The sequence below is a fragment of the Rutilus rutilus genome (assembly GCF_951802725.1).
Source record: "Rutilus rutilus genome assembly, chromosome: 5".
Classification (NCBI taxonomy): Eukaryota; Metazoa; Chordata; class Actinopteri; order Cypriniformes; family Leuciscidae; genus Rutilus; species Rutilus rutilus.
In genome coordinates, this window is record NC_140213.1 from 18,563,424 (window position 1) to 18,635,512 (window position 72,089).

At 39.6% G+C, this 72,089-nt stretch overlaps 2 protein-coding genes across 2 annotated transcripts; one reads left to right on the top strand and one right to left on the bottom strand.

Moving 5' to 3' along the window:
• Positions 1-20,164: 20,164 nt before the first annotated feature.
• Positions 20,165-23,454, top strand: LOC311290440 (extracellular calcium-sensing receptor-like; the record flags this gene model as incomplete). Its single annotated transcript, XM_084408915.1, has 6 exons — positions 20,165-20,373; positions 20,595-20,886; positions 20,962-21,717; positions 21,803-22,030; positions 22,282-22,405; positions 22,541-23,454. 6 exons carry the CDS (start codon positions 20,165-20,167, stop codon positions 23,452-23,454), a joined length of 2,523 nt encoding a protein of 840 aa, XP_084265041.1.
• A 15,119-nt stretch (positions 23,455-38,573) lies between these two features.
• Positions 38,574-41,201, bottom strand: LOC311290981 (uncharacterized protein). Its single transcript, XM_084409794.1, has 9 exons — positions 41,048-41,201; positions 40,549-40,589; positions 40,385-40,416; positions 40,237-40,284; positions 39,873-39,990; positions 39,646-39,707; positions 39,446-39,537; positions 39,242-39,357; positions 38,574-39,137 (listed from the first exon to the last, which is right to left on the bottom strand). Exons 5-9 carry the CDS (start codon positions 39,936-39,938, stop codon positions 39,054-39,056), a joined length of 420 nt encoding a protein of 139 aa, XP_084265920.1. The 5' UTR covers positions 39,939-39,990; positions 40,237-40,284; positions 40,385-40,416; positions 40,549-40,589; positions 41,048-41,201; the 3' UTR covers positions 38,574-39,053.
• Positions 41,202-72,089: the final 30,888 nt, after the last annotated feature.

The window sequence follows — 72,089 nt, forward strand, 5'->3', positions numbered from 1 at the left end:
TTTTCATGCTTGTTAATGATGGTATGTCACATATGCTCACCAATTTTTGTGAAGTTCTGAGTTTTTGTTTAGGATTTATAGGCTTTTGATTGCATTTTGCCACGCCCATTTTATAAATGACCCTATTACAGCAATCCAAATGCAAAAGTTCAACTTTTTTTTGATAATTATTGATCTAGAGAGTCCAGAGAATTGTCCTAGACTGGTCTGGTTCCGATCGGGCGAAAAACCTAGGACTAGTTCGCAAAAGTAGGTTTTTAACATATTCATGAATATTTAATGAACTGTTTGATTGACAGCAATGGTTCTAGAGGCAAAGTTGTTCAGCATGAGCAGATCTATCATATGATATGCATTTTGTGACGATAAGTGTAACACCACGTGATTACAGAGCCACAAAACTCGTTAGCGCCAACTAGTGGCCGATTTCTTTCAAAATTCTTACAGACCTCTAGGGGCTTGAGCCGAACATGCCCACTGAGTTTTGTTCCGATCGGCCTCCGTTAACCTTGTCTAATAGGTGCTCAAACTTCATTGGCCGATAGCGGCCATGTTTTTTGAGATACACCAATGTCCTCATAGACATACATGGCACCTTGGACCAAGACACTGCATACCAATTTTCAAGTCAATCGGACTAACGGTCAGGTGGTTATAGCCTGTTTTATGTTTTTTTCATATTATAGCGCCACCATGAGGCCAATCACCGCGATTTTTTTACTGTGACCTCAACTTGAGCTCATACATATGTGTACCGAGTTTGGTGAAAATATCTCATTTCGTTCACGAGTTATAGCCATTTTCGTATAATTAGCTCCGCCTCCTGCGAACGTTTTGATACCCCTTAGCAACCGTGGATCGAAATTTTACATTTTTTTCGATAATTATTGATCTTCAGACTCCTGTGAATATTTCTGCACTGGTTTGGTTCCGATCGGGCGAAAAACCAGGGACTAGTTCGCAAAAGTAGGTTTTGGACTAAATCCAAAATGGAGGAAAAATTTGCATACCGGAAATGAAATCCTTGAGGCCTTTTTTGTTCGGCTTGACCCAAGGATTCCAAAGATATAAGACACTTGAGTCTGTGACAAAGGGTTGATGAGATTTAAGCAAAAATATGCAATTTTTTTGTTTTTTGCACTGTAGCGCCACCTATTGGCCAATCTAGCTCATATTCTCTGAACCTCTCCTCGATTTTTGTACTACCTTCTGGCCAAGTTTCAAGTCTCTAGCACTTACGGTTTAGGCTGCACGATGCGTTTTACGGCAGAATAATAATAATAATAATAAAAATCAGCACAATTACAATAGGGTTTCAGCATTTCATGCTTGAACCCCTAATTAAAGCTGCAAGCAGCATTTAGCGGGGTTCAAGCATTTAGGGTCTTTAAGCACATAAGGCAGTTTAGTGAGTTGTCTGAGTTTTCGTTTAGGATTTACAGGCTTTTGAGTGTTTTTTTGCCATACACATTTTCTAAATGATCCTATTATGGCTACCCAATGGGTAAAGTTTAAGTTTTTTATATAATTATTGATCTAGAGCTTCCAGAGAATTGTACTGCACTGGTATATTTCCGATCGGGTGAAAAACATAGGACTAGTTTGCAAAAGTAGGTTTTTAACATAATCGCAAGTATTTAATGAACAAATTAATTGACAGCAGTAGTTTTTGAGGCAAAGTTGTTCAGTATGAGGAGATCTATCAAATGACACGCATCACGTGATTACAGAGCAGTAAAACCTGTTAGCGCCAACTAGTGGCTGATTTCTTTCAAAATTCTTACAGACCTCTAGGGCCACGAGTCGAACATGCCCACCGAGTTTCGTTCCAATCGGCCTTCGTTAACCTTGTCTAAGAGGTGCACAAACTTTATTGGCCGATGGCGGCATAGACATACATGGCACCTTGGACCAAGACACTGCATACCAATTTTAAAGTCAATCGAACTAATGGTCAGGTGGTTATAGCCCTTTTCATGTTTTTGTGATGTTATGGCCTGATCTACATTTTAAATAATTATTTTAAAGGTGCTGTAGAATGCATTGATATATTTTAAATTGTTCTCTGATATCTCTGAAACAGAAATGTCTTCAACAGTCAAGTAGTGGATAAAATCACTAATGTTACTTTCTGCTTGCGGTAGGGGTTGTAATGGAAATATAACATTAGTTGGAACTGCCCCCTTCTTGAGTATCAAACGATGAGCGAAACCTGCTTGATATTGTCCCAGGTTAGAAAAACTGTCTGGGGTAAAATGGGCAGAGCAAACTAACAGCTTTGAATTAAAATGGTGAGGTATCCTGTTGTAAACATCAACCATGCCTGTTGACAGTTCTCTTTTGTGGGAAGGGAATGAAAAGTTCTCAAATCCGCAGCACAGCCTCAGACATAACATTTATATCCATGATCTGCCATTTTCACTATTGTCCTTGCTTGCTTCTTCACAACACCTGCAGATCTTCTGATGATTCGGCTGTGCAGGTCCACATTAACACTGCCTGGCCTAGAACATGGACTGGAAAATGCAAATTTGGGGGGTATAAATATTAATGATCCTGACTCCAACGTCACAGTCGGTGTTATGGTGGGATTCACTCATTTTTCAGCGGTCTTTTGCAAACAGGAGATTTACACATGAAGGAGGAAACAATGGTGTTTGAGGCTCACGGTATGTCAGTTCCATGTCCAGAACTCTTATCATTCAACTATGCCAAGATAAATACAGTTTTCAATTGTATGGCACCTTTAAAATAGATGATTAGTAATATAATGCTTACTTGGAGTCTGAAATGGCTTTAACAAAAGAAGAAAAATATTCTTAGATTTCTGTTCATTCTAATCATGTACAAATAAAGTAGCACAGTAAGATTACATTTATTTGAATGCATTAGTGAGTGTGTGATTGTGCTGTGTGTGCAGCGTGTCAATACTAAAAGTGAAGGTGTAGTTGATATCTTTGGTGATAATATCTGTAGTAATCATAAAAAAACAATTAAGAAATAAAGAATTAAAATTACAAATAATATTCTATTAAGATATGAGTTACAATAACATGATTTGCAATAGTAATTATATCAATAATATATGCACAATACACACAGATTAGACTATCAGGTCTGTGTTTTACAAAAACATTAGTATTGCAGCCAATGTGAGTCTGTGGGATTTATAAACAGACAAAATATGATTTGAAATGTTATTTTAATGATTTTATTAAGTTTAAAAAATATTTCAAATGGAAAAAAAATGAAAAATAATAATTTTAGTGAGCAGAATGAACCAATGAGTGTTCTTCTTCTGGTGGTTAAAATGTAAATGAAAACAATAATACTTAAACAATAATACTTAATACATGCTTGAACACACACATGCACACACATTTTGTTGTAGATGTAGATATTTAAAATAAAAGATAGGTAACAAAATGATAATTGCAAATCTCCTCTGTATAACACCATTTTCAGATTTCAAATTAATCACTGAGAGGCAGAATTGTTCAAACTGAGAGCTCAGTAAAAATGAAGTGATAAACTTTGACAAAACATGACTGTGTTATAATAGGTGATTTTCATGCAAGTAATTTTATATAGTCCAAAAACTAATGCAAAAGCACAGATGAAAATATTTTATTAAGTAGAATGTCCTGCAGAGGGCAGTAGAAGACCACTAATTGACTCACTTTCATTTGAAAGACTTTTTTTATCCACCAGTAAAACAAAGCAGTTTCTCCATGTTCTTTCCATTAAGCATGCTTACACACACAGACACACACACAAACACACACACACACACAAAGACAAATATGTTTTCAATGTTTTTAGGATGTGATATTGTGAAAATATCTTCATCTCCTCATCTTGAACAACTTTGCCTCAAGAATCACTAATGTCAATCAAACCGTTCATAATCATAATAAAAAATATATATATATACAAATATCATAATAAAAAAAAAAACATCATAATAAAAAAGATTGCTTCTTAAAGCATTTGTTTATTTCCCAATACTGAAGCGAATTAAAAGATCATGCGTAATCCTGCTGCTCCCTCTAGTGGACAACAGTGGTATTATAGCTTACATTTTACAGTTGAAGTGTTTGAATGAATGAATGGGAATTAGTTTTTTTACTTACATCTCAGGAACCAAAAGGCGAAAAATTCTGAAACTCAGAGCATATATAGTGCTTGAGGAGCCCTGTTGAATGAGACCATCAAGGTGTTTTTGGGCGATTGGGGCTGGGAGTTATGACTGTTATAAGGCATATCTGTTCGGGCTATTATCTCTGGAATGCCCAGGGCAAATAACACCACATTTGAATCGAAGCTAGCCAAGGACGCGCCCTTTCCAACGAGCTCTCACACAATGTTCGGGGTGGTCTGGGTCGGGAGTAATGGCCGCTCAAAATCGGGGGTCCCGCGGATTCGCGATGCGCGGGGGGCGCGCTCCCGAGGCCCGCGACGACACGTTTCGATCAAGAGCCCGGAGAGGTCCTCACCATCAAAATTTGAGCGCGCAACGACTTTCCGTTTTCGAGTTATGAATGAATTTGTATTCGGGGGCGTGGCTTAAATGCCGTTACTTTCGTTTCATTTCATTCATTTACTTTCGTCCATTTCCATATCTCAGTGTAACACAATTGTCAATAGTAATACTCAATAGATGAGTTTTGACAAAATGTGATTGTAAATGTTAAAATAATGATTTTATAAAGTCTAAATATGAATTTTATAACAATATTAGGGAGTAGTATGATGAAATGACAGCAGGGGGCAGTAAAATACCACTTATTGGCTTAATATGTCATTATATTCATATAAAATCACCTTTTGAAGAAGTTAAACTTTTTTTCTGATAATTATTGATCTAGAGAGTTCAGAGAATTGTGCTGCACTGGTTTTGAACATTATGATATGAACATTATATGATGATAGAAGACACCATTTACAGCAAATACAGGCAATTTACCATAGGAAATATATGGTTTTAAAGCGTTTTAACAGTTATAGCGCCAACTATGGTCCGCTCTCCATAAAATTTTCCATGCTTCTTAAGCAGGTTATGACACATATGCTCATCAATTTTCGTGAAGTTCTGAGTTTTCGTTTAGGATTTATAGGCTTTTGAGTGCATTTTACCACGCCCATTTTCTAAATGACCCTGTTAGCCATGCGAAAAATGCAAAAGTTCAACTTTTTTTTGATAATTATTGACCTAGAGAGTCCATAGAATTGTCCTAGACTGGTTTGTTTCCGATCGGGCGAAAAACCTAGGACTAGTTCGCAAAAGTAGGTTTTTAACATAATTACGAATATTTAATGAACGGTTTGATTGACAGCAATGGTTCTTGAGGCAAAGTTGTTCAACAAGAGGAGATCTATCAAATGGTATCAATTTTGTGACAATAAGTGTAACACCACGTGATTACAGAGCCATAAATCTCGTTAGCGCCAACTAGTGGCCGATTTCTTTTAAAATTCTTACAGACCTCTAGGGCCATGAGTAGAACATGCCCACCGAGTTTCGTTCCGATCGGCCTCCGTTAACCTTGTTTAATAGGTGCTCAAACTTCATTGGCCGATGGCGGCCATGTTTTTTTAGATACGCCAATGTCCTCATACACATACATGACACCTTGGACCAAGACACTGCATACCAATTTTCAAGTCAATCGGACTAAAGGTCAGGTGGTTAAAGCCTGTTTTAATTTTTTTTCATATTATAGCGCCACCATGTGGCAAATCGCCGCGATTTTTTTACTGTTACCTCATATTGAGCTCATACATATGTGTACCGAGTTTGGTGAAGATACCTCATTTACTTCTGGAGTTATAGCCATTTTAGTAAAATAGGCCCCTCCCACAACGTACGTTTTGGCGCTCCTTAGCGTCCGTGAATCGAAATTTCAACTTTTTTTCGATAATTATTGATCTTCAGTTTCTAGAGAACATTTCTGCACTGGTTTGGTTCCGATCGGGCGAAAAACCAGGGACTAGTTCGCAAAAGTAGGTTTTTGACAAAATTCAAAATGGCGGAAAATCTATCATGGCGGAAATGAAATCGGAGATATACGTTTTGTTCGTCAGGCGTCCAGCTTTCCAATGATATAAGACACTTGAGTCTACGACATACGGTCTAGGAGTTCTGAGCAGTTTCGCGCTTTTGGTTGCTATAGCGCCACCTATGGGCCAATCGGGGTCATAATTTGATAACCTCTCCTCGATTTTTGTACTACCATCTGGCAAAGTTTCAAGGTTCCAGCTCTTACGGTTTGGGCTGCACGATGCGTTTTACGGCAGAAGAAAAATAATAATAAAAATCAGGACAATTACAATAGGGTTTCAGCACTTCGTGCTTGAACCCCTAATAATAAAAATCAGTACAATTACAATAGGGTTTCAGCACTTCGTGCTTGAACCCCTAAAAATCAGCACAATTACAATAGGGTTTCAGCACTTCGTGCTTGAACCCCTAATAATAAAAATCAGCACAATTACAATAGGGTTTCAGCATTTCATGCTTGAACCCCTAATAAGAAGAGACGTTTTGGACAGTTATAGCGCCACCTATTGTCCGATCTTCACGAAACTTGGCATGCTTCTTCACCATGTTCTGACACATATGCTCCTCGATTTTTGTGAAGTTTGGGGTTTTCCCTGAGGTTGTATAGGCTTTTGAGTGTTTTTTTTGTCCCACCCCTTTCCTAAATGACCCTGTTACAGCCAGGCCAATGCAAAAGTTCAACTTTTTTTCGATAATTATTCATCTAGAGACTCCAGAGAACTGTGCTAGACTGGTCTGGTCTGGATTGGGCCAAAAACCAGGGACTAGTTGGCCAAAGTAGGTTTTGGACTAAAGTGCCCATATAAATTTTTTTTTTGCTCGTAGGTGAATTTGAGATTCTAGGACAAACTGTCTAGGAGTTATGAGCAATTTAGTAAATGTGGTCATTATAGTTCCACCTATGGGCCAATCTGGGCCATACTTTGATAGGTTCTCCCCAAATTGAGGACTACCATTTGGCCAAGTTTCAAAGCTCCAGCTCTTACGGTTTGGGCTGCACGATGCGTTTTAGGGCGGAATAATAATAATAATAATAACAAGCAGCATTTAGCGGGGTTCAAGCATTTAGGGTCTTTAAGCACATAAGGCAGTTTAGTGAGTTTTTGTTTAGGATTTACAGGCTTTTGAGTGTTTTTTGCCATACCCATTTTCTAAATGATCCTGTTATGGCTACCCAATGGGTAAAGTTAAAGTTTTTTATATAATTAATAATCTAGAGCTTCCAGAGAATTGTACTGCACTGGTATATTTCTGATCGGGCGAAAAACCTAGGACTAGTTCGCAAAAGTAGGTTTTTAACATAATCGCAAGTATTTAATGAACAAATTGATTGACAGCAGTAGTTCTTGAGGCAAAGTTGTTCAGTATGAGGAGATCTATCAAATGATATGCATCACGTGATTACATAGCCGTAAAACCTGTTAGCATCAACTAGTGGCTGATTTTTCAAAATTCTTACAGATCTCTAGGGCCACGAGTCGAACATGCCCACCGAGTTTCGTTCTGATCGGCCTCCGTTAAGAGCAAACTAACAGCTTTGAATTAAAATGGTGAGGTATCCTGTTGTAAACATCAACCATGCCTGTTGACAGTTCTCTTTTGTGGGAAGGGAATGAAAAGTTCTCAAATCCGCAGCACAGCCTCAGACATAACATTTATATCCATGATCTGCCATTTTCACTATTGTCCTTGCTTGCTTCTTCACAATACCTGCAGATCTTCTGATGATTTGGCTGTGCAGGTCCACATTAACACTGCCTGGCCTAGAAAATGGACTGGGAAATGCAAATTTGGGGGGTATAAATATTAATGATCCTGACTCCAACGTCACAGTCGGTGTTATGGTGGGATTCACTCATTTTTCAGCGGTCTTTTGCAAACAGGAGATTTACACATGAAGGAGGAAACAATGGTGTTTGAGGCTCAAGGTATGTCAGTTCCATGTCCAGAACTCTTATCATTCAACTATGCCAAGATAAATACAGTTTTCAATTGTATGGCACCTTTAAAATAGATGATTAGTAATATAATGCTTACTTGGAGTCTGAAATGGCTTTAACAAAAGAAGAAAAATAGTCTTAGATTTCTGTTCATTCTAATCATGTACAAATAAAGTAGCACAGTAAGATTACATTTATTTGAATGCATTAGTGAGTGTGTGATTGTGCTGTGTGTGCAGCATGTCAATACTAAAAGTGAAGGTGTAGTTGATATCTTTGGTGATAATATCTGTAGTAATCATAAAAAAACAATTAAGAAATAAAGAATTAAAATTACAAATAATATTCTATTAAGATATGAGTTATAATAACATGATTTGCAATAGTAATAATATCAATAATATATGCACAATACACACAGATTAGACTATCAGGTCTGTGTTTTACAAAAACATTAGTATTGCAGCCAATGTGAGTCTGTGGGATTTATAAACAGACAAAATATGATTTGAAATGTTATTTTAATGATTTTATTAAGTTTAAACAATATTTCAAATGGAAAAAAAATGAAAAATAATATTTTAGTGAGCAGAATGAACCAATGAGTGTTCTTCTTCTGGTGGTTAAAATGTAAATGAAAACAATAATACTTAAACAATAATACTTAATACACTAACCATGCTTGAACACACACATGCACACACATTTTGTTGTAGATGTAGATATTTAAAATAAAAGATAGGTAACAAAATGATAATTGAATTTCCATAAAAAAATCCATAAAATTTCCCATGCTTCTTTAGCAGGTTATGACACATATGCTCATCAATTTTTGTGAAGTTCTGAGTTTTCGTTTAGGATTTATAGGCTTTTGAGTGCATTTTACCACGCCCCTTTTCTAAATGACCCTATTACAGCCATACTCATGCAAAAGTTAAACTTTTTTTTGATAATTATTGATCTAGAGAGTCCAGAGAATTGTCCTAGCCTGGTGTGGTTCCGATCGGGCGAAAAACCAGGGACTAGTTCGCAAAAGTAGGTTTTTAACATATTCATGAATATTTAATGAACGGTTTGATTGACAGCAATGGTTCTAGAGGCAAAGTTGTTCAGGATGAGCAGATCTATCAAATGATATGCATTTTGTGACGATAAGTGTAACACCACGTGATTACAGAGCCATAAAACTCGTTAGCGCCAACTAGTGGCCGATTTCTTTCAAAATTCTTACAGACCTTTAGGGCCATGAGTCGAACATGCTCATCGAGTTTCGTTCCGATCGGCCTCCGTTAACCTTGTCTAATAGGTGCTCAAACTTCATTGGCCGATGGCGGCCATGTTTTTTTAGATACGCCAATGTCCTCATACACATACATGGCACCTTGGACCAAGACACTGCATACCAATTTTCAAGTCAATCGGACTAACGGTCAGGTGGTTATAGCCTGTTTTATGTTTTTTTCATTTTATAGCGCCACCATGAGGCCAATCGTCGCGATTTTTTTACTGTGACCCCAGAGTAAGCTCATACACATGTGTACCAAGTTTGGTGAAGATACCTCATTTACATCGGGAGTTATAGCCATTTTAGTAAAATAGGCCCCTCCCACAACGTACGTTTTGGCGCCCCTTAGCGACCGTGAATCGAAATTTCCACTTTTTTTCGATAATTATTGATATTCAGTCTCCAGAGAACATTTCTGCACTAGTTTGGTTCCAATCGGGCAAAAAACCAGGGACTAGTTCGCAAAAGTAGGTTTTTGACAAAATTCAAAATGGCGGAAAATCTATCATGGCGGAAATGAAATCGGAGATATACGTTTTGTTCGTCAGGCGTCCAGCTTTCCAATGATATAAGACACTTGAGTCTACGACATACGGTCTAGGAGTTATGAGCAGTTTCGCGCTTTTGGTTGTTATAGCGCCACCTATGGGCCAATCGGGGTCATAATCTCTGAACCTTTCCTCGATTTTTGTACTACCATCTGTCAAAGTTTCAAAGTTCCAGCTCTTACGGTTTGGGCTGCACGATGCGTTTTACGGCGGAATAATAATAATAATAATAATAAAAATCAGCACAATTACAATAGGGTTTCAGCACTTCGTGCTTGAACCCCTAATAATAAAAATCAGCACAATTACAATAGGGTTTCAGCATTTCATGCTTGAACCCCTAAAAATCAGCACAATTACAATAGGGTTTCAGCACTTCGTGCTTGAACCCCTAAAAATCAGGACAATTACAATAGGGTTTCAGCACTTCGTGCTTGAACCCCTAATAAAAATCAGTACAATTACAATAGGGTTTCAGCACTTCGTGCTTGAACCCCTAATTATTTTTGGTACGCCAACAGATACAATAGGTGCCTACGCACATTCTGTGCTTGGCCCCTAATAAGAAGGGAACCTTTTTGCCATTTATAGCGCCACCTATGGTCCGATCTACATGAAACTCGGCACGCTTGTTCACCATGTCATGACACATATGCTCAGCGATTTTCGTGATGTTCTGAGTTTTCATTTGGGATTTATAGGCTTTTTAGTGTATTTTGCCACGCCCCTTTTCTAAATGACCCTGTTACAGCCACCCAAATGCAAAAGTTAAACTTTTTTTCGACAATTATTGATCTAGAGAGTCCAGAGAATTGTCCTAGACTGGTTTGGTTCCAATCGGGCGAAAAACCAGGGACTAGTTCGCAAAGGTAGGTTTTGGACAAAATTCGACATAGCAAAACATTTCCCCTGCCAAAATCAAAATCGGAGATAGCCATTTTGTCCGCCTTGAGCCAAGGATTCCAACGATATAAGACACTTGATCCTGGGACAAACGGTCTAAGAGTTATGAGCAATTTTGAACTTTTGGTTGCTGTAGCGCCACCTATGGGCCATTCGGGGTCATACTCTGATAGGTTGTCCCCAAATTGAGGCCTACCATCTGGCCAGGTTTCACGTCTCTAGGCCTTACGGTTTGGCCTGCACGATGCGTTTTACGAATCCTTACAATTACAATAGGGTTTCAGCATTTCATGCTTGAACCCCTAATAAGAATGAAGGCTTTTTGCCAGTTATAGCGCCACCTATGGTCCGATCTCCATCAAACTCTGCATGCTTCCTCACCATGTTCTGACACATATGCTCATCAATTTTGGTGAAGTTCTGAGTTTTCAATTGGGATTTATAGGCTTTTTAGTGTATTTTGCCACGCCCCTTTTCTAAATGACCCTGTTACAGCCACCCAAATGCAAAAGTTCAACTTTTTTTCGATAATTATTGATCTAGAGAGTCCAGAGAAATGTCCTAGACTGGTTTGGTTCCGATCTGGCGAAAAACCTAGGACTAGTTCGCAAAAGTAGGTTTCGGACAAAATTCGACATAGCAGACATTTTTTCTGGCCGACATTGAAATTGGAGATAGCCATTTTGTCCGCCTTGAGCCAGGGATCACAGTGGTGTAAGAAACTTGAGTCTAGGACAAGTGGTCTGGGAGTTATGGGCGATTTAGTACTTTTGCACTAAATCTGTAGCTGTGATTTGTTTGCGCGGTATTCGAGAACGGTTTGACGAATCAACACGAATTCCATAACTTTTTGTCGGTACAGTGTGGAGATGATACGATTCGATTTTGGTGAAAATCGGACAAACGGTCTAGGAGGAGTTCGAAAAAGTAGGTTTTGGTTGAAAATCAAGATGGCGGACAGGAAGTTTGGCCAAATATGGCAAACTTGGTATCTATGTTCTCAGCGTGACCCAGGGAATCTATTAAGACCAGTGGCATTTCAATAGGCAGATGTATTCAAAGGTTATTAGCCTTTTTGGAAATGTTGTTATAACTTTTGACCACAAGGTGGCGCTGTTTTGAAACTTCTCACGCTCCTTCAGGGCACCGTGCTGATGAGCCACACCATGTTTCGTAACAATCCATTCATGCGTTCTTAAAATACAGCATTTTAGCACAAAATTCAAAATGACCGACAGCCAAAATGGCCGATATGGTAAAATTGGATATCAGTCGACTCAGCATGTTGGCCTGAATCTAACGAGACCAATTTGATGATTTTTGGGCAAACTATTCAGAAGTTATAAGCAAAAATAGCCATTTTTCATATCTCCGGACCAGTAGGTGGCGCTGCGCCGAAACGCAGCATGTAGCCTCAGGTCATGCTTGTGATGACATGTGCCAAGTTTGGTCTGAATCCAATAAAGCGTTGCGGAGATACAGCCTTACGTCTGGTTTCGCAAGCGCTACATAAAATTTGTTTGTGGGTTTTTTCGAAAATTGCTAAGCGAATCAACTTGAATTCCATAACTTTTTGTCGGCATGGTCTGTAGATGATCTGGTTCAATTTTCGTGAAAATCGGAGCAACGGCCTAGGAGGAGTTCGAAAAAGTAGATTTTTCGAAAAATTCAAAATGGCGGACAAATTTCCATGACGGAAAATGACGTCATAGGGTGCGATCGAATCGTCTTGAGCTAGGGAATCAGAAGAAATGGGAATTTTGTTTCTAGCCCTTGTGGTTCAAAAGTTATTAGCATAAACATGAGTGCAAATTTGGACAGCTGGTGGCGCTAGAGGGAATGAGTTGGAGACTCCAAATTTGCTATGGTGACTGTTCAGTCTGCCCTCTATCAGTGTGCCAAATTTCATAACTTTCCCGCAAGCGGTTCTATGGGCTGCCATAGACTCCCAGAGCGGAAGAAAAAGAAGAATTATTTTTGGTACGCCAACAGATACAATAGGTGCCTACGCACATTCTGTGCTTGGCCCCTAAATATAGCTGCAAGCAGCAATTATCGGGGCCAAGCGCAAGCAGACGACAGGATATGCCAACATGGCTGAAGGTGTCAGACCAACTGCAACAATGAGCAATTAAATACATTTAAAGAGGATTTTAGGCGAAATGGCTGAAAAATCATATAAAAAGTCATTCAAAATATGATTTAATGGATTATCACTTTCGACCAATAGGTGGCGCAGTTACAAAACTGATGTGATGTGGTCAGAGTGAAGTGACAATGACACATACAAAGTTTGGTGTCAATATGTCAAGGCATTGCAGAGATAAAGCCTGAATAGTGCTTTTAGCATCATGCCTCAACTTTGCTGCTACGCTATACGAAAACGGTTTCGTCTATAGACACGAAATCCATAACTTTTAGTCAGCACAGTCTGGAGATGATACGATTCGATTTTGGTGAAAATCGGACAAACGGTCTAGGAGGAGTTCGAAAAAGTAGGTTTTGACTGAAAATCAAGATGGCGGACAGGAAGCTAGGCCAAATAAGGAAACCTTGGTATCTATGTTCTCGTCTTGACCCAAGGAATCTATTAAGACCAGTTGCATTACAATAGGCCAACTTATTCAAAAGTTATTAGCAGTTTTGTAAATTTTGTTATAACTTTTGACCACTAGGTGGCACTGTCTCGAAATATTTTGGGTACCTTCAGGGGATGGTGCTGATGGCACATTTTGAGTTCCGTAATATTACACCAATGCATTTGTTTAGTATAGCATTTTATTTCACAAAACTGCATTGAAGTCAATGGGAATTTCATGTTTTGTTCTATTATAGCACCACCAAGAGGCTGAGTCCCACCATCTTTTTTACATGTCCTCAGAGTGAGTTCATACATATGTTTGTCGATTTTGGTGAAAATATCTCAATTCGCTTCGGAGTTATAGACATTTATATGAAAAAACACGTAAAAAATGACTGACACATGACTTTGTTTGGAATTTACTACCCCTAAACATCAATATTTTTGCATTTGGGCATTGGTAACTAGCTATCGACCTATGTTTCCAAACTTCTGACGGTGGTTTCATCTCGATCGGACTAGCGGTTTCAAAGATATAGCCAAATGTTTTTTAAGCGCTAAATCACAACGCTACACAAACCGTAAGGCGAAACCTAGCATGTTTGGTATCATTGGACTCGGCAACGATTCAGGAGTCTAAAAAGATGAGTTTCGTGAAAATAAGTCGACCACACCCAAAGTTATAAGCATTTGAAAAAAAAAAATTCACCACTAGGTGGCGCTGTTTCGAAACTTCTCAGGCTCATTCAGGGCATTGTGCTGATGACCCATACCATGTTTCGTAACAATCTGTTCATGCGTTCTTAAAATACAGCATTTTAGCACAAAATTCAAAATGGCCGACAGTCAAAATGGCCGATATGGTAATATTGGATATCAGTCGACTCGGCATGTTACCCTGAATCTAACGAGACCAATTTTATGATTTTTGGACAAACTGTTCAGAAGTTATAAGCAAAAATAGCCATTTTTCATATCTCCGGACCAGTAGGTGGCGCTGCGCCGAAACACAGCATGTAGCCTCAGGTCATGCTTGTGATGACATGTACCAAGTTTGGTCTGAATCCGATAAAGCGTTGCGGAGATACGGCCTTACATCTGTTTTCGCAAGCGCTACGTAAAATGTATTCGTGGGTTTATCGAAAACTGTTAAGCGAATCAACTTGAATTCCATAACTTTTTGTCAGCATGGTCTGTAGATGATCTGGTTCAATTTTCGTGCAAATCGGACAAACCGTCTAGGACGAGTTCGAAAAAGTAGCTTTTTAGATAAATTCAAAATGGCGGCCATATTGTTATGACAGAAATTATGTCATAGGGTGCAATCGAATTGGCATGAGCTCAGGAATCAGAGAGAAAAATAATTTTGTTGATTGGCCTTACGGTTCAAAAGTTATTAGCAAAATAAAAGTGAAACTTTGGACAGGTGGTGGCGCTAGAGGGAATGACTTAGACACACCAAAATTGGTGTATTTAATGTTGGGACTGTCCTCTATCAGAATGTCAAACCAAAACAACTTTCCCGCATTCGGTTCTATGGGCTGCCATAGACTCCCAGTTGGAAGAAGGAAGAATAATAATAAATATAGCTGCAAGCAGCAATTATCGGGGCCAAGCGCAAGCAGACGACAGGATATGCCAACATGGCTGAAGGTGTCAGACCAACTGCAACAATGAGCAATTAAAGACATTTAAAGAGGATTTTAGGCGAAATGGCTAAAAAAATCATATAAAAAGTCATTCAAAATATGATTCAATGGATTATCACTTTCGACCAATAGGTGGCGCAGTTACAAACTGATGTGATGTGGTCAGAGTGAAGTGACAATGACACATACAAAGTTTGGTGTCAATATGTCAAGGCATTGCAGAGATAAAGCCTGAATAGTGCTTTTAGCATCATGCTTCAAATTTGCTGCTACGCTATACGAAAAAGGTTTCGTCTATAGACACGAAATCCATAACTTTTAGTCAGCACACTCTGGAGATGATACGATTCGATTTTGGTGAAAATCGGACAAACACTCTAGGAGGAGTTTGAAAAAGTAGGTTTTGACTGAAAATCAAGATGGCGGACAGGAAGCTAGGCCAAATAAGGAAAACTTGGTATCTATGTTCTCGGCTTGACCCAAGGAATCTATTAAGACCAGTTGCATTACAATAGGCTAATTTATTCAAAAGTTATCAGCAGTTTTGTAAATTTTGTTATAACTTTTGACCACTAGGTGGCACTGTCTCGAAATATTTTGGATACCTTCAGGGGATGGTGCTGATGGCACATTCTGAGTTTCGTAATATTAAACTAATGCATTTGTTTAGTATAGCATTTTATTTCACAAAACTGTATTGAAGTCAATGGGAATTTCATGTTTTGTTCTATTATAGCGCCACCAAGAGGCTGAGTCCCACCATTTTTTTTACATGTCCTCAGAGTGAGCTCATACATATTTGTGCCGATTTTGGTGAAAATTTCTCAATTCGCTTCAGAGTTATAGACATTTATATGAAAAAACATGTAAAAAATGACTGACACATGACTTTGGAAATTAGTACCCCTAAACATCAATATTTTCGCATTTGGCCATTGGCATATCGCTATCGACCTATGTTTCCAAACTTCTGACGGTGGTTTCGTCTCGATCGGACTAGCGGTTTCAAAGATATAGCCAAATGTTTTTTAAGCGCTAAATCACAACGCTACACAAACCGTAAGGCGAAACCTAGCATGTTTGGTATCGTAGGACTCGGCAACGATTCAGGAGTCTAAAAAGATGAGTTTCGTGAAAATAAGTTGACCACACCCAAAGTTATAAGCATTTGAAAAAAAAAACACCACTAGGTGGCGCTGTTTCGAAACTTCTCAGGCTCATTCAGGGCATTGTGCTGATGACCCATACCACGTTTCGTAACAATCCGTTCATGCGGTCATAAAATACAGAATTTTAGCACAAAATTCAAAATGGCCGACAGCCAAAATGACCGATATGGTCAAATTGGACATCAGTCGACTCGGCATGTTGCCCTGAATCTAACGAGACCAATTTTATGATTTTTGGACAAACTGTTCAGAAGTTATAAGCAAAAATAGCCATTTTTCATATCTCCGGACCAGTAGGTGGCGCTGCGCCGAAACACAGCATGTAGCCTCAGGTCATGCTTGTGAGAACAAGTACCAAGTTTGGTCTGAATACGATAAACCGTTGCAGAGATACGGCCTTACGACTGTTTTTGCTAGCGCTACGTAAAATGTATTCGTGCGTTTATCGAAAACGGTTTGACGAATCAATTTGAATTCCATAACTTTTTGTCAGCACTACCTGAAGATGATCTGGTTCAATTTTCGTGCAAATCGGACAAACCGTCTAGGACGAGTTCGAAAAAGTAGCTTTTTCAGCACATTCAAAATGGCGGTCATATTTATATGCCGGAAAATGACGTCATACGGTGCACTCGAATCGGCATGAGCTCAGGAATCAGAGGAAAAAATAATTTCGCTGATTGGCCTTACGGTTCTAAAGTTATTAGCAAAATAAAAGTGAAATTTTGGACAGGTGGTGGCGCTAGAGGGAATGACTTAGACACACCAAAATTGGTGTATTTAATGATGGGACTGTCCTCTATCAGAATGTCAAACCATTACAACTTTCCCGCAATCGGTTCTATGGGCTGCCATAGACACCAAGTCGGAAGAAGGAAGAATAATAATAAGAACGGGAACAGATACAATAGGTGCCTACGCACCTTCGGTGCTTGGCCCCTAATAATAATAAGAACGGGAACGAAAACAATAGGTGCCTACGCACCTTCGGTGCTTGGCCCCTAATAATAGGAACGGGAACGGATACAATAGGTGCCTACGCACCTTCGGTGCTTGGCCCCTAATAATAATAAGAACGGGAACAGATACAATAGGTGCCTACGCACCTTCGGTGCTTGGCCCCTAATAAGAACGCGAACAAAAACAATAGGTGCCTCCGCACCTTCGGTGCTTGGCCCCTAATAATAATAAGAACGGGAACGAAAACAATAGGTGCCTCCGCACCTTCGGTGCTTGGCCCCTAATAAGAACGGGAACGGATACAATAGGTGCCTCCGCACCTTCGGTGCTTGGCCCCTAATAATAGGAACGGGAACGGATACAATAGGTGCCTACGCATCTTCGGTGCTTGGCCCCTAATAATAGGAACGGGAACGGATACAATAGGTGCCTCCGCACCTTCGGTGCTTGGCCCCTAATAAGAACGCGAACAAAAACAATAGGTGCCTCCGCACCTTCGGTGCTTGGCCCCTAATAATAATAAGAAATGGAACAGATACAATAGGTGCCTCCGCACCTTCGGTGCTTGGCCCCTAATAATAAGAACGGGAACAGATACAATAGGTGCCTCCGCACCTTCGGTGCTTGTCCCCTAATAAATATAGCTGCAAGCAGCAATTACCGGGGCCAAGCAGAATAAGACGAAAAGACATGCCAACATTACTGAAAGTGTCAGATCAACTGGAACAATCAGCAATTAAAGACATTTAAAGAGGATTTTAGGCCAAATGGCTGAAAAATCATATAAACAGTAATAAAAAATATGATTTAATGGATTATCACTTTTGACCAATAGGTGGCGCAGTCAAAAAACTGATGTGATGTGGTCAGAGTGAAGTGACAATGAGACATGCAAAGTTTGGTGTCAATATGTCAAGGCATTGCAGAGATAAAGCCTGAATAGTCCTTTTGGCATCATGCCTCAACTTTGCTGCTGCGGTAAACGAAAACGGTTTTGTCAATCGACACGAAATCCATAACTTTTAGTCGGCACGGTCTGGAGATGATACGATTCGATTTTGGTGAAAATCGGACAAACGGTCTAGGAGTAGGTTTTGAATGAAAATCAAGATGGCGGACAGGAAGTTCGGCCAAATAAGGTATATTTGGTATCTATGTTCTCGGTTTGACCCAAGGAATCTATTAAGACCAGTTGTATTACAATAAGCTAATTTATTCAAAAGTTATTATCAGTTTTCTAAATTTTGTTATAACTTTTAACCAATAGGTGGCGCTGTCTCGAAATATTTTGAGTACTTTCAGGGGATGGTGCTGATGGCACATTCTGAGAAACCTAGCATGTTTGGTATCGTTGGACTCGGCAAGGATTCAGGAGTCAAATTAGCTGAGTCTTGTGACAATACGTCGACCACACCCAAAGTTATAAGCATTTGAAAAAAAAATTCACCACTAGGTGGCGCTGTTTCGAAACTTCTCAGGCTCATTCAGGGCATTGTGCTGATGACCCATACCAAGTTTCGTAACAATCCGTTCATGCGTTCATAAAATACAGCATTTTAGCACAAAATTCAAAATGGCCGACAGCCAAAATGGCCGAAATGGTAAAATTGGATATCAGTCGACTCGGCATGTTGCCCTGAATCTAATGATTATTTTATATATATAATTAATTTTATGATATTTGGACAAACTGTTGGGCTGCCATAGAAGCTCAGTCGGAAGAAAAATATTTATTTTTGGTACGCCAACAGATACAATAGGTGCCTACGCACATTCTGTGCTTGGCCCCTAATAATAGGAATGGGAACAGATACAATAGGTGCCTACGCACCTTCGGTGCATGGCCCCTAATAATAAGAAGAACGGGAACAGATACAATAGATGCCTCCGCACCTTCGGTGCTTGGCCCCTAATTTTGAGTACGCCAACGGCTTACTCGTGCTTGAACCCCTAATAATAAAACGCCTAACAATTACAATAGGTGTTAAGCACTTCGTGCTTGAACCCCTAATAATAATAATAATAAAAATCCTAACAATTACAATAGGTGTTCAGCATTTCGTGCTTGAACCCCTAATAATAATAAAAATCCTAACAATTACAATAGGTGTTCAGCACTTCGTGCTTGAACCCCTAATAATAAAAATCCTAACAATTACAATAGGTGTTCAGCACTTCGTGCTTGAACCCCTAATAATAAAAATCCTAACAATTACAATAGGTGTTCAGCACTTCGTGTTTGAACCCCTAATAATACAGTTATTAAAAACAGTTTAATTTAATAAATGCAAAGAAATGGTTTTCATTGAACTTTCTATTCATCAAAGAATCGTGAAAAAAAAGTATCACCATTTCCACCAAAATGTTAAGCAGCACAACTGTTTTCAACATTGATTATAATGAAAAATGTTACCTAATCACAAAATCAGCATATTAGAATGATTTCTGAAGGATCACAAATTAAAATCCAGCTTTGCCATCACAAGAATAGATTACATTTTAAAATATTTTAAGTTATCAGGCAGTGTATGAGCCAGAAAGGCCAGAATGAAGCACAAGATAGCCAGTAGGCCAATATAACCCAGCACTGCCCAGTACTAATATTTTTAGTTATTTTAATTTGTAATAATATTTCACAATATTACTGTTTCTTTTGTATTTGCATTTGTAATGCAGTCTTTGTGAGCATAAGACACTTCTTTCAAAAACATTAAAAAATGTTAATGTTTCCAAACTTTTGACAGGTATTGTACAACAAAATGCAAACTTTGCAAAATTGCAAATATTTACAACAAATATGCAAAACACATATTTGATAGTATCAGGGTAAATCATAGCCTTATGCTCAAATATAACTGAATATTCCAATATTATGAGTTTTGCAATTTAATACCAATATAAAAGTTTTAAAACAAGATTTTATTTCCACTCCTACTTGACCTGACTCGTGCCCTGGCCTCATTGGCTACACTCTCAATCATTCATCCATATTAATTTTGTCTATAAAATGGCAAATACATTAACAGGTAATTTGCATTTGGTAGTGGCAGTGGAGCTTAATCTTTGGGATGCTTCTCTTTCTTTATACACTCCTGCTTTTACATCAGCTTCATACAAAGGCGGGAAACACTCTATGCCGAATGATGGGAGACCCTAATTATCCACTGATTTCCAAGAATGGAGACATAACAATTGGAGCACTTTTTCCTGTTCACAGCACAGAGACACTGCCTTCATTTGAGTTTACAAATAAACCTCAGCCTTTATCATGCTCCAGGTTTGTTATTAGAGCATAATATGGATTTTTTAAGTAGAATTAAAATGCATTATAACCATACATTTATTTTATAATAGCTAATATCATAATATTATGGTATTTCAAGCATGAATATGTGAAATAAAAAAAGCTTAATGCAATCAATATTGTTCCCTTCTCCTCCTTATCTTTTTGGTAATTTAGTTACTATTTAGTCTACTTTTTAACGTTTATTTTCACAGTGTGAATCTGAGAGATTTTCGACTGGTGCAAATCATGATCTTTGCCATTGAAGAGATTAACAGAAGTGAAAATTTGCTCCCAAATGTGTCTATTGGTTATCGAATCTATGATACCTGTGGTTCAAGACTGTCTACCATTAGTGCAATTATGGGACTGATGAATGGTCAAGAATGTGGAGCAGGAGACAGGACATGGAATGGACAGTCACCTATACATGCAATCATAGGAGATTCAGAGTCTTCTGCCACAGTGGTTCTGTCCAGAACTACAGGACCTTTTAAAATTCCAGTGGTAAAGAGCAATAACATAATTGTTTAACACAATCATTGTTAACTATTTCACTGTGTCCTGTGCTTTCTTTTTCAGATAAGTCACTCTGCTTCATGTGAATGCCTCAGTAATAGGAAAGATTATCCTTCATTCTTCAGGACTACGGCTAGTGATTACCACCAGAGCAGAGCACTTGCATACATAGTCAAGCATTTAGGCTGGACTTGGGTGGGAGCTGTGAACAGCGACAATGACTATGGAAACTATGGAATGGCTATATTTCTTAAAATGGCCCAGGAAGAGGGGATTTGTGTTGAGTACTCTGTGAAATTCTATCGAACAGAGACAGAAAAACTACAAAAAATCGTACATACAATTAAAAAAAGTACTGCGAAAGTGGTTGTTGCATTTGTTTCATTTCTTGAGATGGGCTTACTTATTGATCAGCTAAGTATTCAGAACATTACAGGCCTCCAAATGATTGGTGTCAAGTCATGGATAACTTCAGAAAATTACATCACTTCAAACAGTTTTCGTGTACTGGGAGGGTCACTGGGGTTTGCATTGAGAAAAATCTATATTGAAGGGTTTTCAGAGTATGTTAGAAAACCATTCTGGGACACAGCCTTCCCATGCTCACAAACTGAGGGGAATTCTACTCAATATGCATTAAGTTGCAGAAGATATGAGAATCTACTTGTGCTGAAAAATTATAATGAAGATGTTGCTGAATACAGATATGCAAGCAATGTCTACAATGCAGTTTATGCAGTGGCTCATTCACTACACAGTTTGCTCAAGTGCAAGGAACAAGAAGGTTGTGAGAAAGGCCTGACAATAAAAGCACAGCAGGTAAAGATACAACACAGATGAATAGAAAGGTTTTATAGTGAGCAGTGTTAAAACAATATTGTACAAAACTTTCTTTTTTCATTAGGTTGTTGATGCTCTGAAAAAAGTAAATTTCACAGTAAAATTTGGAGATAATGTGTGGTTTGACACCACTGGTGCCACAGTAGCTCAATATGAAGTTGTGAACTGGCAGCAGGACTCAGATGGATCATTCCAGTTTAAACCAGTGGGATACTATGACACTTCACTACCTCCTCGCCAGCGCTTTGTGCTCAAAACTGCAAACATAATCTGGGCTGGAGGAAAGTTGGAGGTAAATAACCTGTAAAATAGTGTTTGTTTAAATTGAGAGAACACTGAATATCAAATCCTAAAAAAAAAGTAAATACTAGTATTGACCTTGATGAAAGACATAAAGATACTGAAAAAATGAAACATACTGTTATATAGGTAAATGTATTACATTTTCTAAAAAAAAACAAAAAAAAAACATCGCCTATTCTGAAAGCTCTGCACCTATTCACGGTTTAGAACAAAAAACTGTATAACTTTTTTTTTGTGTAGAAGCCAAGGTCTGTGTGCAGTGAGAGCTGTCCTCCAGGCACTAGGAAGGCTGTACAGAAAGGAAGACCTGTCTGCTGTTATGACTGTATTCCATGTGCAGAAGGAGAAATCAGTAATGAGACAGGTAATCTTCAGCCCATCTCACGCTTAAAAAGAATATTGCTTCTTTTTGTGTTTTCCCTCTAACTTTGCCGTTTCTTAGCAAAAAAGTTAAATTCAATACTTTTGTCTCAACTAGTCATCACATCTTCCTTCCCAGATTCAATTATCTGCAAGCAGTGTCCAGAAGAACACTGGTCCAATGCTGAGAAAAATGAATGTGTTTTAAAGACTGTAGAGTTTCTGTCATTCACAGACGTTATGGGTATAGTGCTAGTCTTTTTCTCACTGTTTGGAGTAGGATTAACTGCACTGATGGCTATCCTGTTTTACAGCAAGAAGGACACCCCCATAGTAAAAGCCAACAATTCAGAGCTGAGCTTCCTGCTTCTCTTCTCATTGACTCTGTGTTTCCTCTGTTCACTTACTTTCATTGGTCGGCCCACTGAGTGGTCCTGTATGTTGCGTCACACAGCGTTTGGGATCACTTTTGTCCTCTGTATCTCCTGTGTTCTGGGGAAAACAATAGTGGTGTTAATGGCCTTCAAGGCTAGACTTCCAGAAAGCAATGTAATGAAATTGTTTGGGCCTTCACAACAACGACTCAGTGTTCTTGCCTTTACAATTATACAGGTTCTTATCTGTGTTCTTTGGCTAACAATATCCCCTCCAGTTCCCTACAAAAATATGAAATATTATAAGGAAAAGATCATTCTTGAGTGCAGCTTGGGTTCTGCTATAGGATTCTGGGCAGTGCTGGGTTATATTGGCCTACTGGCTATCTTGTGCTTCATTCTGGCCTTTCTGGCTCGTACACTGCCTGATAACTTCAATGAAGCGAAATTCATCACATTCAGTATGCTCATATTCTGTGCTGTTTGGATCACGTTTATTCCAGCTTATGTCAGTTCTCCTGGAAAATTGACTGTAGCTGTGGAGATATTTGCCATTTTAGCCTCAAGCTTTGGTTTACTATTCTGCATATTTACAACTAAATGTTATATTATCCTGTATAAGCCTGAACAAAATACAAAGCAACATGTGATGGGAAAAATACCACCTAAGTCCTATTGAGAATTAAACTCTTCTCATGTTAGTGTAACTTGTTGTTTTTGTTGCTTTTTTATAATATTTTGTAAAAGATAAATATGAATAAATTACATTTTTCATCAAAACCCATTTAATCCCATTGGTCACCGTAAAGTGAACGAAAAGAAGGTTTTCATTTATAAAGCTCTAAAAATGTTACTGACTGGTATTTTAGTGCATTTCCTGCAAATAAGGAAAAAATAAAAGGGTCTCAATTAAATATGTGCAGTGTCACATGGTTAGTGCAATTTGTCACATGACCAGAGCAGTTTACTTCCTGTTTGCACCATGTGAAGATGATGGCTGCATTAAAGCTCCGAAACAAAAGGTTAGTAAAGTATGTTATCTTAACCCCGTGAGGTCGGATGACGCGGGGGTGCGTCAACTCAATGTTTACTAATTGTTTCTATTAATATCTCCACGATTGTGCAGCACACATAAATGGTTCTGATTTTGCAGTAATTGATAGATTCTCAGCTTCAACGTCCTTTTTCTCGCGAGATCGTACGTGACTCACACAGAGAGCAAGAGGGAAGACTTGCCTGTCTGCATTTTGTGTGAAACCAACCAATAGATGCGGTTGAAATCCCTAAGTACCCTCCCATCTCCTCACAGTGAGGAAAATACCAAGCTGACATGGAGAGAGAAAGAAAGAAGTATAGGAAAGTGTCAATGGTTCATTTCTGAGATAGGTGGCGGTAATGCACATATTTGTTTGCGATCCGCCGTAAAAAAAAACAAGAAAAAGAAGAAGAGAGAGAAAGAGTAAAAAAGTCAGCGAAAGAAAAAGTCAGTGAAAAAAACATGGCAAAAACATATATAAAGAAGAGGAAAAGTAAGAAGAAGATGAGGAGAGATAATGGCGAAGACATTGACATTGAAAGACGCACTTGCGGCGGTTTTGGAGAGCAGCGACGAGACTTAGGTAAAGTTGGTTTTATATTCGCACATTCGCGCTTAAAAACTGTCTTAATAACACTCTCCACAATCGATCAAAATGGGCAAATATTGTTTTAATGGCATACAAAGTTGCGACTGTTCACTGAACATTCAATGTGTGTGGTAAAGAAGATAGGGACCGTCTAAAAAGTTCTTTTTTTTTTTTTTCATTGTGTGCAAACAGACAACTACATTTTTGCAAAGTACAGATGTACCAGCAAATCTCTCTCATATTATGTGTTCTAATGCTATTGATTGTACTTTAGCAACAATAAAAAGTGCATTATAATGATTGTATTTAGGAAAGCTGCCTCACTGTACATAATGTACATAAATATTTTTAAAATAAAATTACATTAATTCACCAAAGGGATTTTTTTTTACTATCCGAAGGTTGTAGCATGTTCCTAGTGACCACACTGACTTACTACAGGTGAAATTTTGACAAAAACTCCCTTACTGTACGTACAGTTGACAAATATGTTTTTTTTTTAAATTACTGTAATTCACCCTAAGTATTTTTTCGTGTTCCAAAGGCTGTAGTGTTTTCCTACAGACCAGACTGACTTACTACAGTGAAATTTTGACAAAAAGTCCCTTACTGTACGTACAGTTGACAAATATGTTTTTTTTTTAATTACTGTAATTCACCCTAAGTATTTTTTCGTGTTCCAAAGGGTGTAGTACTTTCCTAGTGACCACACTGACTTACTACAGGTGAAGTTTTGACAATACCTCCCTTACTGTACAATTATCAAACATGTTTATGTACTGAGCATATTATTACATATGTTAATTACATATGTTTATGAAATAAACTGTAAATCACCTATAGTGTTTTTTTTTTTTTTATATATCCCAAAGGTTGTAGAACTTTCCTAGTGAAAGCACTGACTTACTACAGGTGAAATTTTGACAAAAAGTCCCTTACTGTATGTACAGTTGACAAATATGTTTATGAAAAAATTACTGTAATTCACCCTAAGTATTTTTTTGTGTTCCAAAGGCTGTAGTGTTTTCCTACAGACCAGACTGACTTACTACAGGTGAAATTTTGACAAAAAGTCCCTTACTGTACGTACAGTTGACAAATATGTTTTTTTTTAAAAATACTGTAATTCACCCTAAGTATTTTTTTGTGTTCCAAAGGCTGTAGTGTTTTCCTACAGACCAGACTGACTTACTACAGGTGAAATTTTGACAAAAAGTCCCTTACTGTACGTACAGTTGACAAATATGTTTTTTTTTATAAAATTACTGTAATTCACCCTAAGTATTTTTTCGTGTTCCAAAGGGTGTAGTGCTTTCCTAGTGACCACACTGACTTACTACAGGTGAAATTTTGACAATACCTCCCTTACTGTACAATTATCAAACATGTTTATGTACTGAGCATATTATTACATATGTTTATTACATATGTTTATGAAATAAACTGTAAATCACCTATAGTGTTTTTTTTTATATCCCAAAGGTTGTAGTACTTTCCTAGTGAAAGCACTGACTTACTACAGGTGAAATTTTGACTATAACTCCCTTACTGTACGTACAATTATCAAATAAGTTTATGAAAAAAATTACTGTAATTCACCTAAGTATTTTTTCATGTTCCAAAGGCTGTAGTGCTTTCCTAATGACCAGACTGACTTTCTACAGGTGAAATTTTGACAATACCTCCTTTACTGTACGTACAATAATTAAATATGTTTATACAAAAATTACTGCAATTCACCTAAAGTATTTTTTCATGTTCCAAAGGCTGTAGTGCTTTCATAGTGACCAGACTGAGTTACTACACGTGAAATTTTGACAATACCTCCCTTACTGTACGTACAATAATCAAATATGTTTATGAAAAAAATACTGTTATTCCCCTAAAGTATTTTTTCATGTTCCAAAGGCTGTAGTGCTTTCCTAGTGACCAGACTGAGTTACTACACTTGAAATTTTGACAATACCTCCCTTACTGTACGTACAATAATTAAATGTTTATGAAAAAATTACTGTTATTCCCCTAAAGTATTTTTTCATGTCCCAATGTAGTGCTTTCCTAGTGACCAAACTGACTTACTACATGTGAAATTTTGACAATACCTAATAATACTGTTTTACATAATAATATAATACTGTAATTTTGTTTTGTTTGTTTAAGGTTGTAGTACATTAATAGGGGCTACATTATTATTAACAGTAGTGACTGAACCTGTACGCATTGGTGCAGCAAATCTGACAGATAATGAACAGCAAGATCATGGAGGCATTCAAGATACTGTACAGTGCACTGTTTTATTTCTATTATCTTTCTAATTGTTCATGAAATACCACTGGGATTATACATAAAAGTTGTAATTAATTCCTTGTGGTTAGAGTAATATTTCAATTTCACCTCTTCAAAATGTTGCTGTTGTTGATCCTCTCTTGGTTTAAGTTGTTCTTATATTATCATAAACCCTTTAACTGATTGTTTTGTCAAGTACTTTTTACTTTACTATATTTTCGTTTAGTGAAGTGACTTAAAAGTTTAAGTAAAACAAATGTGTGTGTTTGAATAAAATTTTTTCAAATGTTTTCAGTCAGGACTACTTTGGGTAAACAAAAATATTTAAGCAATTGAACATGTTATTTAATATTTATTCATTGCATTATGTAATTGGTTAACACACATAACTATAACTGTTAGTGGTTTGTTACATAATTAATCCTTGTCATGTTTACCAATGTGAACAGTGCCAAAGATGGTACCCAATGTATGCTGCATTGGACTATCAACAGACAAGCTACCTGGAAAAGATGCCCAATGGTTGTGCTCACTGTGTACCTTAAACAGTGGAACATCATTAAAGAATATCTGCTGAAACTTCTGCTTTATTGTCCTTGTTTCAATATGGATTACCACTGTATATCTGTATTTTGGGACTTACAGTTAAAGACCCAAGGACCAGATAGGATTTATTAAGACCAGGCGTTAGAAGTGCAGTCAATTTAAGACAAGAGTCAGAATTATAATAAATTAAGGAAATTTTACTGAAGATAGTTTGCAGTTTCATCAGGCAGAAGTCAGCTTCAAGAATCACAAGGAGTGATTACTCCAGTGATCAAAAGTAGGCTACTTCCCCTTACATTTACAAAAATTAAATTACAAAAATTACAGCAATTATACCCTTCACCAAGGTCTAAGCTTTGTCATTGCTTCAGGTTGAATGATTCTGATTGGCTAATAAATAAGCACACTTTTTCTACACATAGATAGACTGAAGCATATCTCCATCAATTATGCGGCTGACATTCGGACCCTGAATTTAGGCACGTCGTGACCTTCCACACTTGTAGTGATTGTAATGAATAGTAATTGGACCAATTTTTTAGTCTGTAGGACCAACTCTATAGCGCCAGTTCAAAAATTCCACATTAAAAGGGTTATAGCTTTTGAACCCTTTGATGTAGATGTGAATGTAAATAGATGTAAAATGAAACTTAGTACACCTGATTCCACTCATTATGGTAATCACAATCAATATCTTACAATAAGACTCTGCCCATTACAGTAGTGGCCATTTTGAAAAGTACAGTGTTCAATTTTTTGTGCTACTCCTCATTCAAATTTTGTTAAATTTTTACGAAAATTGGCTCAGATGATCTTTGGACCGAGTCACAGAGAAGTGACTGAACAGATTTTTGATTTTTGCTACCGTTCCCGATATATTTTTCTCCAAATTTGACCTGTATTTGTTGCCTTATGGTAGTTAGCTTAGCATGCTAATTGGTTAGCATGAACCATGAACCATTCCGGTTGTGGGTTTGAATGCTGTGTGGCACATTCCCAGATCGCAAGAGGTATTGTGGCCTTAAGTGGTGGAAAAGTTGCTTCTGTTCCAGACATGGTGCCTATATGTGAACGAACTCGATAAATACAACATGCAGCAAATTTATACAAAAATTATTCATTTTAAATTGCTTCTCACTTGAACTATTGGACCTTCTTCATCTTGCCAAAAACACAACTTCCCAGTGGCGCAATGATATGAGTGACAGGTATCTGACCCAGAGATAATGGGTTCGAGCCCCACGTGGCATGATTTAAAAAAATTGTGTGTAATGTTGTGTCATGTCGATTCCTTTATTATTCAACGTTGTACTAATCTTTCTTCCTCTTGGATTAATGTATGTCTTGTTCATTCTATGTTCATTCTCATCTGAACTTCTGTCCATTTTGAGTTCATTTTCACCTATACTTCTAAACCAGCTCTTTTTTCTTCAATTTCTGCTGTTTTTACTTTTCCTGCTTTGCTACTGCTTCAGGGGCTTGGCCCCGTATCGCTGCTTGCAGCTATATTTCCACTTGTTCCTTAACCTGTAACCAAGAATACTAACACACACAGACACAGTTTCTTCAAGATTGGATTTGGTGAGGAGGAGAGTCTTCTCAAAACATTAAGATAATGTTCTTTCTCTCAAGGAGAGGATACTTTAAATCTAACTGTAAAGTAAAGACTTTAACTAAGAAATGGTCTCTCAACTATAGGTTTCAATGACTCCTGAGACCATTGCTATCAGGGTAGCCTAGAAAAGCAGATGGATGTAGTGACACCTGTTAAAGAAGTCCATATTTCATCTCTGGAAGCCAGGCTAAATGAGCAAGCACTGTTACTGCATTCCTGGCATGGGCCAGACCCTTACGTTACACCTCAGATATCAAATACAGACATTTAAAGGATACATGAAATAACATTTTCGATAATCACACTGGTAATTTCTATAACAAAGTAAAATCTCATAAGCCTAGAGAAGTCATTCAACTCATTTGATGTATAGAAGGAAACCTATTGATTAATACCTTGATTATAATCACTCATTAGATATACATTGAAGCAGCAGTGTGTTCCAGAATCCACTTCTTCAGGACTTCATAACAAAAACTTAACTTGAATCATTACAATAAGGGTGTTGCTTATTTCTAACGTTGAAAATATGATTAACCTAAAATATCTGCATTTTTTTAATCAATGAAAGAATTGTGTTGTACAAGGAACAGCAGTTCTAATACATACTTTTACCTAATACATTTATCAAAGTTAATTGAGTGATCACTAGGAACATACTATAACCATTGGAACATGAAAAAAGGAGAAATTACAGTATTGTTTTAATAATAATATGTTTGTACTATACTTACAGTAAGGGAGGTATTGTCAAAATTTCACCTGTAGTAAGTCAGTGTGGTCACTAGGAAAGCACTACACCCTTTGGAACAGAAAAAAATACTTCAGGTGAATTACTGTATTTTTTTCTTAAACTTATTTGTTTATTGTACGTACAGTAAAGGAGGTATTGTCAAAATTCCACCTGTAGTAAGTCAGTCTGGTCAATAGGAAAGCACTACATTTGGAACATGAAAAAAATCCCTTTGGTGAATTACTGTAACTTTTACATTAAACATAATTGCGTACTGTATGTACAGTAGCCTACACAAAAGTACACTAAAGCAGTCTAGGTGAATATCAAACCTGAAAATATGTTTACCCTGGTTGGCAACTGGGTTTTTTTTTTTTTTTTTACTTGACTATGTTCATGGTGCTGTCCACGTTTGTGGTACTGAGGTCCTACATGATCAAGTCTGCAACTTGGGTAAAGTTGGTTTTATATTTGCATATTCGCGGAGTTCCGCGTTCAATATCTCGTGAGCTGAATATTGTTACTACACAAATAACATTGTTTTAATATTTAAATCTTCCTCAAAACGAGCTTTCCTTCGGGTTTGCACTTTGCAGATGGTCCCTTCTTAGCAGCCTGCGCATAGAGATCAATGTATTTTGTCCAGTGCGAAGGAAAGATCGTTTTGAGGAAAATTATGTTGTAGCTTCTGGTGTTTTATCTGTAGTTATATGTGATAGGTGTTTTCTGTAGCAACAACGTTTAGTTCACGAGTTATTGAACGCGGAAGTCCGCGAATGTGCGAATATCGAATATAAAACCAACTTTACCTAAGTAGCGACGAGGATGAAAGGCGAGTTTCCGAACCTGATGGATTTTCTTCTGATGAAGATGAGGATTATGATCACAGAAGAGATCCAGTTGAAGACGGGTAAGCGTATTTATTTGATAAAAACCTTGTTCGCATGGTGCACTTTGTGCTAGGCTAACTGTGACCATCTTGGCTAAAATAAGCTGCGCTGCGCTGTGCTGCTTTGTGTGTCTGAACTTTGACAAACTGACTGCGCCTTTAGCAAAGTGTTTACTTTATGTAAAAGTTATTTTCTTGTGTAAAACTGGGGTACACTTACAAATAGTAACGTTGTAGGCATGTAGGCTGTTCTTGGTGGTCTCCTTTTGATAACTAATGTAATATTTCTTCACCTCAATTCACAATTTGAATAACATTATCTCTTGTAGTGATGAATCGATATGTTTTGGCCATTGACTATTTTATCATATTGTTTATACTTGTATAGATGTGGCTTGATCTTTCATATCATTTTATTTATTTATGTTTAGTAGGCCTATATTTATACTGAATGTAAAATTGTAAATCTCTGTAGAGTTTTGAAATGGAAGAGACAGTATTCCCACATCTCATTCAGGTGTTATTTGCTGTGATTTGGGGTGGACAGGACAGCTAGCACATGTGATAAATTGGAATAGATAAAGAGAAGATTAGCTGAAGGATATGTCAAATCCTCACACATCCTCCACATTCTTGTTAGGTGTAGATTGATGTGTGTGTGTGTGTGTGTGTGTGAGTGGGATCTGGAATGAAGACAAGAAAGGAGGTGTAAACTTTATTTCAATGAAATTGATAATGCAAGTCCTAACTTATTTGTTTTTGTGTTTTTTTCAGAGAGGATTCACAGCTACCAGGGCCCAGTGTAACACAGGCAGCCTCACCTGTGCCTGCCACCAGGTCACCACCAGCCCCTACACCGCAGTCATCATCACCAGCACGGCCAGCCAAGAGGTCCCGTACCCCCCAGCATCAACCAGCACCCCCACCTACACAGCAACCATCATCACCAACCCGGCCAGCCAAGAGGTCCCGTAACCCCCAGCATCAACCAGCACCCCCACCTACACAACAACCATCATCACCAACCCGGCCAGCCAAGAGGTCCCGTACCCCCCAGCATCAACCAGCCTACCTACACAGCACCACCTACACAGCAGCCAGCTCCACTGTCTTGGAAGACAGAAAAAGACCCAGACATCGCTCCCCCTGTCTCTAGGTTTCAACCAGCTTGAACACCAGGGCCACAGCTCACTTCCACATTGATTGATTGATAGCACTTTATTGTCCCTGTACACGGAAATTTGTCTTGCAATACAAGCTCCAACAATTACAACACAACAACCTATAAAAAGCTAAAAACATAGAAGCATCAGTAACAACATAAATAGTTACTTAATTAATATGATGGGGGGCCCTGCCCTACAAAAGTGGTCTTCAATAGCCATAAAAATATAGATGAAAGTGAAAGTTGGTGGGAATTATCACTTCTTTACTCTCCCGTATTGATTCAGCAGAGATATTGACAGAGGAACAAACGAGTGTTTATATTTGTTCTTTCTGCATTCTGGGACCTTACAGCGCCTCCCGGAGGGCAGGAGTTGACACTCCCGCTGCAACACATGGGAAGAGTCCTGGGAGATTTTGTCAGCCAGTCTGACGGTGTGCAGTACATGGCTTTCAATGAATGCATTCTCCACTGAGTGTCCCACCAATTTGGAACAAATTCCCAGGAGCCGTAGAATCCAGGCCTTCAGATGAGCTGAAAGACCCCCAAACCACACTGCGCCTCCATACTGTAGAATTCTTTGAATTGATGACACAAAGAAAAGAGACAGGATTTCACTGCTCACTCCTTAAAAAATAAATTATCTGCTGTACTTTGCTGCAGATATAGTCTACATGATCAGTCCAGGAATGATCACTATCCACATACACTCCGAGATATTTGAACGATGATTTTTGTTTTATGGTTTGATTGTGAATGATTATTGGTGTAATGTGGCACTCATGAGAGGTGACTCATATACACCCCTCGACCTCTTCAAACTTTTCTTCCCTGTACAAACCATACAAACACTGTGCCAAAACACAAACAAGCAGGCTGCTAAACAAATGGCACAGGGAAAGAAATATAAATGGTTAGATGTGAACATAGGGGAGTTTTACAAGTACATTGGACTGCTTCTGTACATGGCCATGGTGAAACTCGACAGCATTGCAGATTACTGGAGACAGAATCACTTCTTTTCTTTGCCACTTCCAGTACAGATCATGCCACGGGACAGATACAGAGCACTTTCTTGGAACTTTCACCTTAGCGGCCCTGAAGAGGATGTCCAGAACGACAAAAAAAAGGGCACAGCCGACCATGACAAACTTTTCAGACTGAAACCCCTGATGAACACCATCAAAAATGCCTGCAAGTCATTTTATCATCCTCACAGAGATGTGGCTGTGGATGAAAGAATGGTTGCATCAAAGGCCAAAACTGGGATGACGCAGCACATGAATAAAGCACCGATAAAGTGGGGATTCAAGTTGTTTGTCTTGGCAGACTCACGGAATGGCTATACAGTGGACTTTTCCGTTTACACCGGCAAAAGTGACATCCCCTCTGGACATGGCCTTTCCTATGATGTTGTGATGTCCCTGGTACAACCAGGTTACCTTGGCACGGGCTACCACATTTACATGGACAATTTTTATTCTCGCCCCAAGCTCTTCAGGGCAAAAATTTGCTGCCTGTGGGACCTACAGGGAGAACCGCAAGGACTGCCCTCGGACAACAAATAACGCCCTCACAAAGAAATCAGAAAGAGGCTCCATAAGATGGATCCGGGACGGCCCCCTCATCTATGTGAAATGGATGGACATGAGGGAAGTATCAGTCTCCTCCACACTTCACACAGCACTCTCTGGTAACGCTGTGCAGAGGAGGGTGAAACAACAAGATGGCTCTTGGACAAAGACATCAATCTCCTGTCCCACACCAGTTATGGAGTACAATGAACACATGGGGGGAGTTGATCATTCAGACCAGCTCATTCAGTATTACTCTGCACAACACAAAACAATGCGCTGGTACAGACACCTGTTTTACCATTTTCTGGACATTGCCACCACCAACAGCTACATCCTCCACAAGGAACTCTGTCTGGCCCAGCAAACAACACCCATGACACACAGAGCTTTCATGGAGGAGCTGACTGTTGAACTCTGTGGTAAGCCTCTCCACACTGTTCCAGTCCCGGTACTTGCAGGTCATATTCCTGTGCCAATTGCCGTTCATGCAGCAGATTCTTGCACAAAAGCCACCACAGGTCGCAGCAGGTGTGAGCATTGCCAAAGCCAAGGCCAGAGAAAGGACACACTGTTACAGTGAAATACCATATATGGTATGTATCCTGTGGTGACGTTGTTGGTCCCGGTTTGCGGGCAGTTGTAATGGCGCACGCTAAATAAAGAGGCATATGGACTCTGCTCCTGGTTGTTTATTACGTACAGCAAACATGGTGTCTGAAGTGAACACTAGATCCTGAACATGGCTTTAAACAGCATTCCTGCCCCCAAGGGCATGCGGATGTCAGGGGACATATCCAAAAATTTTGACAATTTCAGAGCAGAATTCGAGGACTATGAACTAGCTACAGGGCTTATCGAGAAGCCCAAAGAGGTGAGAGCGGCCGCGCTGCGGCGATTAATGGGTAATGAATGTCGGCATATCACATAATATTGTGTTGAGCGAGGAACAAACGAAGGACCCGAAAGCCATACTGGATGCGTTGGGGGACTACTTTAAGCCTGCGAAAAATGTGATTTACGAAAGGTATATGTTCGGTTGTTGCAAGCAGGAGGTGGACGAACCTATAGACAGTTTTCTCACGAGGCTGCGGGAACGAGCATCAACCTGTGAATACAGGGAGCTCAAAGACGAAATGATTCATGATAGACTTGTCTTGGACATTGACAATGAGAACACCAGGCGGCGCTTGTTGTGTGAACGTCAGCTGACTTTGTCACAGTCTGTCGAAATATGCCGACTGGCAGAAGCGACGGAACAACGTGTAAAAGCTATCGACAACACAGTCAGTGACACTGTGAATATGGCACAAGCACAAAGGCTGAAACGTAGGGATGGTGAAGTGATTAACGAGCAAATGCTCAGAACGGTGAACTGCAAGTATTGTGGGGGTGGTCACAAGAAAGGCAGAGATCAGTGTCCCGCATATGGAAAGACTTGTCGATCATGTGGTGTATTGAATCATTTCGCTAAGGTTTGTAGAGCCCGTCAGAGAGCCGACAGGTCCGACAGAGTGAATGTAATGATGGATGATGGTCAGGATGAGCAAGGGCCCTACAGCGAGGGTCGACTGTTTGCGGCTGAGGAATGCATTGACACAGTAAAGTCCCCAGATCCAAGATGGTTCGTTAACCTGACGCTTAATAAAAGAAAGCAGGCCTGTCAGCTAGATACGGGAGCAACTTGTAACATTATGAGCCGTATAACCAAAGAGAAACTGGATCCAGAAAGCCCCCTGCATCCGAGCACAACAAGACTCAAATTGTATTCTGGTGCCACAATGCTTTCCCTGGGGCGATTTCACACAGAATGCACTGTAAAGAGTACCAAACACAAGCTAGTTTTTGAAGTGGTCGAAGCCGATCAAGAGCCATTACTCTCGGGTGACACATGTGAGTGGCTGGGACTCATGAAATTTACCATCCCAGAAGAGCTTCATAGACTGATTTAATTGAATTGAAGTATCTTTAATGTCCCCTAGGGGCAATTTTGTTCACAAAAAATAGCCAACACATACACATCCACACAAAAACACATAAAACCATAAAATAATAAATAGATAAAAAATAAAAAACACACACACACACATGTACCTATAGCTTGTTGAGAAACCCAACAGCTAATGGTACAAATGATCTCAGATATCTGTTGGACCTGGCACGTTTTCGATAGGTATACCTCCTTCCTGATGGTAGGAGGCAAAACTCATTGTGTAGTGGGTGAATGATATTAGCCAAAATGGCCATTGCCCTCTGTGTAGCTCTGGCCTCGTACATGTACTCAATGCTGTTAAGATCAGTGCCAATTACTTTCCTACATATGCTTACAGTTTTTCCCAATCTGTTTTTGTTAGTTACACTCAAATTGCCGGACCAACAGATCATAGCAAAAGTTAAAATTGACTCAACAAAGGATGAATAAAAAGCTTTCAGAAGGGATCTATCAACATTAAACCCATTCAGCTTTCTTAAGAAAAAAAGTCTCTGATTAGCTTTTTTACATATATAATCTGTATTGGTGTCAAAGTTCAATTTATCATCTAAAATGGTGCCCAAGTACTTGTATTGGCTTACCACATCTACCATTATGCCATTAATCAAAGTTGGAGCTGTGGTTGGAGGATTACGGCAAAAGTCAATACACATATCTTTGGTCTTAGAGACGTTGAGGTGGAGATATGAGTCCTTGCACCATGAAATAAAATTGTCCAAAACTGGTCCATGGCCCTCCTCATGATCTTGCAGAAGACTAATTATCACAGAATCATCAGCATACTTAATGATATGCCTCGATTCAAACATACTCTGACAGTCATTGGTGTAAAGCACAAAAAAGAGTGGTGACAAAACACACCCTTGAGGTGACCCTGTTGAACACATTGTTCATAACATGTTATTGCATAACATACTGTTAAGAAACAGAGCACAGTTTTTAAGCAATCGGCCGCTGATGTGGTCAGGCCCCTGGCTCTTCCTTATCTTTTTTTTATGTATATCATTCTGTTGAAAAGCTATTTTTTTCTTATTAAGAACATGCTTAAGTGATCTGCTCACCCAAGGTTTATTATTGGGATATAATGTAATCGTCTTTGTGGGAATAATCATTTGCTCACAAAATCTGATGTAGCTTGTCACAGTGAAAGTTAATTCGTCTAGATCAGTGCATGAGTCCTTAAAGACGTCCCAATTGGTACTATGAAAGCAGCCATTCAATTCTTTAATAGCGGCATCTGTCCATACAGAGACCTCTTTACGCTCAACTTTCCCTCTCTTGAGGGCTGTTTGATAGACCGGGGCCAGAAAGACACAGCTATGGTCAGAAGACCCCAAAGGTGGCATTGCGTAAGATTTATAGGCATCTTTAACTGTACCATAGCACATATCTAAGATTTTTCCATGTCTAGTAGGACAGCTTACATATTGATAAAAGTGCCTGAGATGTTTCTTAAGACTGCACGTATTAAAATCACCAAGTATAAAATGCGGAGCATCAGGGGAAATATTTTGTAAACGGTGAACAAGTTTGGTGATTTCAGCTGCCCCATCTGTCAAATTAGCTCTTGGGTGGATATAGACTAGTGTAATAAAAAATTTAGGAATTTCTCGTGGCAAATAAAACGGACGCAGTGAGATAGATAAAAGTCCGATATGTGGGCTGCAGATAGATTCCCTTACTATGATAGTTTTGCACCAGCGGGGGTTGACGTACAGACACACGCCCCCTCCTTGTGTTTTGCCAGTCAGCTGTGCGTCTCTATCTAACCGAATAGGCTGGCCAAAGCCATCAATTTCAAGATCCTGGCCCAAGTCATGTTCTTTTAACCAAGTCTCAGTCAAAGCTATAACACAAGCATTCTTAAACTCCGGTATAAATTTAACATTTGCCTGCAGTTCGTCCACTTTGTTCCTTAATGATTGCACGTTTCCAAGGATGACCGAGGGAAGTGGCAGGCGGCGCAATCCAACTCTGCGTAGCCTCCGTCGCACTCCTCCCCTCCGGCCACGCTTTCTCACCCGACCCACTGCTGTCACCCGCAATCCGGCAACAGGCCCACGCCGTCTTCCACATGCTCCACTACCTCGTCCGCGGATCCTCACCCCCAGCTCCGTTTGTCGATCGAGGCAAGCAGACCCACACCTGCGAATCTCTGGTGGAATTTCATCGCAAAGAGTCCGTGGGGCTGAACCATTGCATTGGATGAGGAAATCCCGACTGTACTGCAGTCTCCGAGACGAGTTGGTTTGACGATGGTTCACAACAATCCCAAGAGTAAGCATGCTCATAAGCAACGTGTTGAACAAATCCATGTTAATTACTACTATTGTGATATTCTTATATTCCCGCAGTTATGACAGACGAGATACAAACAAAAGAAACACAACAAATACGGACACACGCGGCTACTGCTGTATGTCGCCACCGGAAGGCAGTGCCAATGACATCCATGACACTGAACTGAAAGATTGCATACTCCGACATACCTCTCACAAAGCAACAGTTAACTGACAATTTCAAAGACGTGTTTAATGACCCAGTCGAGTCAGTCCCAGGAGAGGTCCGCTTTGTGCTCGACAGCAGCGTGTTGCCTGTGCAATGCGCACCACGGAACGTGCCGGTGGCCTTGAAAGCCAGAGTAAAAGAACAGCTGGATAAGTACATGAGAGACGAACACATCACAAATGTCACGGAACCCACACCATGGATCAGTAACATGGTAGTCATAGCCAAGCCAGACAAAGTAAGAATATGCATAGACCCAAAACACCTTAATCAAGCACTGCAAAGATCGCACTACCACATGCCAACACTGGAAGACGTTCTGTATAAGCTACCCAAAGCACGTCTGTCACTGCATGAAAAGAGGTGTATCCGGACCAGTATACTCCTGTATACACTGCTGGAATTCGGAAGAATCCGGGAGTATACTGGCCGGATAGCTCAAATTCCATGGGTCTGTATATATCCGTATACATCCGAAATGATACCAAATCGGATGTATGTTGTGGACGTATACTCCCGTGCTACAGCCATTTGTTGCCATGGCAAGTAATCCCTCAAAGGTTTTTTCAAGAGAACATTTTCACACCTTTGTGCACCTTTTGGCCTTCCCCCCTATTGGTCCTTTTCTTTTAAAACCACTCCCATTACCCAGACCACTATTGGAGGACAGGATACATTGAAAACCCAGGAAAGTGATTTGATTGGTTACTTTTAGAACATAACCCACCCTAGGCCTTTTCGCACAGTGATTTGATTGGTTATAGGCCAGCTATGCAGATATTGCTCAGTATACACTAAACCCCCCTTACCCCAATTTTAATACATTCAAATATAATTTTAAAAACACACACAAAGAACAATGAGAAAGTCTGACATTTTTATTAAGGTAAATAAAACATTACAAAGAGCATTATAAACAAGCATTAAAAAGGAATGGGGGAACAAAAATATTTGAGGGGATGAAAATTTAAAGGAACAAAAACAAATATAACATGAACATTATAAACATACATTAAAATGAATGGGGAAAAAGAAATGTTAACAAAGGTGTAAAGGAATAAAATACAAAACGTGGAGATCAGCAACATGCACATCAAAAAGGAACAAATATACAAAGTATACAATATAAAACAATTTAAAATCAATAAATAAATATAGAAATTAAAGTGTATATATGTAAATATTAATTTTTTCAAACTGCCATGATGCACTGGTGGTGTGACGTAGCGTGGGTCAGCCTCTAGTCTGGTTTGTAGTACCTGGCAGAGAGCAGATAACTCTGTGGTTCTGTTTGGTGGAGACCTCAGCATCCACACTGGCCTTCCATCAACAATAGCATCTTCATCAGACATCAGTTCTATTGTTGCAGTCTTCCACAGTTCCCTTTATGTGTTGGGTTTGTACAACACTGGACATGGTCTCCAGCAACTGCAAAACATGACAGTAATTTAACCACTAAAACACAGAGAGGAGGACAGTTACATTCTGAAGAAGAAAAAAACAACAACTGCTTAACCAGTTTCTTAACTTACCCGTCTCTTTCTTTGACGGTTCTTTGCAGTGTTCTTCATAGTGTTTCTTTTCTTGGCCTTTTCAGGCTGAGCCAAAGAATACTTCCTCCGCAAAGTCTCAAAATACGTCTTGCAACCTGTTAAATAAATCATAAATAAATGTAATGCCAATAAAACTAAGTAAAACAGAGGACATTAAAATGATTACAACATCTTTAAGATTACCTTTTGCACATTCAGGGTCAACGTCTGTAAAAGTTGTCCTTAATTCTTTGAAGAGATAAGTGGTCACAGCCAGGTTATGTGATGAATTTATTCTGGGGGAAAAAGTTGCAGGCATCATTAATGAAATTCAGTTTTAGTATTTCAAATCCATATAGTGGTAGATTAAACTAACATTTACAGTATACAATACGCAGTCTTACCCGGTTTGTGGATCGTATTTGTGTGGGTTGTTCTCTGAATTATGGAGGCGCTTTACGGGTTCCTGTAAAGTTTGAAATTAAAAAGCGTTTAAATGGATTCACAATCTGCAAGAACCTCAAAAGTGAATTTTCAGTTTGAATAAGTTGGCCATCACAGTAAACATAAGAGACAAAACATATCAGTTCATAAGTCTTTAAGATGTCACTCAGCGCCTCTGATATCTTACCGGTTCGTGCCGCCTTCTGCCTATACAAGGCCACCAGTGCAGGTGTGTGCTGGTCAAGCACAGCATAGAACTGGTTCCGTATGTTGACGTTTGTGATGCGTTGGAACTCAGCACAAAGCTACAAAAACAAACAAAAATAATTATATAAAAAGACTAATACTCGATTTGCAACAGAAAACACATTTGTGAGGCAACATGTTCCGTTAAAATACATTGTTGAGCAACATGGTCACATGCAAAGTGATAGTTCTTACACACAGTGAATAGTGGCATTTGCTGTTCCATTTGAATGTGATACATATTAAAAATTTGGCAGTGAAATATGTGTGAAGAGTGGCAGAAAAGAGAAGTGAGTCTGTTTTACCTGTGATTCAATCCGAAGAGCCGGCCATTTCCCCAAGAAGTCCTTCACCTGCACAGATAAAACAATCAATATGAAACCAGTCAAATTATGCAATCAACCTCTTTAATGACAAATTAATGATACAGAATTTCAAGTGAATGTAACTTACCGATAAAGTTGCTCTCTGGTGACAATGTAGGTCTGCACATGCACACAAAAACAGACAGCAAGAGATTTAATTTTTAAGAGACGTTTGATTGATGCTAATGAATTAGACTCCAAATAAAAGAAATGGTGAAAAATAGTTACAGACTAAATTAACATTTGAGTCACCTTGATTTTGGGGATGCTCACTGCACTCCTTCCACTTAAACCTATAATGAAAAGACGTTTGTAAAGGGTTTAATAAAAACTTGCATAGTTCATTCGGTAACTATTATGTCCATAACCTTAACTTTGTTTGAGTAAAAGTTAACGTAACTGCTAACGTTAGCCACTAGCTCATTTGGGTGCATCAGCATGTAGATAACATCACATTGAACTTGCCAGAGCAGGGCGCTTAACACAAACAGCAGCAACACACTCAAAAACAGAAGGACTATCGCTTGCTGAAAAGAGTTATTGACTAACGTTAACATTATTGCCCTGCCACGACATTAACAGTACACAGGATATTATCTGTAACTAGCAGGCGGACTGACGGCAATCGCGCCCGCGGCACCGCGCTTGCAACTTAAAAATAGCCTCGTCTAAGTCAAATATCACGTGTAATATGATATTCTTACAATATTACAACAAGCAAAGTAGTTTTGAAGTGTTTTGGTTTACTTACAAGTTGTTTCATTCTTGATACACGTCGCTCAAGAGGGTAGCCATCTTGGACAGATTTTTCAGGTAACGTCAGCTGCACGTCATGACGTCATATCACGTGATCGACAGTACACTTTAAAATAGTGAGTAAACCAGCGGTGTTCACTCAGAAACGCTGAGGCACACAAACATAAAAATACATAGGCTATTTGTTCATAGACATTAATAGTTAAGGTGGATTAAATCAGCAAGAGATTTTAACTGTAGTGACCTCGGTCTTCAATTCAGTGGAGTAGAAAAGCTCAGGTTCCTTCTACCTTTTTAATAAATATCAAGTCACCTTTATTTATACAGTGCTTTTTACAATACAGATTGTTTCAAAGTAGCTTTACAGAGATAACAGGAAAGTAATGCAAGACAGTTTGTTTCCAGAAGAAAATAGCTTCACAGTCCAGCTTAAGTCAGTTCAGTGGTGATTCATTTTGTTGTATAAATAAATAAATAAATTTAAATGTGGATATATAGCCACTTTGGAGAAAACCGTGATGTCATCGTCCAGCTCAGCTCAGATCTCATATAATAGTGTCAACGCAGGCAGATCAATAATATTTTTGAATATTAAATTAAATTTCCCCAACTAAGCAAGCTAAAAGCCAATTGTAAAAAAGGTGACAATTGTTGTTGTCTGCAATTTGTAAAACTTCACAATAAAATTTGAGATATTCTGAAATGTTTGGTTCATTTTTCTTTATTTGTTCCATTAAATTTATTGCTGGGAAAAAAATTAATCGCGATTAATCGCATCCAAAATAAAAGTTTGTGTTTGCATAATATATGTACTGTATATAATTATTTTGTATATATAAATACACACATATGCATGTATATATTTAAGATTTTTTTTTTTTTTTTTTTATTAAATTATTTATATTTATATATAATATAAATTGTGTATAAATGTATATACAGTATATACATGCAGATATTTCTTAAATAAATACATGCATATGTGTGTATTTACAGAATAATTATACACAGTACACACACATATATTATGCAAACACAAACTTTTATTTTGGATGCGATTAATTTTTTCCCAGCACTAATTAAATTCCTTTGTTTATTTCATTAAATATTCAGATGTTTTTGTGAACGTATATGTTCAGACTGGGTGTTTATTTTGTCCTGTTTTTATAAAAAATATTTGATTAAGATACTTTTTTTCATGCAGTGGTTTTAAGGCCCTGACACAGGCGACGTGAGCCAACCCTAGAGTCGGCTTTAGTCATTGCTAGTTCTTTGACGTCGGTTTTGTGTTTCAGGTCCTTAAGAATTTATTTATTTTTCTGTACAAAAAGCTTGTTTGCTTTAGCCTATAGTAATCCAGAGATAATTCTCAACCCTGAAGTCCTCCCTGGCCACCCCTCCCTCTGAGAACAGCCAGCACCTTTAGTGTCAGTCATTAACATATGAAAGGTCTTCACACCTAACAGTTGTCAGTCCTCTCACACCCAGCAGTGTTTCAGCTGTATATGTCCGTGAAATTTCACGGATTCCTGTATATGTCCGCATATGTGAGGTTTCCGGGTTTATCTGGAAATATACTGTTCCATGTTACTCTGATCCGCTTTTTCCCGCATACATCCGGCAAACATCAAATTACACAGGAGTTTACCATGCCCGTATTTTGCCGGATTTGAGTCTTTTCATGCAGTGTGTTCACGCTGGTGGACGTTCGCGATGCCTTTCTGCACTGCAAACTGGATAATGAAAGCAGCTTAACCCCCTGGGGTTGGCGGTATCGCTGGCGATACCAGCTCGCTTTTTTTTTATCAGTGTAAAAGAGACTCAAAAATACTCTGTTGACTTTGATTTTCCATAGGAGTTTCATACATCAATCGATCCTGTTAAGTGTGTATTATTTTTGTGTATACTCACAATAAAAACAAAGTGTTGTGCTTTTTGCCAAATAAAGACAAATAAACACGAAGCGAGTTCTGCCTTCTCTCTGTCAGTTAAGTCCATTCTGAAACGCGTCCGAAAATGAACCATAACTCAGCGAATACTCAGTCAAACAGGCACACAGGCATGAAGCTTGAATTCTCTTCTTTTAAATGAAGTAATTTTTATAAAAAACAAATATTCTATGTTTATGTAATATGAATGAAAATAGAGAGATGTCAGTCATTCTCATCTCAGCTCATTATGTTTTAATTTGACTCCGCCCACAGAGAGCGCGCGCTATTCAAACGCAAATGTGAGGCGATCCTGCAATTCTTTGAAACGCCCACATCAGCTGGATAACACACACTGCGAGTTCACTTTCAGACTCATGGACTTTACGACGCTGTGAGGAATAATACTATCTTGATAATAATCCTGGAAAATTTACCTCAGAAGTTCTGGAAGTTTCATTTCGAGGAGCAACGGATCCCGCTGTGGAATAGGTCAGTTCTATGCTTTGTTCTAATCGCAAGTGTCTGTACACGCAAAAAGACTGTTTTATGAATCGCGTTTCTTTGCATGAATGAATGAACGCACAGATGCGCGCTGTTGTGTAGCTACAACAGCTGGCACAAATACTGTTTCAAAATGAATCGCGTTTCTGTGTGTGAATGAATGAACGCACAGATGCGCGCTGTTGTGTAGCTACAACAGCTGGCACAAATACTGTTTCAAAATGAATCGCGTTTCTGTGTGTGAATGAATGAACAGCTTTTACCAAACTCTATTGCTATACTAAGATGAGTAAAAATCGACTACAAAAATCGGATAGATTATAAAGTTTTTACTGTAAAATACTGCCACATCAAATAAGCTTATAATGTTGCCAATTTCTGCTCATGTGTTAAATATATATATATGTTTTGTCAAAAATAATCAACTAAGATGTTATAGTGTTTGTTCCAATGTAGGCGATATTCAAACTAATGAATCCTTAACTTTGAAATACGTATGATAAAATGTATTTTTACAAAGAAAGATTACACTGGAAATATTGTTAAAATTTTAATTGTTGTAATTGTATAACCTTTTTAATAAAATAGCTAAAATATATACAAGGATAGATGTAAACAAAAACTTAAAAGGTCAATATAAGCCTTCTCTTTAAATAATTTTTTTATTGTGTTTTATTAGTGACACATTTGGGAAGAGAATATATTCCAAAACTTTCTGAAAATACAGCATGAGAATTAACTGCACAATTACTTGAAATGTTTACCTTGGATATTATACAATTTGCAAGCACAATTTGTGAAAAAAACAACAACAACTGTGTTTCCAACTGTGAACCAATTATATATATATATATATATATATATATATATATATATATATATATATATATATATATATATATATATATATATATATATGTATGTATGTTTGTATGTATGTATGAGCCTGTGGCTCAGTGACACACCTGAATGAAAGGCTCATTATGGGTGTGAACTTCTCAGGTGTGAACCACTAAATATTCATGATGGTGTAAGGATCGTTTACGCCCCATCCGCATATTGCCTTTCCAAACTAAAAGTGTTTCACAAAATTTAAATCAATGTATCGTTTTATGTGAATGATTAGGCAGGATGATTTTCACATCATTTTGAAGAAAAAACCCTAGGCGACGAGATGGCGAAAACCATTAGTCAAAAGTCTTATTGACACATATTAAGTATGTGTTTTGTGGCCTTATTTCAGAAACTTTCATTTTTAGTTTTTTCAATAACCATGCATAAACATTATTCTCTCAAAAATGAAAACATGTACATACACGTTGCTCACATATTATGGTAGCCCTGTTTGTGCTTAATAGAGTGTAATTACACCTTTGCCATTAATATGTTTATAAGCAACTGAAAAAAGCACAAATGTCAGGGCACGTCAGAACATCTCAAGGACCCCAAAAACACCTCAGACCCCAGAGGGTTGATGACAACTTTCTGGACTCCATGGGGGTGGATGAGATGGTGTAAACTGCCCTTCGGCGTCTCCATAGCACCAGAAATCTATCAGCGTAAACAACACGAGCTGTTGATGGGACTCCGAGGCAAAGAGCCCATTGCGGATGACATACTGGTTTGTTGGCTGCGGTGACTCGGACGCAGAGGCTGAGTTAGATCACGACAGAAATCTCCGCGCTCTGATGGAGCGATGCAGAGCTGTGAAACTCCAGCTGAGCGAAAAAAAGGTGCAATTCAAACTCAAAGCGGTGCATTTTCATGGGCACATACTATCAGCAGAAGGATTACGAATTGACCCAGAAAAGACAAAAGCAGCCCTGGCAATGAAGACACCGCAGGATGTAAAAACAGTTCAGCGTTTCATTGGATTTGTGACGTATCTGGCCAAGTTTCTCCCACGGCTTTCAGAGGTATGCGAGCCGCTTCGCAGGCTTCTGGACAAAGAAGTAGCGTGGCATTGGCTCCCTAAACACGACGAGGCGGTTCAAGAAATAAAACGTATGATTACGAACACGCCCGTTTTGAAATATTATGACATAAACAAGCCGGTGACAATACAAAGCGATGCCAGCAAGAATGGTTTGGGCTGCTGTCTGCTGCAGCAAGGACAACCTGTGGCTTTCGCCTCTCGGGCGCTTACGAGACCTGAACAAAATTATGCCCAAATTGAGAAGGAATGCTTGAGTATCGTGTTCGCATGTCAGAGGTTCCATCACTACCTGTACGGCAGAGAGACAACAACTGCTGAAACCGACCATAAACCCCTCGTGACAATTTTTAAGAAGCCACTTTTGAGTGCTCCCAAACACCTCCAAAGTATGTTGTTACAGCTTCAAAACTACAACCTCAATGTCGTGTACAAGCCTGGTCCAGAGATGTATAAGTGATACGCTGAGCAGGGCAGCGCTCGACAAATATGCGTCCAACAAGCCCGGACCACAACAACATACTGTGAGTACCATGGACAACGCCGAGGCCGTGCTCTCATTCATGCCCTACACCTCAACGTGACAGACGTCTGTCTCCGCCAAATCGAAACTGCGACCAGAGCTGACAACGCATTGCAGGAGCTGGCAAAGATCGTGTTAGCTGGCTGGCCTGAGCTTAAAGAAAATGTGTCACTCTCGGTGCGCGAGTATTGGCCATTCAGAGATGAACTGAACATTCAGAATGGTGTGCTTTATAGAGGTCAATGTGCCATTATACCAGAGGCATTGAGAGCAGCAATGCTCAATCGCATTCACGCCACTCATATTGGAGGAGAAGCCTGTTACAGACAGGCGAGGGAAACGCTGTTCTGGCCCAACATGAGAGGAGAGATAAATGATTATGTGGCTAACTGTCCTGCGTGTAACGAGTATGCGCACAATCAGCAAAAGGAAACGATGATCTCCCATGAAATCCCTGTGCGCCCCTGGCAAATGGTTAGTATCGACTTGTATGCGTACGGTGGCAGAGAATTTCTGATCATAGTGGACCACTACTCAGATTACTGGGAAATTGATCAGTTGCCAGATCTGACAGCGGACACAGTCATTACACGCTGCAAAGTGCAGTTTGCGCGTTACGGCCAGCCAGATCAAGTGATCACTGACAACGGGCCGCAATTCGCTTGTGAACAGTTCAGAAAATTTGCGGCCCAGTGGGGGTTCAAACATGTTACATCCTCACCCCAGCACCCAAAATCTAACGGAAAGGCCGAATCTGCAGTGAAGATTGTTAAATCACTCTGTAAGAGGGCAAAACTCGACGGAACAGATCCATGGCTAGCAGTGCTACACTGGCAAAACACGCCCACGGAGGGATTGGACAGCAGTCCAGCACAGCGACTCATGTCACGCAGACTTAGGACGGGACTTCCCATGACAAACAGCTTGCTTTACCCCAAGGTGGTCGAAGGAGTTCCGGAGAAACTCAGGTGGAAACGGCGGATGGCAAAATTCCATTACGATGCGAGAGCGAGAGACCTCCCAGAGCTTAATGTCGGCGAACACATAAGAATGAAACCACTGCCTAGAGACCGCACGGGACGGTGGTGGAGAGGCCAGTGTCTGGGGAAAGTGAATCCGCGGTCTTATGTGGTGGATGTGGATGGCACATTATACAGGCACAACCGTGTGGATTTGCGTAGGGCTGAGCGTTCCGCCCAGTTTAATCACCAAGAGGCAGGGATGAAGGAGAGCAGTCAGGGCTCGGTGGCCAGCGACGGTGAAACAGCAATCAGAGAGGGCGACACATCGGACAGCACAGAATGTGTGCCAGAGCAAGTTCAAGAACGGAGGCTGTCAGTGCCTAACAGACCTACCCAGCGTGAAACCCAGATCATTACGCGCAGCGGCCGTCAGTCGCGTTCACCACAGAGACTGGACATGTGAATTTTCCTTAGTGGCCTATACAGACTAACGCATCAGTAATGCAGTTCAGTTTTGGAAATGCACAGCATAAGTTGTTCTAGTAAACTTTGAGTTCATATTCGGGGTTGGGATTGTTAATAAATGTTGGAGTTCTAAGGGAAGTGTGGCAACACTGTAAAGAAAAGGAGATGTTACAGTGAAATACCATATATGGTATGTATCCTGTGGTGACGTTGTTGGTCCCGGTTTGCGGGCAGTTGTAATGGTGTACGCTTAATAAAGAGGCATATGGACTCTGCTCCTGGTTGTTTATTACGTACAGCAAGCACACACCTTGGAAATGCAGGGAGTGTGATGTTGCGCTTTGCATGCAGCTGGACAGAAACTGTTTTGCAGCATGGCATGACAGCTGAAAAACTGAAACATGAAAACATGCACATTGTGCAAATATTGTAAATAGTGGTGGGTTTCTGTGTTATTTCTAACATATAGTTCATCTTTGGTTTGAAAAAAAAAATGTTGAAAAGTTGACATGTAATGTAGACAAGAAAACATTTTGTGAATATTGTTAGTAGTGAGATTTTCACAAAGTAAACGTTTTGCTTGAAAGAAAAACCTGTTGTAATGCTACTTTTTTCATTTGCACACATCCCATAAAGCTTGATATGTAGTAGGAAGTTATTTTAGTCCTATTTTATCTCAGTCCCTCTAACATTTGGTGAAGGTAGAGTCACAGACAAAACTTGTACTAAAAAACGATTTTTCAAAATGTCACTTTAGACAATTATTATTCATTATCTACTATTTTATTCATATATAACACTACTTTTGTGACCCTAAGACTTTGGGAAACCCATATCAAGGATCAAAATAATTCGTCCACATGAGTAATGGTATGTTTCCACAAGAGATTTGAAGAATTTCAAAAATCTGACTTATATTTTTCACTTTTTAGAGCCAAATTATCCCTCTCTCTCTCTTTACACAATGCTCTAGGACAAGTGGTGAGCTCATCAGTAAGAGAGCTGGGTTTTCTCTGCACATTTTGATATAAAACACATGGGATTATGTTATGTAATTGCCTTTAAAAGGTGAATTTAATAAGATATGTAAAATCGAAGAAAAAGTGAAAAAATGCCCTTAGACCTCAGAGGGTTAACCCTTTAGGCGCCAGAGGTTTTTTCCTAAAACGTTCGATTTTGACATCTTAATTTCAAAAGGCTATATCTTAAAAGTGAGAAAAGATAGAGACTTTCTGTAAATTAGAGAAATATTAAGGATGACCCAAAGTTTATGTAGGGATTACATTTTCCCATCTAATTTGCATATTATGACGTCATATGGTGGCGGCCATCTTGGATTATAGAATTTTCATGAAAAGTCACATGTTAAAATGATAAAATGCAGCACTTCTTTCCCCAAAAAATGTCCCTCACCTTCTGTATGCTATATTGCACAATACTGAATGCTCAGGTAAATAGTAAGTAGTAAACAAACTGTGTAAATCATTACTAATAAATGGTAGAAACAAACCGAATGCATGTAGCGGTTGGCCTTTTGCTGTAGAGATTTTCCATTTACTACATACTGTAGGCACTCTGATTCCATGTATGGGACACATATATATTATTCATATAACACACACACAAGTAGACAAGACCTGTTTAGTTCAAAAGCTCACTTGCCACAGCAAGGCACAGATCATGAGTGAGATGACGAGACAAGACGAGAGACAATGTTAGTATTTTTATTTATTTTTTTTGGTTTTTGTTGATTTATTTATTTTTTTTTTTTTTTTAGCTGACAAAGACGCACACATCACAAGGACATGAACACACAAAAAAGAACACATATTGTACACTACTAAATGGTCAGGGAAATAGATAGTAAATCAACAGTGTAAATCATTACTAATAAATGGCAGACAAAAAAAAAAAAGAATTTATGTTGCAGGGCTTTTGCTGTAGAGATAATGACTCCCTATCCATCCAGGTGACATTTCTTGTAGTGTTTCATGGTGTGGTCTTGCGATAGACTATGCATAATAGCCCCTCTGCCCCGTGTCACACCGCCTCTGCTCCTGCTACGAGCAGCGCGGGCGCGGCCAGGTCTGCCTCGCGCGCGCGCCGAGTGTGCACAGCTCGGACTACTGTCATTGTCATTGCGACTTCCCACCCTGCCTCCACGTTGCCCCCTAACTGTCCTATGAATACTTCGACCTCGTCTAACATACCCAGTGGCATTAGACAAAGCCTCCACCACAATACTGTCGCCGCGATTGCGGAGAGGCACACGGTCACCATGGCTAGCACGGTAAAAATCTCCCGCCTCGTTCCCCACAACACTAACACGCCTTTTAGGGCGATTTAGGGCATCTAACTTCGCGATTGTAAAGTTCCTTTAATTAAACTCTGACACAACAAAATAGATTTTAAATCTTTTAGTGAACTTATAAATTCCTGTTACAGTTGTTTACATTTCTCTCTCGCGCTTGGTTTTCTTCCCTTTCTTTTTTTCCGTCACAACCAGAGCATGTGAGCGGAGTGGAGCGGTGAGAATCTCCGCTCATCGCTCACTGAACTGTTCACCCCTCCGCTCCCCCGCTCAAAGCTACATCAGGCCGCTCCGCTCATTTTCGCTCAGCGCTCAACGCAGTTTGCTTCGCGCTCCACTCAAATCACCCCCCGCTCGCTCCAAAAAAGGAAAAAAATCTACATGTATATCACTTGTAGCGGTCCCCAACCTTTTTTGCGCCACGGACCGGTTTAAAATCAGACAATATCAGACACGGACCGGCCTTCAAGGTGTGTGGCGGATAAATACAACAAAAATGATTAAAATGATACGACTGGCATAAAAACTGGGGTATTTTTTTAAATAGCCTATAATAATAAACGTGAATCCAATGTGTAGGCCTACTCGCAACTTTATTAACAGCGTCCTCTAACATCGCGCAGGCAAATGAGAAAGTCTGAAAACAAACAAAATGCCCCCAAAAGAAAAAAAATCTCTATGTTTTCAGTGCTGATGCGTTCACGTAACATGTAAGGGCACCTAAAAGCTGTCACAACGAACCGGCAAAATGATTATGAATATGTAAAATATAGCAGAAGACATTTTAAAAATTTTTTGTCTGTCGGCTGGAAAGATGCTGACTCGTGATCTTCGCAGTAGTGAACGCGCCTGAGAGAAATGCACATTTCATACGGGAGAGCAGTCTGTTTTCTTTCGTTTTGAATTGTTCTGTTTAAAAGTAGACATTTCAAGCTTTATATATATGTCTCAGGTGTGTGAGGCAAGTAGGCTATACGCTGAGTTTCGGTTCATTCATGAGACAAACTCCAGGTTCACGCCGGCGCCTTCGTATCGTGGTTATCTATTTTCTAATATATTTACTTCTTATTAAATCCAGACAATTGGTTGATGAAACCTTGATTAAAATTAAGATAAAATTAATACAAAACGAAATTAAATTTAAAGACAGGCTTTGTCTGTTTGAGGTCTGAGTGAAAGTTTTAAAGCAGTCTTAGTCTTTTTTTTTTTTTTTGTATACATTTCTAAATAAATGTGACTTATAGTCCAGTGCGAGGCTAGGCCTATGTTTTTTCTTCTTCATGGCGCATTTTTTGACTGATGCGCCTTATAGGCTACTCCGGACTCCGGAGCGACTTATATTGATAGGCTACACCTGTCTGAATTCTCATTTTACTTTTTGAACTCCATTATTGAGCCGAGTTTTGCCTGAAAATAGTCTGCTGTTGATGACTGTGCAAGACAAATGGATTCAGGGTCAGGCTTGACTGAGCATGCTTCAGACTCGTGGTGTGAGCGGAGCGGAGCGAAATTGGAGCGGGAAATGCAACGCTCCGTCCTTTTGAAATTGCCGCTCTGCGCTCTGTCCAAGATCCGCCCGCTCACGCTCCCCGCTCGCTCCCGCTCCACTCCGCTCACATGCTCTGGTCACAACACAACACAAAACCGAAACTAACGCGCCCCCTTATGGGCTGTATGAACAATTTCTGCTTTTAAATTAAAACGCATCACATGTGGGAATAATATAACATAACATCACATGTTATAAATCATAAACATTACAACCCTCCTTTCGTTTTTTTTTTTTTTTTTTTTACTGTCCACATTATTTAAAATCAGTGAGGTGTGATGGGGGTCTTCTATTCATCCTAACTGGGTATCTGCGAACAGGTGACTGTGACCCAAGGGGGTCAGGGGCTAAGGGTTCTGAGGTTTGTTCAGGAAGAGTTTCAGTCCAGTTCATGGCATCTTGTCCACCACTCATGACTTTCGAACCACACGACTGAGAGGAGTGCTTTGCATTTGCTGGTAGAGTCTTGAAGTGGGATGAATTTCTGGTGATGACATGGTTATTGCATTTGGCTGTCACCATGGAACCTTTGATAGCAATAACCTTGTATGGCTGGGGGTTGTAGGCAGGGCATAGCTTCCCTTCCTTCTTTTGACGACACAGGACTACATCGCCCACTCTCAGAGCCAGCGGAGCAACACGGTGCATCCAGTCAGCATTTTGTTTCATCCTGTTCTTTGCCAGGGCATCTGCCTGTCGTAATGGTGCATGCGTCAGAGACTGGAAGGGAAGAGGAGATTCAGGTAGCTTGATTTGAAGAGGCCTCCCAAACAGCACATCAGCAGGAGCCATTCCAGTTGAACAGTGAGGCATGGCACGGTAATTGCGGAGGAACGCGTATAGAGTCTGTTTCCATGGGCGGCCTTCAACATGTGTAGCACATATAGCCTTTTCAAGGGTACGCATAAAACGTTCAGCCTCTGCATTAGCCTGAGGCCAGAATGGAGTTATCTTCCTATGTCTGAAGCCTAGGTATGTTGCGAAGTCTGCAAATTCTGAGCTTTGGAAGGGTGGGCCATTATCTGTTTTGACCTCTAGCGGAATTCCCAGTGTCGAGAATATTTTATCAAGTTTAGGAATTGTGGCTCTGGCTGACGTGGACTGCAGAATCTCCACCTCTGGATACCTGGAGTATTCATCAAAGACCACAAAAATCTACACCAACTTTTTCCCATGGTGAAGAAGGCAGCTCAGACATGCGGAGAGGTTCTTATGTGTGATTGGGCACAACGGCCTGACATGGGATGCAGCCAGCTATCATGGTTTCTACCTGTCTGTCAATGCCAGGGAACCAGACTTTCTTCCTGATCAGTTTCTTTGTTTTGACCAGCCACTGGTGGCCTTCGTGTGCAAGTGATATTGTCCTGACTTGTAAAGATTGGGGGATTACGATCTTTGTGCCACGCAGTACAGTGCCATCAGTTGCGGTTACTGTCAGTTCATCTTTGATTTTATGGAATGATTTCATTAGAGCACCATCAACTCCATCAGCAAAATCCTGTTTTTCAGACAGCGACCCCCATGAGCCTTCTTTGATGAATTGGATGCCTTTGCATAGAGTGGGGTCAGCCGTGGTTGCATTCTGAATTTCTGTTAATGTCATTGCCTTAGGGACGGCGTTTTCAGTAAGGAAGTTCACGTATTCTTACACTTGTTGTTCGGTGTTTGAAACCTCCTGAAAGACATGTGAAACACGTCCGGGGTGGCGTGACATGTAATCCGCTGGGTTGTCCTTGCCAGACTTGTAACGGACTGTGTAGTTGTAAAGCTGAAGGTGTAGACTCCAGCGTTCTATACGAGCAGGCGGCTTGGATTTGGGGTTATTGAAAATCCATTCCAAAGGTTTGTGGTCACTGACAAGGGTAAATGGTGCCCCATAAAGATACATGTGAAAATGCTCACAGCCCCACACAATAGCGAGAGCCTCACGTTCGGTTTGTGAATATTTTTGTTCAATGGGTGACAGGGCTCTGCTTGCATAGCTTATCACTCTGGCTGGTTCATTTGGGCCATTTCTCTGTGCCAACACGGCCCCAAGACCAACGGGACTTGCATCAACCACCAGTTCAGTTAGTTTGTACGGGTCAAAATATGTCATGACAGCATCACTTGTTAGACTTTGTTTCATTTTATCAAGGCACATCTGGTGTTCCTCTGTCCAAGTCCAGCGAACCTGTTTTTTTGTAAGTTCTCTCAAAGGTTGAGTTATAGTGGCAAAATCTTTGATGAAGCGGGCACTGTAATTTGCCATGCCGAGAAGCAGGGCCGGATTGGGACACAATTTCAGGTCGGGAAATCCCACACCCATCCAGGCCATCCCATGGACCCAAATAAAATTTAGAAACACGGACAACCCTATTTTTTCCTAAATTACATTTATTGGTCTAAATCCGTAGGCTGGGGCCATGTAAAATAATTAAAGGCTTTCTCTTGAACAGTATCCTCACTTCCCTTTTCCTTCTCTTCATTTACCCTAATATCTCTATGTCTCTCACTTCCACCAGTATCATCAGCCTCATACACTAATTAAAGTGGAGTACAAGTGTTATATATATATATATATATATATATGTGTGTGTGTGTGTGTATGTATGCATGTATAAAGTGTGCGTATTTTTCTTGTACCTGTCTCTTCTTCACCTATCACTACTTCACCTGTCACTTCTTCACCTGTCACTTGTTCTGGCCGCATGTTACAAACAGAACTGTCTCCACCTTGGTGTAAAACAACCACCTTACTGTAATTTGTTTGCCCAGAAGTAAAAAATATAAGTATTATATTTATGACAAAATGTTGTTGTTTTCATCTTAAAATTACTTAAATATCCAACATTTAGCAACACTAGGCTATATTTCATACAATATGTAAAAAAAAAAAAAACCTCTTATTTTGCTTCTACATGTCATCTCACTCCCTGGCTGAATGTGTGATCATTGCACCCATGCTCCCAGTACCACATAAATGTTAATATTTGTCTGCTAAATTACTAATGTAACTTTACACTAAATAATATGAATCTCCTTTAGCATACAGTATTTTGAGTGACGATAGTAACAGGGGCGCTATACCGCTTACATTTGCTAGCATTTCAATACTAAGTTAACGAAGAAAAAAGTACAGTATTTACAGATGAAACTGACCTGCACTTGAAGCCCTGAGCAGGTCATTCATTTTGCAACATTTTGCTGCTTGTTCTTGGAGTGCATTCTTTTTCGTTGTCCTTTCCCTCTCTGCTCCACCTGGCTCCATCGGGTGCTGCTCGCATTTTCTGTTTAACCGTTTGGCTGAGGCTTAAAGTGGAATCGTAGCCTTGCCAGTCAAGACTAACAGATTCATGATTTTATTTTATTATAATAATTTTATTGAATGACGAATTCGAAAATGATCACTGGACACTGGTAAAGGTAGTAGTATAATTTTTTTTTATAATAAAAAAAAAAAAAAAAAAAAAAAAATGCTGGCTGGCAGCAGGCCAAATTAGTTGGCAGGCCACCGGGAATTCTCCCGGTGCTCCCGATGGCCAGTCCGGGCCTGCCGAGAAGACTACGGACCTCGCTGGCATTGGTTGGGGCAGCAGCATCATGTAGCGCCTGAACCTTCTTGGGATCAGGAGAAAAAAACCCATCTGAGAATGTGTAACCGAAGAAATCCAAAGTGGTTTGTGCGTAGGAGCATTTTGCCTTGTTAAGAGTCAGGTTCTTCTCTTTAAGTCGCTGAAATGTTGCCCTTAAAGCTTGATCATGGCTAGCTTTCGTTCTGCCAAACACCAGAATGTCATCACTCAGATTAATAACTCCTGGGATACCATCCAGGGCTTGCTGAATTGCATTTTGAAATACCTCTGCTGCCGAGGAAACTCCAAAACTCAGTCTTTTATAACGTCGCAGCCCTACGTGAGTGGAGAATGTTGTAATATATCGTGATGATGGCTCCAGTTCTAGCTGATGATATCCACAGTTTAAATCCAGTTTTGAGAAGAACCTGGCTCCGTTGAGCGCTTGTATTACGTCATCTACTGTAGGTGTGAGATGTCTTTCTCGTTCGATGGCTTGATTTGGTATCCTCATGTCCACACAAATGCGCACCGCTTCTGGGTCTTTTGGCTTTGGAACAGGAACAATTGGAGAAACCCATGGAGTTGGCCCGTCCACCTTTTCGATAATGTCAAGTTCCTCTAAACGTTGTAATTCAGCTTCAATTCGCTTCCTGATATGAAAAGGTACTCTTCTGTGAGGTTGCGTGACTGGAGGAACGTCTTTCTTTATGTGCAGCTTGACTTGAAAGTCCTTTAATTTTCCCATCCCACAAAAGAGGTCACCATACTCAGTGAGGAGATCACCAATTGCGTTCATCTCCATCTGGTTTGAGGTTGTTATAGGCTGTGGTGGCTGCACTGACTGTTCTGGAGCTGTGTGGAGTGTGTTAGCAACTTTGATTAGTCCCAATTGACTGGCAGTGTCATAGCCAAGTAAACTGCCATTACTGCCTTGAAGTACTTGAAAAGTTGCGTTTGTGAATCGTGATTTGGATTCCACCAGTGAAGTGAATTTTCCCAGGGTAGGCAGTGGGGTGTTTGAACCATACGGAAAGATGGGAACTGTGCATTTAGTGAGTGAGGGCTTACGTCTCAGTCTCTGATAAGTTGCTTCATCAATGATGTTTACAGTTGCCCCAGAATCAAGCATCACTTGTATATTACAGTCACTGACCTTTATCTTTGCATGTGGGAGATTCATTTTTGATCGGGTAACTGTGTATACATATTCCTCAGAGGACTCTGTGTCTACGGTACCTGCTGCTTGAGATGTAGTGCTGCTGTTTCCACTGGTGTGTACATAATGCACTTCATGTCTGCCTCTGATGTTATTTTGTGGCCATTTAGAGCGACAACATTTGGCAAAATGTCCTTGTTTTCCACAAGCGTTGCATCTTTTCCCCCGTGCAGGGCATACCATTCCCTCGAGGTGTGGAAAGGTACCGGAGCAGTTGTAGCATCTTTTCTTTCCCGCCCCTCTTCCCATTTCAACAGCCATAACGTCTTCCCGTGGATTTTCTTGTACTGCACCTTGTTGTGTTTGTTCCATTCCTGATGCTTGAATCTCAGCAAGTGCTATGGTTCTGCCGAGTGACAGGAGGCCCGTCAATGTCATCTCTGGTTGCTGTAGTGCTTGACGCCGCAATTTATTGCACGTGCACGTTTGAATGATCATAGTTTTAATCTCTCTTTCAACATCCAGAAAATCACATGTTGCTGCTAAGTGTCGTAGCCTTACGTGATACGAGTCAAGTGTTTCCCTGCTCGTTGTTTAGCTTGTCTGAATTTGTAAGTCTCATATGCGATGTTGATTTTAGGGGAAAAGTACTCACTTAGCTTGTCTTTTGCGCATTTATAGTCCTTTGCTTCTCCGGTGTCAGGAAGTGTGTCAAAAATGTCCTGTACACCATCCCCAGCATAATGCAAAAGCATTGCACGTTTCCTTGTATTATCTTTTATATCCAGAGCAACTATGAAGTTTTCAAAACGCTGTAACCATTTCTTCCAGCGGATGGAGGAGTTTTGATCATCAGTGATATCAAAAGCAGGGAATGACGGCAGTGTAGCTTCCATGTTCAAAGAGAGGGGGTAAAAGTTAAATCCTCGTCGCCAGTGGAAAGTTCCTTTAATTAAACTCTGACACAACAAAATAGATTTTAGATCTTTTAGTGAACTTATAAATCCCCGTTACAGTTGTTTACATTTCTCTCTCGCGCTTGGTTTTCTTCCCTTTCTTTTTTTCCGTCACAACACAACACAAAACCGAAACTAACGCGCCCCTTTATGGGCTGTATGAACAATTTCTGCTTTTAAATTAAAACGCATCACATGTGGGAATAATATAACATAACATCACATGTTATAAATCATAAACATTACAGCGATGAACACTCCAACCCCGGGAAACATTGTTCCCACCACTGACATTGGGCAAAGGACCATCTATATTGGTCAAAGGATTCACCGTTTGTGCTTGGTGTAGGGCTATACTTTCACTTTCAGAATCACCGTCATTTTCTGATCAGAATCAGGGTCCGCGAATAGAAGACCCAACACTTCATTGCGGGTAAGCTTTATTGATGCCATTAGATAATAATAATAATAATAATCTAATGCAAATACTCGCTGACGTTGACAATATTGCTCTGATAAAATGGCTCACTCGCACACTAGCTCCGCTTTTGTTCGCACTGATTCAATGCGCTCTAGCTCGAAGATTTTGTATAGAAGCATGACGTTTTTTTGAGTCGGGGATGAAGTATGACATGTCTGCCAACTAGTGGAGGGGAGGTCGAACGAAATTTGACACCCTATTTGACAAAATCGGCCGTTTTATTCAGTGCCGCATCTTGTCGAGTAAACTTGACCGTGGCGCCTAGAGGGTTAAAGATATGACAAAGATTTTATGTACACATTATCTTTAAGGTGTCTAATATTAATATATGAATTCAAGTCAAGTCAAGTCAAGTCAAGTATATTTGTATAGCGCTTTTCACAATACAGATTGTATCAAAGCAGCTTCACAGTATTAAATTAAAATAATACAACAAGGTTTGTTTCTAGTGGAATTTATTGATAAAATCAAATTAGATATCCAGAATATCCCCAACTGAGCAAGCCAAAGGCAACAGTGGCAAGGAACCGAAAAACTCCATCAAGTGACCTAATAGTGTCCTAAAACTCCATCAGGTGACCCAATGGAGAAAAAAAAAAAAAACCTTGGGAGAACCCAGGCTCAGTCGGGGGCCAGTTCTCCTCTGGCGTTTATTAACTAGAGGCCGGATTGTAATTTGGACTGTAAGATTAAAAATATTATATGAATGCCTGGCTGAAGAGATGCGACTTTAATCTAGTTTTAAACTGGGAGAGCGAGTCTGAGCAACGAACAGTATCAGGAAGGCTATTCCAGAGTTTTGGAGCTAAATGTGAAAATGCTCTCCCTCCTTTGGTGGTTCTGGATATCCTAGGTATGACCAAAAGCCTTGAATTTAGTGATCTTAAAGAGCGCGATGGATTATAGGGCGATAGAAGATCCGTTAAATAGACTGGAGCTAAGCCGTTTAGGGCTTTATAAGTCAGTAGCAATACCTTGTAATTAATACGGAACTTTATAGGTAACCAATGCAGTGATGATAAAATCGGTGTTATATGATCATATTTTCTTGATCTAGTAAGAACTCTAGCGGCGGCATTTTGGACTAACTGTAGCTTGTTAATTGAGGATGCAGGACAACCGGCTAATAAAGCATTACAGTAATCTAGTCTCGAGGTCATGAATGCATGAACTAACTTTTCTGCATCAGAAACTGATAGCATATTACGTAGCTTAGCAATGTTTCTAAGGTGGAAAAAGGCGGTTTTTGTAACATATGAAATATGATTTTTGAAAGACAGGTTGCAATCGAGTATAACACCCAGGTCTTTTACTGTAGAGGATAAAGTAACAGGACATCCTACTATATTAAAGTTGTATTGCGAGAGGTTTTGTGGGCGGTTTTTTGAACCGATAAGTAGTACCTCTGTTTTGTCTGGATTTAATAAAAGAAAATTACGCGTCATCCAATCTTTTATATCTTTAACACACTCTGTCAATTTGGATAATTTATCGTTTTCATCTGGCCGTGATGAAATATATATTTGAGTGTCATCAGCATAACAATGGAAACTAATTCCATGTTTCCTTATAATATTTCCAAGTGGCATCATATATACTGAGAATAATAGAGGGCCTAACACAGATCCCTGCGGCACTCCATAGTTTACTGGAGTTATGATCGATTTTTCTCCATTTAAATAGACAAAATGGTAGCGGTCAGATAAGTATGATCTAAACCAGCTTAATGCTTGTCCTTGAACACCAGTATAATTTTGTAGTCGATCTAAGAGTATTGTGTGATCTATAGTATCGAACGCAGCACTAAGATCAAGTAAAACTAGTATTGAGATACAGCCTTGGTCAGAAGCTAAAAGTAAATCATTTGTGATTTTAACGAGCGCAGTTTCAGTGCTATGGTGCGGCCTGAAACCAGACTGAAACTTCTCATAGATATCATTTTCTTGCAAGAAAGAACACAATTGAGCGGACACCACTTTTTCTAATATTTTAGACATAAATGGAAGATTTGAAATGGGTCTATAATTTGCTAGGTTATTATGATCTAATTGTGGTTTCTTAATGAGAGGTTTTATAACTGCCAGTTTAAATGTTCTTGGAACATGACCTAAAGATAAAGACGAGTTAATAATATTAAGGAGAGGCTCTTCCACTACAGGTAACACTTCTTTCAGTAGTTTAGTTGGTATCGGATCTAATAAACATGTTGTTGTTTTAGAGGAAGTGATAAGTTTATTTAACTCTATTTGTTCTATAGTTGTAAAGCACTGTAATTGTTCTTGCGGGGTGATAATTAAGGCTGAATTATAAGGCGCAACTGAAGATTGAACGTTTACAATTGTGGTTCTGATGTTTTCTATTTTCTCAGTGAAGAACTTCATAAAATCATTACTACTAAACTGTAATGGGATATTTTGTTCGGGTGATGTCTGTTTATTTGTTAGTCTAGCCACGGTGTTAAATAAAAACCTTGGATTATTTTGGTTATTTTCTATTAGTTTGCGGAGGTGCTCAGCCCTGGCTGCTTTTAGGGCCTTTTTATAACGTGACATACTGTCTTTCCACGCGATTCTAAAGACCTCTAAATTAGTTTGTTTCCATTTACGCTCTAAAATACGGGTTTCTCTCTTTAGAACATGCGTGGTATTGTTGTACCACGGTGCTTTAATTTTCTCTCTGACCTTTTTTAATCTAATAGGTGCAACAACATCCAATGTTCTAGAGAGAATAGTGCTCATAGTGCTAGTTAGTTCTTCTAGTTCATCTGTTTGTTTGGGTTCAGGCAGCAGCTGAGACAGATCGGATAAGCAATTTGAGAAATTATCTATGGTGGATGGAAGGATTGTTCTGCCTGGTTGATAACGCGGCGCTGCATGACATATTACAGCAGTACGTAATATGCAAGTTACCATGTAATGGTCAGTGACTTCATCACTTTGCGGTATAATATCTATATCGGTTGGATCGGTTCCATGTGATATAATTAAATCGAGTGTATGATTAAGACGATGAGTTGGTCCGGTGACGTTTTGCTTGACCCCAAATGAATTTAATAAATCTGTAAACGCAGCCCCTAACGCATCATTTGGATTATCTACGTGTATGTTAAAATCTCCAACAATTAATGCTTTATCGACATTGACTAATAGGTCTGAGAGAAAATCTGCAAACTCTTTTAGGAAATCAGCGTAAGGCCCAGGCGGTCTATATACGGTAGCCAAGGCTAGAGATAATAGGGATGTTTTTCTAACATCTAAGAGCGTAACATTTAGTACAAGTACTTCAAACGAAATAAACTTATAACCCGCTTTCTGAGTAACATTGAGAATATCTCTATAAATTGTCGCAACACCACCGCCACGACCAATTAGACGGGGCTCATGCTTATAGGAGTATCCAGGAGGAGCAGACTCATTTAGACCGAAATAATCATTTGGTTTAAGCCAGGTTTCAGTTAGGCAAAGTACATCGAAGCTATTATCTGTGACTATTTCATTTACAATAACTGCCTTAGGTGTGAGTGATCTAATGTTTAGAAGACCTAGCTTTAGAAATTGTTTTTGTTTACTAATAGCAACATTTTCTGTTTTAATAACAATTAGATTTTTCCTAGATCCTGCAGTAGATATATTATTTGATCTCACTAAACGAGGAATAGACACGGTTTCTATGCAATATTCTACACTAGTATTTATATCAGTTAAATTGGTGCAGCAGAGACTATGATTTGGACTTTTGGTTACTAGTCAAAAGGTATTTAACATTTTGGAGATGTTATCCGACAGAAGATCTGCTCCGAATCTGCTTGGGTGTAAGCCATCGGCACGGAAAAGCCTAGGACGCTCCCAAAACAGATTCCAATTATTTACAAAGAGCAGTTTCTGCTCATTGCACCATGACATTAACCATTCATTTAGCGCAAATAATCTGCTAAACTTTTCATGTCCTAGTCGGTACGTGGGAAGCGGTCCTGACACTATGATCGTTGTTTCAGGCGATGTGCTGCGTACCGTATCGATCAGATTCCTGAAGTCTTTCTTCAGAATCTCTGTCTGGCGCATCCTGATGTCGTTCACTCCCGCGTGGAGGACAACAGTTCCGACGCGCTCGTCACCGTTCAGAATCTCGGGAACGTGAGTAGCGATTTCAGAAACACGAGCACCAGGAAAGCAGTGACTGTGCACCTTACTTTTACCTAACGTTGCGCGTACGTGCCGAATGATGGAATCGCCGATGATCACAGCATCGCGTTCTGTTTCGCGAAGAGGGGAGAAGCGGTTTTGTGTGGATAACTCGAAAACCGGGAGGGTCGGAGAGAGTCTTGGTCTAGACCTGACTCGCGTCTTCCGCTGCGGAACCACCCAGGCTTCGTGGTGGCGTGTTGGAGCCGGAGTGAACGAGACCATGGCTGATCGCGACCTCGGCGCTCGGGACCTATGTTGAGAAACGCACGGAGTAGACGAAGTCGGAGTCAGCGGGTTAGTAACGTTAATCTCTGATTTGTGTGCATCGGCGCGTGATGTTTCAAGAGCTAACCGCCGGTCTATCAGCTCGGCTTGTCTCAATAAAAGGTCGTGGATCTGTTTCTCAACAGCTTCCAGCTCAGACTGCAGTGCGTGCAGCTCAAATGTGTCCTCACCTGCACCAAAAGGTAGACTACTTTCATCTGATATATTCGCCATTTTAACAGATGGACAGTAAGTTAGCAACGAAGCTACCAGTGATGCTATCAATATTAATACTAATTTATGACTGAAGTTTTAGATATAATCCGTCTTTTTAGAGGTACGGGTGTAGAGTAGACGCACGATAGGCGAAAAATGTTTGTAAGTGAGTGTTGAGAAGACGCGTTCAGCCGTGATCCACGGGAGTAACCTATAGGAGTATCCAGCGTTGGATCACTAATAGGCTTGAGACGCGTCTGCTCAACAGTCCGCGTTGTAACTATGAGGGTTGAGCAGTAGTGCTTCTCAGTGAGGTAAAGTAGAAAATGTTTGTTGTAAGTTTAAAGAATAAAATCAAGATTTATAAATCAAATCGATGGAGCTCCAAAGACAACAACGCGTTCAGACGCGACGCATGCGCATTCGGAGTAATTCACAATTCCGCATTCGGAATAATTCACAATTATTCAGTTCCCTTTCAAGGAAACTCGCGCAGCATCAAAATGCTGTGGGAACACACCTGCGTGATTGCGTCGTGAAGCACGCATTGCGGTTACTTCTGCCCAGACTGAGTACTGCAATTATCCAGTTGTGAGGAGTTGGATGTTGTCAGTGTCAAGACAGGAGATACTGAAGACTTGCCACTTCAGTCTTTGGCATGTGAGGAGCTAGTGGAGGTTATCACTCGTGCTGTTGCCAAATTAAGCATTGAGTTGCCCACGGACAAACAAGAGACCAGGCAGAAAAGCAAGGTAGATTAATCGAAGTCGTGGAAAAGACCAGTTTCATACCGTGTGTTTAGCCCACAAACATCCACCTATTCAAACATTCATGGGCTTAAACAGTCAGGTTATGGGGCGATGCCCAGGGCTGAAGAGAAGCTTGCAAGCCATCTCTCCCCTGAGTAAGCATTGTCCTTCAAAGGACCGGCATTACCCACCAAGCGACTCAGAGCAACATCGGCTTTGGTGGGTAAAGATTATTCAGCGGCAGGTCAGACCGCGGCATGCCTGTACACCATGTCAATACTGCAGGCATACCAGGCCGACCTATTGAAAGATGCAGAGCTGGAAAGTAACTAATTACAAATACTTTTGTTATAGTACTTGAGTAGATTTTTCTATTTTTTTCTACTTTCTTGAGTATAATTAAATTGTTGTACTTTTACTTGAGTAGAATAAAAATAAAGTATTCAGATTCGCTACATTTATTTTTCACCAAAAGTACAAAGTACTTTGACAAAATGTGCCGACGGAGCAACAGGGCAAGCTTACGTTTGACAGACACTTTTAAAACTACTGCGGTGGAGCCCTGCGCTTCAGCCAATCACAGACAGGTCTGATGCGCTTCAGTACTTAAAATGTGTAAGTTTTGTGAACTCAAAAGAAAGTTTTTAATACTCATAAAAGTTAATTTGATTAACTAATTTGTATAATTTAAGTTGGCCCTACTCAACCAATTAATTATTTTGAGCGTTAGGGTTTACAGTGTATCTTTTAGAAAATCAGCACACATAAGCCTCTGTGGTCCATGACATAGCATAAGTAAAGTTGTCTTGAGTGGATATTTAATTGTACTCGTCTTAAGGTCTTCAGAAGTCATTACTTCAGGGGCAGTGGGGATCCAGAGAACATTTCATTTCCCTTAAAGCCACAAAGCCATTAACTGGGTATTTTTGTGTTATAAATGTAGCTACTTATCTTATTTCTACAAATTTCAACTGGATAAATATAGAGTTAACACACGATGAAACAAGTGAATAATGCTACCAAATACGCCTGACTCAATGTTTTTAAGAAAAGTAGTGTTTTAAAATACAGATGATTTTTCTTTTGACAAACATAGGTTTTAAATTATACACCGTGGGGTTTTACATCCAATAAGTAGTAATTTATGCAAAGGCAAATTAATTAAAAAATAATAATAATAAAAAAAACAGCAACAATACAAATAGTTTAAGTCATCATAAACGAAACACACCCAGATCCTCCCATAGTTGTAGTAAACATTTACAATATGTAAATAGATTCTGTCAGATTTGTTAGAGTGCCTGTACCACATTATTGTGAGGCAAACACATTTGAGGAATAATGTGATTTATATAATTTTCCCCCAGTAGCAGATGACACCGTTTACATCTTGTTTCTTTACACAGTTTTTAGACGAAGACTACCCTTTGAGCACTGTCAAACATGTTCATATAGGATTTAATGAACAAATACCGCATAAGAAAATGACAAAAATTGTAAAATTTAAACTGTGATATTCTTTTAGGTCTGTCTACTGTCACATTCACCACCTTCACCGTCTGTCTTCTCTGCACTACACTTCCCATCATCCTCCTTGGCACACCTGCACACCTGCACTCTATCAGCCATCATCATCCATCATCATCATCACCTGCACTCCCTCGTTAACAATCCCTATATATTCAGCACTCTCCCTTCACTCCTTGTCTGGTCTCGTCTATACATGACACACAGACTTGCTACAGCACTTATCTGCATACTTAGTCGATCCTGATCTTCTTCAGCCTGTCATCAGTCTGTCTTCAGAGTATCTTCATCATCTACATCTGTGAGAGAGAGAGAGAGAGACTTGGTTATCATTCAGTTAAGCTTCATCTGATTATCTACTTCCTGTTTACTCACTTTTCACGCTGTGTCCGATCCATTCTGCTATTAAAACTTCAAGCTTACCATCTTGTCTGCTTCGTTTGTGCAAATCTGACAGAAGACCAGACCAAAATGCAGAGCTCCTCGGAAACCCTGTGTTCCATTTTTCAAGATGGCAGGTCTATAGAAGCATACATGGAGGAATTCCTGCTCTACAGCCACCTTTCCACCTGGAATGAGGTTCAATTAATGGACTTGTTTTGGAGTGGGTTAGATCCACACGTTGCCCCATGGATACCAGTAGGTGATTCTAGTTTCAACCTCGAGAGTTATCTTGAATTGGTGCTCAGTTCGTGTGGATCTTCCTATACTGTTGGTGTGCCCTCCTCGTCTAAGGTCTCTTTATGTCCCAAATCGAACCAAGGGGTTACCATACCCAGCGCACTTAAGATAATTTTCAATAGTTCTGATCTGACATCGAAAGTGTTCGACCCCTCTCTGATATCCGTCAGAGGGGCTCTCCAGTATGCTTCACACAAAATCAGCCCAGCCAAACCCGCTCATCCTACCTGCCCGCCAGAGCCAGCCGCCTGCCCAGTCGAACCAGAGCCTGCAAGCGTCTGCCCAGTCGAGCCAGAGCCAGCAAGTGTCTGCCCAGTCGATATCGCTCACGACGACTGCCCAGCCGAGACAGCTCACAGCGACTGCTCAGCCGAGACAGCTCACAGTGACTGCCCAGCCGAGCCTGCACTTCACGCCAGTCCAGCCGAGACCAAGGTAGTATGCCCACCGCACCTGTGACAGTGAGCGTCGTGCCCGCTGAGCTAGAGACTGACAGTGTCATGCCCGCAGAACTTGTGTTTTCATTTATCCCGCCGAGCTCAAAGCCCTCTTCATCTCTGGTCCTGTCCAGCGCAGAGCCTTCTTCGCCGCTGGTCCCGCCCAGCTCAAAGCCCTCTTCATTGCTGGTCCTGTACAGCTCAACGCCCTCTTCGCCGCTGGTTCCGCCCAGCTCAGAGCCCTCTTCGCCGCTGGTTCCGCCCAGCTCAAAGCCCTCTTCGAAGGGTTTTCACCACCGTGGCCACCTCCTCAGCCTGCTTCGCCGTGGCCACCTCCTCAGCCTGCGCCGCCGGGGTCGGCAATACCATCCTGGAGTCTCCTGTCTGTCGTCTTCCTGTCCACCTTCCGGTCCCAGGATGCCCACCCCCCCCTCCCGTGTTCTGCCTTCTACGGCGCGGTTCGCGCCTAGCGGGAGGGGGGAGTAATGTCACATTCACCACCTTCACCGTCTGTCTTCTCTGCACTACACTTCCCATCATCCTCCTTGGCACACCTGCACTCTATCAGCCATCATCATCACCTGCACTCCCTCGTTAACAATCCCTATATATTCAGCACTCTCCCTTCACTCCTCGTCTGGTCTCGTCTATACATGACACACAGACTCTCTACATCACTACATGCATACTTACCGTCGATCCTGATCTTCTTCAGCCTGTCATCAGTCCGTCTTCAGAGTATCTTCATCTACATCTGCGAGAGAGAGACTTGTGCTGCGTTCCAGTCCAAAATTGTCATGCCCTTCACTTGCTAACTTCCCTCCGTCTCGTTCACTCGGATGTACGTCATTGCTTACGTTGCACGAGTGCCCACTACTGGCGGAAACTGCAATGGGCTGAACTGGAACGCCCTAAGCCCTTGATCACTTGGAATCAGCTGTGGAGTTGATTTATTATTTACATTTTTTTTTTCTTTAAGAATTTGTTTAATGCAGCATCCAAATGTTTATATGTGTGTTTGGGTTGTTTTAAATAAAAAAAATATAATTAATATATCATAGAGTTGTCTGTTGTGGTGGTGATTAGACGACATCTGTGGTGACGTCACAATCGTACTGCATTGTGGGACATATTGGTGCCTGAAGTGTACATTTGAAGTAGACTCGCTCCCTTGGTCAAAATCGAGGGAACGAGGGTCTGTCCATATAAACTTCCCTCGTCCACTTCACGAAGTGGAACGCACTTCAAAATGGCGGCAGGGATTCCCCCGAGGGGAAGTGCTTAGGGAAGTTCGCAAGTGCGTGTCTTAAAGTGGACTGGAACGCAGCACTGGTTATCATTCAGTTAAGCTTCATCTGATTATCTACTTCCTGTTTACTCGCCTTTCACGCTGTGTCCGATCCATTCTGCTATTAAAACTTCAAACTTACCATCTTGTCTGCTTCGTTTGTGCAAACCTGACATCTACGAAGCGGTCACAAGACACATAATAGGCCCAACATGAAAAGTGAGTCTTGATGTTTTTCTGATACACATACGACTGTTACATTTAAAACAAACCTATCAATTAAGTCACGCATTACGAGTCAAGGTGTCGCAAACACACAATTTGTCATGTTTGTCTTCACAATAAGTGCTTCTTAAAAAAAAATATAAAAAAAAATAAAGTTTTGTCCCTCATCAGCAGAATACCAAATGATATCTGTTTCCTATGTAATGTTAGTGAACCACTATTTGTAGAACGATATTGTAATGTATCAAGTTTTTGCCTCTGTTTTTGTACTTGGGTGAGGATGTGCAAACAATTAAAGTGGTTTTAATAATAATTAAAGCTGCAAGCAGCATTTATCGGGGTTCAAGCATTTAAGGCCTTTAAGCACATAAGCATTTAAGACATTAAGATTTATTTAGAAAGCTTTTAACCACTGAAATAATAGATGGAAAAGTCCATGTACAGCCAATACAGGCAATTTACCATAGGAAATATATGGTTTTCAAAGCTTTTTAACAGTTATAGCGCCACCTACCGTCTGATCTACATGAAATTTTGCATGCTTATTTAGAATGTTATGACACATGCTCACCAATTTTCGTGAAGTTCTGAGTTTTCATTTAGGATTTATAGGCTTTTGAGTGCATTTTGCCACGTCCATTTTCTTTTATGACCCAATATACCCATGCGAAAAATGCAAAAGTTCAACTTTTTTTTGATAATTATTGATCTAGATGTGTCCTGTGTCTATGTGTCCATAGAATTGTCCTAGACTCGTTTGGTTCCGATCGGGCGAAAAACCTAGGACTAGTTCGCAAAAGTAGGTTTTTAACATAATTACAAATATTTAATGAACGGTTTAATTGACAGCAATGGTTCTTGAGGCAAAGTTGTTCAGCATGAGCAGATCTATCAAATGATATGCATTTTGTGACGATAAGTGTAACACCACGTGATTACAGAGCCATAAAACTCGTTAGCGCCAACTAGTGGCCGATTTCTTTCAAAATTCTTGCAGACCTCTAGGGCCATGAGTCGAACATGCCCATCGAGTTTCGTTCCGATCGGCCTCCATTAACCTTGTCTAATAGGTGCTCAAATTTCATTGGTCAATGGCGGCCATATTTTTCGAGATACGCCAATGTCCTCATAGACATTCATGGCACCTTGGACCAAGACACTGCATACCAATTTTCAAGTCAATCGGACTAACGGTCAGGTGGTCATAGCCCTTTTCATGTTTTTTTCATGTTATAGCGCCACCTAGTGTTCAATCTTCGCGATTTTTTATTTTATTTTATTTTTTTTACTGTGACCACAACTTGAACGTATACACAATTGTGCCAAGTTTGGTGAAGATATCTAATTTACTTCTGGAGTTATTGCCATTTTAGTAAAATAGGCTCCTCCCACAACGTTCTTTTTGCGCCCCCTAGCGAACACGAATCGGAATTTTGACTTTTTTTCGATAATTATTGATATTCAAACTCCAGAGAACATTTCTGCACTGGTTTGGTTCCGATTGGACGAAAAACCTAGGACTAGTTCGCAAAAGTAGGTTTTTGACAAAATTCAAAATGGCGGAAAAATTTGAAATTGGAGATATAGGCATACATACAACCGGCGTAGCGTCATAGAACGTCTCTGAAAAGATTCACACCCACTTTTAGGGGAAAACAATCTGGCGAGCGCCATACACAGAAACGGATTGAGGACGTGTACTAACCCTTACAAACATGTAATTTGTATTTAAACATTTTTTTTCACACAGTAGGCTACCCCTATTATGTATTTGTATTTAATTATTTTTTTCCACACAGTATTTTGTATTTTTTATTTTATTTTAAATACATTTCCATGTATTTATGCCCATCTCTGCCTGCCATCATCATCAATATCTTGCTGTTATGGAAATATCATGAATTACGGATGATGCTATCGAAAGCTAAATCAGGCTAGTTGTATAGCTGGACAGAAAAGTGCACTCAGTAGCTACTCTAAATATAAAGACACAATATTATACATTTAAAGATGTTTACTTCTTAAAACCGTAGTAAAATCATTCACTGGCTACCTGGTGACTCGATGAGGTACGAGTAAATGTCCGGGTAAACCACTGGGTGGGGTTGTTAGACCAATTTGACGCTGGTAGAATGAAACGGGATATGTTTTTAAGTTGCCCAAATTAAGTTTATAAATGTATCGTTCACGCTCTATGGAAGGCAGGGTGGACATATAATTACTCGACATATTTCATCTAAGTGATTTCTGAAGTTATACACGTCTGCCGGCTGTGTACGGACGTTGTTTTGTGCCGCTATTTTGTATTGAAGTCTATGGGAAGTCTGGCTTGTTTTCCCCTAAAAAGGGGCGGTTACGAAATTGACAGTTAAGTTCCCGGATGTGCCGGTTGTATGTATGCTTCTTCACCATGTTTCAGCATTTCATGCTTGAACCCCTAATAAGAATGGAAGCTTTTTGCCATTTATAGCGCCACCTTTGGTCCGATCTGCATGAAACTCGGCATGCTTCTTCACCATGTTATGACACATAAGCTCATCAATTTTGGTGAAGTTCTGAGTTTTCATTTGGGATTTATAGGCTTTTTAGTGTATTTTGCCACGCCCCTTTTCTAAATGACCCTGTTACAGCTACTGTAAACAGACATGCACTTCAGACATGCATTGGATGTAACATAACCATCTTCTAGCAAATGCTTAACATTAAGAGTTTTTACGGACTAAAGATTTTGTAAAAGGTTTTCTTATTAGATAACATTTGTAAAAGTTGTAAAATTGTTGAACGCATTCACTAAATGAATGAATCAATTAAACAATTGGATTATTTGTTTTAATTTTTGTTTAATATTAATTTTAGGATAATTGAACTTAATAGTTTTGGACAAAATTAAGAATGTTAACCTGATTCTACTAAATGGCATTGAATTAACCTTATGTAATAAACTTAAGTCTACTGAAATAAACAATGTTAATTAAATGCCACATAACCCAGTTACATAGAGCCTGTTGACATAAAAAGTTAAGTAAATCCACCATATATTTTTGATTTTCCAACAGAATTTTGATTAAACATTACACGGTCAAAACATTTGCCTGAATTGTTCGCAATATATCCATAACATTGCCCTTAGAAAAGGATAGATAGGATGGAAATTCTTTTTGTGCAGACTTTTGTGTTAACTTTTACCAAAGATTAAAATGTTACAGTTCGGCACCTTAAGCGTTTATTAAATTGTATCTATAGTGAAATTAAAACACAATGTACAGATTGTATATAACCCTACACGTTGACTTTTAAATAGTAGTCTAAATTCTGAAAAAAAACACATTAAGTCTGTAAGATTCTTTGAGGTGTGAAAATTGGATCGCGGTTAAACAAAAACAAATAAACATATAGCAAGAAACACTGAGATAATGTCGAGTAACACAAAAACAGAGGCAAAACTTCGATACATTACAATATCATTCTACAAATAGTGGTTCACTAACATTACATAGGAAACAGATATCATTTGGTATTCTGCTGATGAGGGACAAAACTGTTTTTTTCTTCTTTTTTTCTTAAAGAAGCACAATTTGTGAAAAAAACAGAGGGGGGGGATGTTTTGAAACATTTTTATTCATAAAAATAAATCATGAGAACATGAACTTCATTCACTGCATTTGCTGCTCTGGACCCTTTTCATTGTTCCCAGCTAGCTAGCTAGAGTTTTCGCGCTGAAAAATTACATAAATATTTGTACTTGGTGACATTCTGAAAAGCCGTACATGGATCAAAGCTAATGGACAGGATCAGATAAATCAGAGCTTAGATTCTCTGCCCGAGCCCGAACTTGACCCGACCCGGGCCGGGCCCTTGATCGAGCACTTGTGTTACAAAATGCAACACGTCACGTGTCATGCTCAGCGTCTCCTCCACTTGCACGCATCACACCGGCCCGGGATAATAAACTTTAAAAATATTTATTTTGTTTAAAAAATATTCTATATTCTAAAACCTTGTTGAATTAAATTAGAGTTGTAGCCTACTAGGCCATCCAAAGTTCATTCTTGTTCATTTTCTGTGTTCATCATTGTTCACGTTTTTTTTTTTTTTTTACGTTTCTTCATTCGTAGCCATTTGCGATCCATTTCATTCTGAATAAACAAACAAGGCAGTTTACATGATTTGTCCTTGTTGCATTATTCATTAAGATAATAATTAATAAATGCACGCACAATTATCCGTGAACTTGATAAATGTTGCAGATATGTTTTACTATGCACAAATGCCTTTCAACTTATGTGTGCAAAATTCAGAAGCAGTAAATGAATGTGCAAAAATTTGTACAGAGATTCTGTAGGCCTACTATATGTGTTGTAGCCATTAAATAAGCTAATTTAGTTTCATATTTGTTAAAATATTATAATGTTATTTTTTTTTCCATCTATGTTGATTTATGAAAAGTGAACAGCACGAGTAAGATAGGATGTGCAGTATATCGGGAGACATGTAGTGGGTCAGATATGATTTTGACCACTTCATTAAGTTTTGTTTTGAAGAAAGCCTTTCTTTAAAGTGAATTTCGTTTTGTATAAATTGTATCTTAATTTTAATACATGTTTCATCAATGAATTGCATGTATTTAATAAATAAGAAGCAAATATAGCAGACAATAGGCTATAATCATGGAGGCGCGCCGCGGTCACTTGCACTGCACATTAACTGGAGCGCATCTCATCATAAATTAACCGAAACTAAGTGTATGCCTCACAGAGAATATTAAGAAATAGGCTATATCTAAAGAAAGCTTGAAATGTCTTTAAACGAAACAATTCAAAATGAAAAGAAATAGGCAACACTCTGATGTAATCCATGCATTTCTCCATATATGCGCATTCACTACGGAGATGGCGATCGTCAACTTCATCTTTGCTTCATCTCTCCTTTCCTGGCGCCACCCCTGGTTATAACGGTGTAACCTGTAGACACGTGTAAACGCGTCTTTACATTGACTTAACATTGAAATCACTCGCACCAGACACTCAAGAGTGAGTGAGTAATCAAAAAACCTTTGCTTTAGCCTCAATTGAGTAAAACACCGTATGTGTAACTTCGGCCATTCTCAGTGGTGTGACAGGGACACTAACTCTGCTTGTCAT

Coding starts and splice junctions, on each gene's coding strand:
- LOC311290981 (XM_084409794.1), bottom strand. CDS start 39,938: ATGCTGTGCTTGACCAGCACACACCTGCACTGGTGGCCTTGTATAGGC. Junction 39,538..39,645: donor AAATACGATCCACAAACCGG/GTAAGACTGCGT, acceptor TTTTTCCCCCAG/AATAAATTCATCACATAACC. Junction 39,138..39,241: donor ACCGTCAAAGAAAGAGACGG/GTAAGTTAAGAA, acceptor CATGTTTTGCAG/TTGCTGGAGACCATGTCCAG.